This window comes from Gossypium arboreum, chromosome 8, assembly GCF_025698485.1.
Source record: "Gossypium arboreum isolate Shixiya-1 chromosome 8, ASM2569848v2, whole genome shotgun sequence".
NCBI classification, from domain to species: domain Eukaryota; kingdom Viridiplantae; phylum Streptophyta; class Magnoliopsida; order Malvales; family Malvaceae; genus Gossypium; species Gossypium arboreum.
In genome coordinates this window covers 137066802-137123955 of record NC_069077.1, presented here as the reverse complement: position 1 = coordinate 137123955, position 57154 = coordinate 137066802, and the positions used below count along the sequence as shown (strand labels likewise).

The 57154-nt window shown below is 31.8% G+C and overlaps 4 protein-coding genes across 5 annotated transcripts; 3 read left to right on the top strand and 1 right to left on the bottom strand.

Moving 5' to 3' along the window:
• Nucleotides 1-17760: 17760 nt before the first annotated feature.
• LOC108469122 (NAC domain-containing protein 54-like) lies at nucleotides 17761-22074 on the bottom strand. Its single transcript, XM_053018256.1, has 6 exons — nucleotides 21673-22074; nucleotides 20705-20985; nucleotides 20324-20626; nucleotides 19579-19983; nucleotides 18634-18719; nucleotides 17761-18517 (listed from the first exon to the last, which is right to left on the bottom strand). Exons 1-6 carry the CDS (start codon nucleotides 21827-21829, stop codon nucleotides 17950-17952), a joined length of 1800 nt encoding a protein of 599 aa, XP_052874216.1. The 5' UTR covers nucleotides 21830-22074; the 3' UTR covers nucleotides 17761-17949.
• A 12163-nt stretch (nucleotides 22075-34237) lies between these two features.
• LOC108469784 (UTP--glucose-1-phosphate uridylyltransferase-like) lies at nucleotides 34238-41355 on the top strand. Its single transcript, XM_017770821.2, has 21 exons — nucleotides 34238-34621; nucleotides 34716-34763; nucleotides 34873-34964; nucleotides 35051-35141; nucleotides 35247-35307; nucleotides 35411-35488; nucleotides 35589-35639; nucleotides 35759-35832; nucleotides 36428-36500; nucleotides 36600-36657; nucleotides 36775-36821; nucleotides 36902-36967; nucleotides 37458-37490; nucleotides 39483-39535; nucleotides 39601-39676; nucleotides 39754-39810; nucleotides 39894-39977; nucleotides 40060-40158; nucleotides 40245-40349; nucleotides 40834-40905; nucleotides 41013-41355. Exons 1-21 carry the CDS (start codon nucleotides 34569-34571, stop codon nucleotides 41043-41045), a joined length of 1404 nt encoding a protein of 467 aa, XP_017626310.1. The 5' UTR covers nucleotides 34238-34568; the 3' UTR covers nucleotides 41046-41355.
• A 244-nt stretch (nucleotides 41356-41599) lies between these two features.
• Nucleotides 41600-46642, top strand: LOC108469783 (uncharacterized). Of its 2 annotated transcripts, none has more exons than XM_017770819.2 (5): nucleotides 41600-41880; nucleotides 42061-42511; nucleotides 42607-42831; nucleotides 43638-44021; nucleotides 45885-46642. In XM_017770819.2, the coding sequence occupies exons 1-5, from the start codon at nucleotides 41663-41665 to the stop codon at nucleotides 46350-46352; spliced, it is 1746 nt and encodes a 581-aa protein (XP_017626308.1). In that variant the 5' UTR covers nucleotides 41600-41662; the 3' UTR covers nucleotides 46353-46642. The 2 variants fall into 2 exon arrangements, with proteins under 2 accessions (XP_017626308.1, XP_017626309.1); XM_017770820.2 differs by having other exon boundaries at nucleotides 41603-41880; nucleotides 42064-42511.
• A 6381-nt stretch (nucleotides 46643-53023) lies between these two features.
• Nucleotides 53024-54782, top strand: LOC108469413 (microtubule-destabilizing protein 60). The gene is made up of 6 exons (XM_017770300.2): nucleotides 53024-53143; nucleotides 53747-53779; nucleotides 53867-53965; nucleotides 54055-54114; nucleotides 54191-54285; nucleotides 54356-54782. The coding sequence occupies exons 1-6, from the start codon at nucleotides 53111-53113 to the stop codon at nucleotides 54483-54485; spliced, it is 450 nt and encodes a 149-aa protein (XP_017625789.1). The 5' UTR covers nucleotides 53024-53110; the 3' UTR covers nucleotides 54486-54782.
• The last annotated feature ends 2372 nt before the right edge of the window (nucleotides 54783-57154 follow it).

Here is a 57154-nt window from a genome sequence, read left to right as displayed (position 1 = left end):
TCTTAAATCTTATTAAGTAAACATTTATTTTTAATATGTACCTTGTGGGGGTTTCTTTTCTTAAACAACCATGGGTGGGGTTGTGTTTTTTTTTTCCTACCAGCCAAGAGGAGGGGTTTAATAGTTTTTAAAGTTTTTTTTTTTTTTAAATTTCTTTTATTAATCTCATTTTATGTTCTAATTATATTTATTTTTTTACACAATATTTAAAACTACTCATAGTCTCTCCTTAATTCATAAATAGAAGGATAATGCGATTTTACACATTTAAACCCATATTTTTTTATATTAAAAATAATACACGTACTAATCGAATAAAATTTAATCGATTTTTAAATTTTCTACCCTTAAACAACCACGATGTTGTTTTTTTCCAACCGGCCAAGAGAAAAGTCCGACAATCAAATCCAAAATTAAAATGAAGTAGCATTGAAATAGTTGGGGGAAAAAGTCAAAGCCAGTCATACAATGAATATAGGTACATTGGCTCCTACCTATAAATTTGTAGTGCATATTAATATATATATATATATATATATATATATAAATGGGTTTAGTTAGCTAAGTGATTTGGTTCAATCAAAAATTTTTTTATTTTAATTCATATCGGTTCACTCCCTTACTCTAGACTAATGTATCAAATAATACTTAATTTGACTAGTTCGGTTTAATTTTAATAACGTGGTTAACATTTATAGGTATGAATCGTATGTTATTAATTATATTTTTAATATAATGCATAAAACTACCCATAATCTCTCTCTAACCTATTAAATAGGAGGATAATACAATTCAGCGTATTTGAACCCACGTTCTCCTATACTGACAACAATATTAATACGAATCGAACTAAAACTCAATTGACAAGTGTTAAAATTATTTTTTCTAATAATAACTTCTCTTCCTGATTAGATTAAAAAAATATAAAATTATTTTAACTAATTTAACCAGTTCATACTAATTTTTAATTTAGTCAATTTAAAATCCTACCTTTAAACTCGAAAGGAAATATGAAAAGAGGAAATTTCATGATAGTGCAAAGGAATAGATATAAAAAATGTTGCAGCGTGAAACTCGAGGAGGAGGAGGAGGTAGGTTTGTAGGTGTAGAAATGAGTTACACACAGACACAGCATCTGTGTGCGGTGAATCGTGATGCCGACTTTTAAATTAGTAAGGAAACAAAATCTTTTCGCCATTTTTCATGCCCACAAATATTAATATGATTAGAATTATAGTGGAAACATAACTTAACAACCAATCTACACCTGAAACCCAAAAAAAATTAATCAAAACCTAAAACACTGATTGAATGTCAGATGGTGGCTTTTAGGGCAGTCTTGTTCATTTGGACTTTCCACATCATGGTCAAACCAAATAAAAGCAGCCGAGTACACTGGTTCATGATACAGGACCATGCCGGCTATGGGATTTGATGGAGGACTTTAAAAAGCAGGTTTGGTTCCATTAATGTTTCATCTAATTAAATCATCCATTTTTTTATTGTTTTTTTATGCCATGTTCAGGCTTGATTTGTCCATCCACAGTCTAATATAGGTACGAAAAAGGTTTTGGCAAAACATAAGGTTTGTTTAAGAAATTAGTCACGTATTGAATAAGGTTTTTTTTTAAGCTTGGCTCGGCTCGAAGATAAAAATAAAAATAAATTATTATTATTTTTCTTATTATTTTCTTGTTATTTATTATTATTTTATTATTATTTTATAATTTTGTTGTTACATTTTATTATTATTTGGATATTATATATCTTTTGTTTTAGTTACATTTATTTTTGTTATTTAAGTATATATATATTTTAAAATTTATTTTTAATTTGTTGAGAAATATTTAGTTTAATATTTTTAATATATTATATTTATAAAAAATTAATATAGACTGACTAGGTCGACTTTGTGCAAAATTTTAAGCCTATTAGCAAATGAGCCTAATTTTTTTGTTGGGCTCAACCCATTTATAGACACTTCTAGCTCATGGTCTGTGGTTATCCTTCTCAATAAAATTTTCTCCAATATTTGAACTTAGGTTCTTCTTTTAGATGCATAATATGCCTTGCCATTACATCTAGTTATTTTTGGTCATTGATTTTTATTTAATTGATTTAATTAATTCAATAATTTTATTCGATTATAATATGAAAATTAAAATAATTTTTAAAAATGAAAAATACAATTTATTATAAATTTATAACAAAAGGCTATTTTATTTTTAAAAAGTAAAACATATTTTTAATAGGATAATTTTATACGGTGAATCATTTTTATAACAATCTCATTTGTTTACTGAAATTTTAGATGTTATAGAGAAGTGATTGTTATACACTTATAATAACATTTGAGATACGTGTAACAACATTTGAGATTCAAATAATATTTTATTTCTTAAAATTTTTAAATTAAAAAATACGATATATTCATAATAATTAGTGTGATTTAGATAATATCTTTAATAAACTTTACAAATTTAATTTAATTTATTAAAAATGAGATTAATATATTTTTATATAAAATTTAATATTTTAATGAAATAATATATTAACTAATATTTATTATTTTTAATTTAAATTAAATAACTTTTTGGGGCCTGAATTTGGTAATTATGTTCTCATTAGGGCTTGAACTCTTTTTTTTTGTTCAAGTTAAATTTTGCACTTGACAATTGTTTTGAATTTGGGATTGAACATTTTTTCCAAGTTAGTCATTGATGATATTTCCTTGAAATCCCAATAATTGAAACCCCGTTGTGAGAACAATTATCAAATTTAAAGATTAACTTGGATAAATAAATTTAAACCTCAATATAAAAATAATTACCTAATTTAAGTCCGATTTAATCCTTTTATTTCAATTAGGAATAGAAAGGGGTGAGTATAAAATAATTTTGAAAGAGCCTAACAAATTTATAGCCCAAATACTCATTCAAAATGCTCGGCCTAATTTAAAGTTTAATGAAAGCTTTTGGGCCTTCACTTAATAGACCAAGAGTGAAAAAGTCTATACTAAACCCATCAACTCAATTTCATCCCCAAAATTTCAACAATCGAGATAACTCCCACACTTACTAAACCAATATCTCCTTCATCCGTTTCAGTTTTGATATCATTGGTAAGTAAAAATCTTTTTTCTTTATTTTTTTATTTTTGAGTTAATCAAATTAAATTATTAGAATTATTTCATTTTTCGAGTCAATTTAAATGTCGAAACCATTTTTTTAAAAAAGTGACGGCGACTTTTTATTTTGAAAACAAAAACGAAAATGAAAGTCACCATAAATCTTTTTTATTTAGGTGTAATCGGATCACCTCGTAATTTGATTGTTTTAATAAAATGTTTTGTTTTACTAAAACAACGATTTTGGTCTATGAAATTGGAGAAAATGGGTTCAGGAGTCGGTTATGTACGAGAAGGATTAGCACCCTCGTAACGCCCAAATTTAGTACCTAATTGGTTAATTAATGTCTTAATATCGAAAGATGAAAATTCGTAAAGAATTTAAAAATACGATCATCCTTTTTTATTAATGTTAATTTTACAAAAAAATGTTTGGATAAATCGGAGTGGATGCTAAAGACCTTCTTGTCCCGAAGTAATAAAATGTCACATCCAGTACGTTAGGACACGACATTTTAAACCCTCGAGAATAAGCTTGTCTTTTGATTTTCAAAACTCATGCATTTTAATTTTAAAAGGATATTCGGCCATTTGGATCAAACGAGAAAAATTAAAACCCAGTACATTAGGGCACGATCTCTCAAATTTTCAAACACGAAATATTGCCTTTATTAGAGAATCCCTTTTTTTTTATATGAATTTAGGGTAAAAAACTAATGAAATATTAAAACAATGCATGAATACAAAATTATGTTGATGAATAACAAGAATATGAAAATACGAATAAACAATTCTATAGTACACATAATGGCAATAGTCATATAATACACTTCACTTTAATACCAACATTAACAATCAAAGAGAAATAAAATAAATTATAAAATAAGTAATAATAATGATAAATCAGCGCACATAAAAAGAAAATACCAACTTTAGGTATAATAAGGGCAAAGGAATAAATACATAAAAAATATAAGGAAAGATAATTTATAAAATATCGAAAATAAAGAATCAAGTTAAAATAAAATGAAATTAAAGATATAAATAAATAATATAGTAAATAAATAAGAAAAATTAATCAAAACACTAATTAAGTTGAAACTCACTAAGTTTAAAACTCATATTGCAAAATAAATGAGGAAAAATGAAATGCGAATATACAAATAAAATGAAAATAGGTAGTAAAAATAAAAATAATAAAAAGAAGAAATAACGAATAAATGACTAAATAAAATAGATAAAATAAACATGGTAATGTTAAATTTAAGCAAAAATTTAAAGGAAAGATAAATAAATAAATAAATAAAAACCATATTGGAATTAAATATTTAAAAGGTAAAAGTATAATGAACAAAATAAACAAATGTAATAAATAGAATCAGTGTTAAATTTAGCTATTAAAAAATAAAGAATAATAAATAAATAACACATAAATAATAAAATTAGCCAAATGAAGGAATAAGTTTAAAGAAAAAAAAACAAAGTATTTTTAAAATTATATCAAAGTATATAAGTAGACAGATGATAAATAAGATATATATAAGATTTTAGGTAAACATATATATATATATATATATATATATATAAAATAATAGCAATAATATTACAATACCAGTTAATTTAATAATATAATAACAAAACAAACAAATAAATACAAAAGAGAAAGTATAATAATAATAAACAACTAATTAATTTGATTATAAAATAATCAAGAATCACAAAAAATGACTAAATTGAATTTTAAAAACAAAAATTGGGGGAATTTGAAAATAAAATAAAAGAAAAGGACCAAATTGAATGCGTGAATAACAAGGAGGGACCAAAATGGGAAATAACCCTCTCCAAAATGCGCAGCTTCAAGGCGGGCTTAATTGAAAATCGAAATAAATTACAAGGCCAAAATTAAAGATTAAAAAGACTTGATTGCAAGAGGATAAAAGGCAGAAGGACTAAACTGGCAAATATCCCATTAATAAAAAACACGTGAATCCTCTGGATGGGTCGGGTCAGTGTGCGGGTAAGGCTCAAAACGGCGTTGTTTTGGAGCCTGGGTTTCTAACCCAAAACGGCGCCATTTTGCTCCCTTATTTAAATAAATTTTTTTTAAAAAACCTTTATTTTCTTCTTCTTCCTCAAAAAAAAAAAAATTCTCTCCAAACTCTCTCACCCTCTCCCCATTCCGGCCACACTCCGGTCGTCTGTCCGACGCTGGACTACAGCAACGGCCTCCGCTAGATGGTGATGGCGCCGCCGTCCACGATGGCTGGAAACTAAAAAGACCCATTTTTTGGGTTTTTTGACTTCCCGAGCCTCTTAATTGCCAATTTTCTTCGGAATCAGTAGACCTCAACTGCCTATGGAGGCGAAAACGCAAGAAAGGGTAAGATTTGGCCCCTTTTTATATTTTTTTGCTTAGTTCTTTTCAATAAAAATAAAATAAAGAGTAGAGAAAAAATAAAAAAAGAAGAAGAAAGGAACCACCTTTGAAGTGTATTTTTTTTGCTCTGTATTGATTTTTTTTTGTGTATTCGTTCTTAAAAAAAATAAACAAATTGCTCGTTTTTTCTTTCCTTGCTGTTTTTTGTTTCTTTCTTCTGTTGTCCTTTTTGTCCTTTTTTGCAAGTGGAAGAGGCAATGTGGCGTGTGGTGGTGCGCGGAGGCCGTACATGGAGTGGAGGGAAAGCAATGAGGCATGCGACTAAGGTTTCCTCCCTTTCTTTTTTAGCTGAAAATTAGTTTAGGTTTTTGGCTATTTGGGCTCTAGGTTTTTTAATTTTATTTTTGGCCATATTGGGTTGTAATTGGACTGTTTTAATTATTTTGGTTTTACTTATTGATTTATGACGGCAAGGCAAAATGGGCTCTTACATTAAATAAATAATTCAAGTTTTGAGTTTAAGTCGAGCTAAATTTTACAAACGAATAATTTGAATAACTCAAATAATAGATTAGTATAAATATCTTTGGTCGTATTCAATTTTGAAAATAAATAAATTGACATCTCTCGTAACAAAAATTTAAAAATTTTCAAATAAAAATAAAAATAATTTTTAAAAATCCTAATATTTATAAAAATTCAGACATTTATATATTTTTAAAAATACATATATAAAAAATCTAAAAAAATCTAAAGAACATATAAAATTTTTTAAAAAAATCTAAAATAATAAATTTGGGACCTAAACAAATAAATTAATGATGCAAGTTTATTATACTAAAGTATCTTTTTTTTCTTATTTTGCCTTGATTTTTTTAAATATATATGGTTTCAAATTTATACGCTCTAAAATAAAATTAGTTATATGGTAAAAAAAATTGATATGTTCAATTTTTTTAACTCAACAATTTTAGTATATTTAACTTGATTCAAAATATTTCAAATTGAGTTAGGATAATAAAACGAGACTCGTCAACTTAATTAACTTGAAATTTTTTGACTCGATTTGATCAAACACTCACCTCTAATCGTTAATCCGAATTTTGATTAATAAAATTTAAATATATTCTAATATAATTCTATTGATTGAAAATTTCTTGACAAATAAATACACTAACAAAATAAATATTATTAATAGATAGAATGTCTGATCATATCTGTTCTTGTTGATACAATGCCTAAAACTATCCATAGTCCTCCCAAACCATAAATAGAAGGATAATGCGTTTCAATGCATTTAACTTCGCGTCCTCTTACATTGATAACAATACTAATACCAATTGAATTAAGACTCAATCGACAATAAAAAAGAAGTTTTGAATAAAGTAAAAACGGCTATATTTTAAATCACAAATTGCTATATATGTGTTAGAAATGATCATAAATTCCACCTTCTTTCATGCCCAAACTAGTGCTAGACATAGGAGAAATCATGCATGATGTGTTAGAAAGAGTGAGGTTGAGGATTGGATATTGAGACTATGACATACTACTATATATTTTATTCTAAGTTCAGTTATGGGTTAGATTCCGCTATTAGTTTTTGTATTTTAAAATTATTGTAGATTTAGTCCTTATATTTTAATTTAATTATTTTAGTATTTGTACGTATTAAAATTTAAAATTTTAGTCCTCAACAAATGATAATGGTTAAATTCATTAAGTTAAGTTTTGCTATTTTCAAAATTTATATGTGGAAAATATATTATCATATGCATAATGCCATATCTTCCACGTATTACTCACTAAAAATTCAATTAATAGACTATCAGTTGTCATTTGCAGCAAGACCAAAATTTCAAAATTTGAAAAGTATAGGGACTTAGAATGATCGAAGTGGAAAACATGGACTTAATCTACAATTGTACACATAGTACATAACAAGTAATTGAATCTAACCAAATGGATTTAACTGTATTTATTTAGGCCAAGACTAAAATTTTAAAATTTGAAAAATATAGAAACTAAAATTGACTAATTTAAAAAAATATAGGGACTGGAATTAACTAAATGAAAGTAAAGAAACTAAATCTACAACTTTTGTAAGTATAGATACTAACAACAAAATTTAAGCAATAAGGTGGAGAGATGGTGAAATAAACTTAAGGGTACGTTTGGTTTACTGTAATGGAATAGGACTGTAATTGAATAGAGCTGTAATGGAATAGAATTGTAATTAGTAATTCAATTTTTTGGTTGAATGGAATGAAATAGAGCTGTAATAAAATTCTTATGTTTGGTTGAATGAAATAGATGTTGTAAAGTATAAGGAAAAAGACTTAAATGACCAAAGTACCCTTAGCGAAATTTTTTAGGTAGATGATTATTGTTATTGTTATTAAATTTTAATAAAATTATTGTTAAATATATTTTATTAAAAATAATAAATAATTTAATCATATTTTAATATAATTATTATTAAATATAATTTAATAAAATAAAATTTAATTTAATAACATTCTTAATATAAATATTATTATACTAATTAAAAATCATAATTTATAATACTATAAAAATAATATATAATCTACTTTATTATTTTTAAACTGCAATACATATTTAATGTGCTAAAATATCATTAGTGAAACAAATAATTTAATTATTCTACAATAAAAAACTAAATATTAGAAGTAATAAATAACTTGAGAATTAAATTTCACATCCAAGCATAATATTCATAAATTAACAAAAAGTTACATGATTTCATTAGTTTATATGTCATAATCCATATGTTTTAAAATTTTACAATATTAAAAGTTACAACATTGTAATGACATTCTATCATGTCATTATACCATCCAAATATTATAAATACAAAATGTTACCAAAATATCATCAACACAACCATGATTTTTAATGGTCAGCAAGAAATCTTATGACCATTCCAATCGCATAGAAAAAGGTAAACTAAAGAAAATGAGCATTTGAGTTGGATGATTTAAAATTTTTCTCAATGCGCGATAGCGCTCATCCTCAGTTAAACGTTCTACTTCATATAATGTTGGATATAATTTTAGAGCACTCTCTTGAATGGTCATTTCTGACTTTTGTTGAATTAGCACTTCGGAGGCAATACTCTTATTGATTTCAAGGCCAACGGTCCGAATGTTTTCCGCCAATAAATTGGCAGCATCATTAAATGAAGTAAAAAAATCACTTGCATCAAAAATCCTTTTTTTCTTCTTTGAAAATGTGGAATCAACTTGGTTTCTAGCTGGTTGCGGTTGTATAGCTGAAAGATCCATGTCATCCAAATCAATTAAGAGATTATGTCCCTGGATTAGCTAAAAAATTAATTGAACTCTAAAAAAAAATTAAGAAAGATTTAGAACATTCTTGGAATGAAAAAGATGTTGAAATACTAAAAGATATTAAAAAACATTATGAAAAAAATGGAAAAAAAAAACTAAATTTCTTAGATGAGAATAAACAATATACTTGGATTATAGAAACAGATGCTAGTCTAGAAGGATATGGTAGTGTTTTAAAATTTAAATACCCTGATTCATCTAGAGAATATATCTGTACCAAATTTTACTGAACCAAATTTTAACTTATATGTAACACCCCACACCCGAGCCCTACGTCGGGACGGGATACGAGGCGTTACCACACTTAATCACATGCATACAATCATTTCGATGTCATTAAGATTCAGTCAAATTAAAAACCTTTTTCTTTTATTTCGAACTTTGTCTAAATTCCTTAATATGGGCCTACGAGGCCCCAAACATGTATTGGAAACCATTCGGGACCAACCCAGGTTCTTTAACTAACTTTAGAAAAATAACCCTTGAAACAAGGCACACGTCCGTGTGAAAGGGCAACACGCCCGTGTGGTTATTATAACATGGCTGTGTTGATGACCCGTGTGACACACACGGCCTAAGCATCTAGGGATACGTCTGTGTCCCATGCCCGTGTGAATTAAATTTCACACGGCCTGACACACTCCCGTGTCTATAGCCCATGTCTCTCACACGGCCATGACACGCCCATATCTTAGCCCGTGTCTAAAAACCTTGACATTTTATTTCTGATGTCAGCATCCAATAAGGGGTATACGGCCAAGGCACACGCTCGTGGCCAGAGGCCGTGTCCTCTACTCGACTGAGACACACGGCCGTGTCTCCGTCCGTGTGTTTACTACCATGCATTTTGACTTGCAAATCTTACGTGCAAGGGACACACGGCTGAACTACACGCCCATGGGGCTGACCGTGTGTAACACACGGCCTAGACACACGCCCGTGTTTCTACCCGTGTGGGCAATATAAGGCTATCTACCAAGCCTTTGCCACCCTGTAACACAATCTAACATCAGCCAACATATCAAAGTTTAACTTAATATGATTTCTCAACCAAACAACCATAGTTAAGACCTATATACATTACATATATTCAACCATGCCAACAATTTCACATTCATGAAAGACTAGCTTGCATTCACATAATAACTTTCAATATTAGCCATTTTCCATGGCCTTATACAAAATGAATCAAATGCTAAAGAAAGCCAACACATTTGGCCAATTAACAATGACACAAAACTCAAAAGTCAAGGTCTTATACATGCCATAACCAAAATAAAAGATCTAACTATACCAAGTGCTTCGGATGATAGTGTGATTAATGCCTCCGACGTCCGATGATCCTCGAGCTAAATAGGTGACACTATAAGAAAATGGAAAGGAGAGAGAGTAAGCATAAAGTTTAATAAGTTGCATGCAAATAAATATAACAACAACTTTACCATTCATCATCATGCTTATAGTACAAAAATAGGTATAAGCACAACTTACTCATCACCATCCAATACAATTCACATAGCATATATTGAGCTCACACCTCATACATTTCAAATAAGTATCTGTACCACTCACAACATGGTTATACTTTTCTCGTTTAACTTAAACTGTAACTCTCACCGTTGAACCATTTGGAATGCTATCGGATATTTACTAAGCATCAAACATAGGGTATAATGTCGATGTCATGTCCCAGACATGGTATTACTCTGGCTCATCCATCAAGTCGATGCCATGTCCCAGACATGGTCTTACACTGACTATCAAAATCGAAGCCGATTCCATATCCCAGACATGGTCTTACACTAGCTCTCACACGTGCCGATGTCATGTCCCAGACATGGTCTTACACTGACACCTCTATACGTGCCGATGCCATGTCCCAGACATGGTCTTATACTGACACATCTCGTAGTCGATGCATGTCCCAGACATGTCTTATACTAGTTTTCGTCTCTATGTCGACACCATGTCCCAGACATGGTTTTGCGCTGGCTCTTATAATATGGCCGATGCATGTCCCAAACATATCTTACACTAGCACATAAATAACTCGAATGTCATGGCATGAATATCCAATTTATTTCCTAAAGTTCAAACGGGAGTTCTACTATCTCAATATTTATCATACATAATCATTTCCACAAACAAGAAATTTACACCATATCAATTCAAACACATATAATAACAATGTAGTTGTATTATTTACATACAACTTACCTCGGATTACAAAATGTAGACGACTAGTTCGGCTTAGTCCACTTGTTTTGCTTTTTCCCGGTCTATGCCCAGATTTTGTAATTCTTGATTTAAAATGATAGAGATTCATTCATTTCTTCAGCATATTAATCTAGGCACTTGAAAATTCATAATTGGGCAAAATGACCATTTTGCCCTTAAACTTTCACAAAATGATCATTTTACCCCTAGACCCGAAATCGATTTTTATTATATTTTCTCATCAATCAAGCCTAACTGAATACTTTTTATACTAGGAGTAGCCTAAAATTCTAATTATTTCACACATTTATTAACTATTTTATAACTTATGCAAAATAGTCCTTAGTTAGGGTTTCCATGAAAACTACTTCTCAAAAGTTGTTTATTTCACAACTATGATTCATTTCATTCCATAAAATTTCAGAAAACAACATGAACACTCTCATGGTAAAACCCTAGACTTTCAATCATTTTGCAAAATAGTTCCCTTATTTGAAAGCTCATGCTACAAGGGTTCTAAAAGTACAAAAATCATCAAGAAAAAACATCAAGATCACTTACTTGTAGAGAGACTAAGTGGCTGAAATTTCAAGCTTCAAAACCCCCTCTAATGGCTGCTATTTTCGGTGAAAGGGAAGAAATAAAAGATGAAGTCTTTTGTTTTTATTTTAATATTATAACTAGTCAAAATAGGTCACCAAAACCTCACCTAATTTTGACTTCCTTGTCTCATGGTCGACCAAGCACTATTCTAGGGTCTATTTGCCCTTTAAAGACCCTCATTTTATGATACATGGCAATTTAACACCCTTAGTTATCAAATTAAGACTTTTGAACTTTATTCAATTTAGTTATTTTTCACAATTAAGCATGAAATCGCTAAAATTAACTCACCAAAATTTTCATACTCTTATATAATCATGCCACTACACATAAAATAATATTAAAAATAATTTCTCTGCCCTCAGATCAGTGGTTCTGAACCACTGACTGGGCCTAAAATCGGGCCGTTACATTATATAAATATGTAAAGAATTATATTAACATTACAAAAACAAAAAATTATTTTGTAAAAGTTACAATCGCTATGGAAGATATTCAAAAGGATCATGTCAAGGGACCTATTCAAGTGGTAAAGATAAACATCACTCTGAATTGCACTATTAATGACAAAGCAAAAGCATTTCCAAAAATTAAAAAAGAAAAATAATCAGACATCCTCAGAGAGAAGTGTGTCCAAGGATTAAGTCAAATCAGTAAAGAGCTTAAAGAACTCCTAGAAAAAGATACCTCAATCTGGATCTATGAGAATCGAAAGAATAAATTATTATATTTTGTTGCAAGAAAATAGAATGATCAAGCTACAAAACAACAAATTTATCATTTGATCTACACCATTAACTGCCTAGATGCACCAAAAGCAGATCACACTAGAGCAATTCCTAAAGACTTTGCATTATCGGAAGTAAAAAAGAAATTATGCCGACTGAAAAGTAGATTCAACTGTTAAGTGGTAGAATCTTAACGTAAACAATGTATCATTAGTCATTAAACATATATATATACATGCTCTTTAGACTGAAAAATCTAATTGCTGTTAATTTAAACTACTTTTTTGTTAATTACTTGGATCGAGGCTCTCATGGAAAACAGTAGAGGCCATCTAATGTGCATAGATTGGAAAGTTATATAGTGTTAAAACTTAAAATCAAATAACTTTGATTTCCTTTTCAATTCAGCCCACTTGATGGCTCGAGTGCAAAGCTGCTCAACCCTCTTGTAAAGAGCATGGGATTTCTTTAGAATCAAAAGTCAAAAGGACCATTCTAATCAACTCTGAAAACATTTTTTACTTGAGCCAAAAAGCCCAAAAATTATATAAATGACAAATATAAGTGAAGCATGAGAGGAGACCACCAAAGATAAAGCAATAGACAAACCCATAATTAGCTAAAAAACTAAGCACCTAAAATCAAACAACGAAATTGAAGAAAACAATCAGAAACAATAACCTTAAAAAAAAACCCTTAAATCAAATTAACGAAAACTTGAAAAAAATCGAGATAGCAAAAATCTCACAATTTAGATTACAAGCTGTAATTTTTTTAGGTTATTACAAAATGATAGCTTTGGAGGTAGTAACCACATGCTTTTGTACCTCCTTTTACAACAAAACCATCCTTGTCTTAACAGTGTGTTTCTTTAATTCATTGGCATGCCAACAACCTCTTAACAAATACATACATGCATCCAACATAGGATTGAAAGGGGGGAAATAAAAGTTGAAAGAAGTGAAAGAACTTTAACTAAAAAAATCAAATAAAAAAATGGAATCAGATGCACTTATTGTAAATAAAGAGGTTCAGCTAGAAGAAAAATGAAGATGAAGGGGAAATAGATGCATGATTTGTCGTTGATTAAGGAGCTAGTTTCTAGGGTTCACTTTGGGGATAAATGTTGAGGAAGAATCTAGAGTGAAAACGATGAAGAAGAGAGGCAGGCTATTTTGGTCCAAAAAAGTAAGAGCATGTTTGGTTGGATGGAATTGCTATTCCATTCCGTCACTATTTCGCGTGCTACAGTAATGCAATAATTTGGTTCACCATTTAAGTGATTCCACAAAATTATTATTGCACATTTATTCCTTCAACTCTTCTAATAGGAATTCAGGGGTTGGGGGGTCTAAATGCCTATTCAAAACTACACTCGTAATAACATTTTTACTTTTTGGACCAAAGTAGCCTACCTCTCTTCTTCATCGTTTTCATTCTAGATTTCTTCTTCAACATTTATCCCCAAAGTGAACCCTAGAAATTAGCTTCTTAATCAATGACAAATCAAGCATCCATTCGCCCTTCATCTTCATCTTCATCTTCCTTCTAGTTGAACCTTCTTATTTACAGTAAGTGTCTTTGATTCCTTTTTTTTATCTGATTTTTTTAGTTAAAGTTCTTTCACTTTTTTCAACTTTTCTTTTCCCCCTTTCAATCCTATGTTGGATGCATGTATATATTTGTTAAGAGGTTGTTGGCGTGCCAATGAATTATAGAAACAGACTGTTGAGACAATGATGGTTTTGTTGTAAAAGGAGGTATAAAAACATGCGATTACTACCTCCTGAGCTGTCATTTTGTAATGACCTAAAAAAATTACAGCTTGTAATCTAAATTGTGATCCTTTCGAAGGTTCATTGGTTTTTCTTGGTATTGCTTCTGTAAATTCATTTGTAAATTGGCAGTGTGCAGAACAGAAACGCCATGGGGGGCGAGAGTTCTCTGTTCAACATTTTGAGACTTTTGCTATCTCGATTTTTTTCAAGTTTTCGTAAATTTGATTTAGGGGTTTTTTTAAGGTTACTGTTTCTGATTATTTTCTTCAATTTTGTTGTTTGATTTTAGGTGCTTAGTTTTTTAGCTAATGAGGGGTTTGTCTATTGCTTTATCTTTGGTGGTCTTCTCTCATGCTTCACTTATATTTGTCATTTGTATAATTTTTGGGCTTTCTAGCTCAAGTAAAAAATGATTTCAGAGTTGATTAAAATGGTCTTTTTGACTTTTGATTCCAGGGAAATCCCATGCTCTTCATAAGAGAGTTGAATAGCTTTGCACTGAGCCATCAAGTGGGCTGAATTGAAAAGGAAATCAAAGGTATTTGTGCTTAAGTTTTAACGCTATATAACTTTCCAATCTATGCACATTAGATGGCCTTTATTGTTTTCTATGTGAGCCTCGATCTAAGTAATTAACAAAAAATGTAATTTAAATTAACAACAATTAGCTTTTTCAGTTTAGAGAGCATGTATATATATGTTTAATGACTAATGATACATTTTTTACGTTAAGATTCTACCACTTAGCAGTTGAATCTAATTTTTAGCTGGCATAATTTCTTTTTTACTTCCAATGATCCAATAATGCAAAGTTTTTAGGAATTGCTCTGGTGTGATTCGCTTCTGGTGCATCTGGGCAGTTAATGGTGTAGATCCAACGATAAATTTGTTGTTTGGCAGCTTGATCATTCTGTTTTCTTGCAATAGAATATAATAGTTTATTCTTTCGGTTCTCATAGATCTAGATTGGGGTATCTTTTTCTAGGAGTTCCTTAAGCTCTTTACTGATTTTATTTAATCTTTGGATACGTTTCTCTTTGAGGATGTCTAATAAATTTTATTTTTGTAATTTTTGGCAATGTTTTTGCTTTGTCATTAATAGTGTAATTCAGAGTAATGTTTATCTTTACCATTTGAATAGGTCGCTTGACATGATCCTTTTGAATATCTGTCATAGTTGTTGTAACTTTTACAAAACAAATTTTTGTTTTTGTAATGTTAATATAATTCTTTACATATTTATATAAGTTAAAATTTGGTTTACTAAAATCTAGTATGAGATATATTCTCTAGATGAATCGGGTATTTAAATTTAAAAACACTATCCTATCCTTCTAGATCTGCATCTGTTTCTATAATCTAAGTATATTATTTATTCTCATCTGGAAATTTAGTTTTATTTTTCCATATTTTTCACAATATTTTTAATATCTTTTAGTATTTCAACATCTTTTTCATTCCAAGAATGTTTTTAAATCTTTTTAATCTTTTTGTAGTTTAATTAATTTTTAGCTAATTCAAGGACATAATCTCTTAATTGATTTGGATGACATGGATCTTTCAACTACACAACCGCAACCAGCTAGAAACCAAGGTGATTCCACATTTTTCAAAGAAGAAAAAAAAGGATTTTTGATGCAAGGTGATTTTTCTACTTCATTTAGTGATGCTGCCACTTTATTGGCGAAAAACATTCGAACTGTTGGCCTTGAAATCAATAAGAGTATTATTTCCGAAGTGCTAACTCAACAAAAGCCAGAAATGACCATTCAAGAGAGTGCTCTAAAATTATATCCAACATTATGTGAAGTTTTTGTTAATATATGAATATTATACTCGGATGTGAAATATAATTCTCAAGTTATTTATTACTTCTAATATTTTGTTTTTTTTAGAATAATTAAATTATTTATTTCACTAATGATATTTTAGCACATTAAATATGTATTGCGTTTAAAAATAATAAAGTAGATTATACATTATTTTTATAGTATTATATATTATGAGTTTTAATTCAAAAATAATATTTATATTAAGAATGTTATTAAATTATATTTAATAATAATTATGTTAAAATATGGTTAAATTATTTATTATTTTTAATAAAATATATTTAACAATAATTTTATTAAAATTTAATAACAATAACAATAATCATCTACTTAAAAAAAATTCTACTAAGGGTACTTTGGTCATTTAAGTCTTTTTACTTATACTATTACAACATCTATTCCATTCAACCAAACACAAGAATTCTATTACAGCTCTATTCTATTTCATTCAACCAAATAATTGAATTACTGATTCCAGCTCTATTCTATTATAGCTCTATTCAATTACAGCCCTATTTCATTACAATGAACCAAACATACCCTAAAATTGTTATTACGGGTGTGGTTTTGAATAGGCATTCAGACCCACAACCCTTGAATTCCTATTACAAGAGTTGAAAGAATAAAGGTGCAATAGCAATTATGTGGAATCACTTAAAGGGTGAATCATATTATTGCATTACTGTAGCGCGCGAAATAGTGACGGAATGGAATAGCAATTCCATCCAACCAAACATGCTCTAAGTGCGTCTAAAGATAAGACTTAGTTAAAAGAAACAACTTGAGGAGCTTTAAAAATTTTCTATATTGTACTTCAAATGCACTTAAATGGGTTGCAAAAACTCTTATGCGTTGCTGTAAAGAATATGAGTTACAAAATTAGAATATTAAATAGACAAAAGAGAAATTTCAGTTACATATATATAAATACTTAACAAATAAAAATTTACCGATTGGGTTTTAACTCGATTGGCATGAATATTGTTGTCAAAGTAGGAGAATGTTGGTTCAAGTGCGTTGAAACACGTTATCCTCTTATTTATGGGTTGAGAATAAGCTATTGGTAGTTTTAGATATGATCAAAACTTATAATAAGATTATTAAAAAAATTAGAGTAAATATCATAGGTAAAATTTTTTAATTGTTTCTAATTTTAATTTATGAAGTGAAACTCTCTTGAACATACAGAAATGAACATAATCTAAGAATCCTATTAATACCAAGGTCATTTCAACTTCTTCTGTTTGTGTGAACTAATATATTTTCTACGAAGATAATGTTTCATAACAACGGTTTTGAATGACAGTCATTCTTAAATAACAATTGTTCTCAATAGAATTATATTTAAGTGACGGTTGTTTTGAACTAGTAATATTTTAAACTGCAGTTGTTCTAAACATGAATTGTTTTGGATTTAATTATCTTGAATGATCGTTAATCTAAATGATAATTGTTCTAAACATAAATTGTCCTAAACATAGTTGTTCTTGACTGACAATTAAAGAACGATTTTGAATTATAATTGTATTCGAGCTTAACTCTTTTTGAACAATAATTTTACTAAACAAAAACTATTTCAACAAATAAATTTAATTCAAAACCCTTGATAAAATATAATTTAAGGGTAACTAAATAAAATTTTTAAAGAAGAAATTTAAAGATATTGCCATGAAAAGAAAACCTAATTCTTAGTTTGATTTAGAGAAAAGAAAATACATAATTAACTATTTCAGAAGCTAAAATGGACTGCATTTATTCATGAGTTCCTATGATTGATTAGTATTAAAACATTACAATATGAAATTAAAGATAAACTGTGTGTTCAACTATGGAGAAGGCACCTTCCATTGCTTTTCCACCTTTCCTAATTGACAACTATAAAATTGAAATTACACCAAATGGGTCAGTATATATAGTTAGCATAACAATGTACACAAAACCAAAGAAATGGTGAAAAAAAACCCCAATTTTTTCCAAACCAACCCGAAGTCATTCCAACTGCTAGTTTTAGACTTGATCAACAAATAATCTGTCACTTTCTTCTCCTTATTACACTCCTTTGAACCACCATTCAATCCATCATCTTCTTCCCCAACATACAAGAGAAGCACAAGCATACAAAGGAAGCCACTTAAAGCTTCTTTGCATTGCTTTGTGAAGGTACTCATGGTTGTTGCCATGCACTTCCCTTTGTGTTTCTCCACTTGGAAATGGAAGCTGGTTGGTGTCATTGCATTTTGATGGACCTGGACTGTTTGAGAAGGCAGTGTCTGGTGGAAGAACGTGTTGGCAACTTGCCGAGTTGAAACGAACATTCCATGGTTGATTTTGATGTCTTCGACGAGTTCAAAGCTTGGTGAGGTGGTGAGATCGTCCATGTTGCCTTCGTCTAAAAAGTGATGATCGTTGGGGTCATCGTCGATGAATCCATGTGTGAAATCTTCCATTTCTGGATTGTTGATACCGGTGTCATCGAATTCGAAACTATTATAATCATGTCCATTTCCTGCATGCAAAAAACAAAAGAAATATAGAATTTTTTTAAGTCCGAGAGAAAAGAACTAAGAGGAGGTGATATGGGACTTTGAATCTTTGGTAACCTACCTTGGATGCCATTGTCTTCATTTCTTGTAAAACTTGAAATGTTTTCGATAGGAACAACCTTGTTTTCTTCCATGAAACAATACTGTCCATCGAATCAAATGAAAGGACTAAATAAGAATTGTACATCAAATTATGGTTTTGGTCCTTATACTATGCTTAGATTTTGTATTTAGTCCCTCTCTCTCTATTTTTTTTTGTATAATATAGGTATCATTTATATTCAATTTACTGTCCTTGAAGACACTTTTAGGGTTTATGGCTGATCCCTCTCAATAATGTCATATTTAGGGGCGGAGCTAGAAAATTTTTTGAAGGGGGGCCATAATAAAGGTGTATATTTTTATGATAGCAAAAGTAAAATTTTACCATTTTAATAGCCTATATCTTTATAACTTTTAAAGAATTAAATCAATTTTTTCTCATTTTTGGGCGCCCAAAGTGTAATTTTATTATATACTAACATAAATTTTTTAAAATTATAAAAAGACTAAAGGTAAAAATTTTCATTTTAGGAGGCCAGGGCCGTGCCAACTTCTGGTCAAATTCTGGGCTCAAACTTAAATTCTTTCCTTAGGAATACAATGTATTTTATTATTACACAAACATTAGTTGGTAGTTCATACATTTTAATTCGGCATAATTTAGTCCACTACTTTATAAAATCATCAATTAATCTAAATAAAAACGCTATTCCCAACTCATCATGTTTGACATGAATTTTGTGGCGGAAACAATCTTTTTAAGAAAAATCTACTATAGTATTTTAAATGAAATAATTAATGTGGTTTAACGATTTAAGTTAACTAATGATATTCTAAAAATAAAAGATAAATTATGCTAAACTAAAATATAACGATTAAATCTTAAATTTGAGTATAGTATGAGGACCAAAAACAAATTTCACCAATTATATATGTAAACGAAAGTATTAAAAATGCTACCTGCTCTAGATCTTTGCTCGACATTCCCATCCATCTCGAATTTTCAGTCATTCTCTCTCCCTGCACCTCAGTTATCTCTATGGGACTTGTAATGGCTTCTTCCAAAGGTTTATTCATGTATTGTGCACAGCTCATCTCGTTCACTTGGTTTTGGTACATGCTTTTGGCAGTCATGAAAGTGAAATCATCGGCATTATTATTGCTTGAACTAGCCCCCCAAGCATCTTCATGGCCGATTGGATCTACCGAGAGAATCTCCTGCAGTATATCGGTTTCACGCATTGGTGGTGGTGGTGTTGCCATCAGCTTATGGTTGGTGAATCCAAGTCGAGGGAAATCTTCCACCTCCAATGGTGGCAGTGCCAACCTGTGCTGTAGTCTTGCACATTCGAGTGCCACATCGACCTACAAAAATAGTGATTTAGTGTACCGGTTAACTATTAAGTTACAATTAATTTTCTTTCTAATAGTTTTATTTATTTATAAAAAATTTAAATATTACAGAGAGAGAAGTGGATGTTAGACATATTACATTTAACAAAGTGTCGTTATAGAGAAAAATTCAGTAAATAGTTTATTTCATACTTTACAGATATTGTTGTTATTGATGAAAAATTGTTATAAAATATAAAAATAAAACATAAAAAATCGGTTGTAAAATAAAATTAATTGTTATAATAAAATGCTTATAAAATTGTACTAATTTCTGATTCTAATTTTATTAAATTATTGAAAAACAATTTACCTTGGATGGATGGTAGGGTAACGTTTCGTAGTTTGTGAAGGATGCATTGTTTAAGCCAAACACATCATGGGACAAGGATTGCATCCATTTAACCTCGTTGGCATCGCAAATGTCGATAGGTGACCGATTGAGAACACTCGGCGAACGAGTATCGATCGGGATACCAAAATCGGAGCTCTCTTCGAAGCTCGATGAATGGTCGCAAGCAAACTGATTTGGAGTCGCGACGGCTTGGTAATGGTCCCCAGGAACCTTGGGGGGAATTGCAGTTTTCTTAAACACACGGCAAAGAGCATAAGCATCCTGCAATCATTAACCGATCAGTGAAGTTCATGCAATGGTACGAAGAAAATTTGCGTGGAAACGGTGAGATAACCTAACCTGCAAGCCTAAGGAAGCCGATTCGCATTCGCGTTCGTCGAGACGATATTCATGCATGACCCAATTGGTTCGAGTGCCATGGGGTGCTCTTCCTCGATAGTAAACCAGGGTTTTTTTCATCCCTACAGCTCGTGTCTGAGAATTCACTTTCCTGTCTTTCCCCGTGGCTTTCCAATACCCAGATTTAGTTGCTCGATTTGTCCTTGATCCATTTGGGTACTTACGGTCTCGAGGACTAAAAAAGTACCATTCAAGATCTTTGCTGGGTAATAAGGATTTCCCTGCAAATTTATATGATGCATGTGATTATGGATTATTTGGTAACAAGAAAACATTTGCAACAATTACACAGTCTTATGCTAAGATTTTAGGATATTTTTTTTTTATCATAAACATAAAGCACGTATATGGTGCATGTGATTACGGATTATTTTGAAAATACAAACAATCTTCTTCTACAAATCATTTTATGAAGATTCCCATCTTCTTCTACAAATCATTTTATGAAGATTCCCCTTTCACAAATTTAGGGTTACCTTTACATTTATTAATAATTAAACATATAATAGCATATATTATACCTGAATACAGGTATTACTCAAATCATAGATGTGAAATAATCTAACCAGTTAAATATATTATATTTGAAAGATAAATATCTATTTATTTAGGTTATTTAAAATATTTTAATTATTTTTATAATTATTGAGGTTATTTCGGATTTAACTCTAACTTTTATATCTATAATTTAATACTCTTGTCACTCCAACTAGGAATTGTTGGATAATATTGTATTATTGAATGTGATTGAGAGTTGTATATATATTTTCTCAACATTCTTTTCTAATAATAAGTATATCATACTATTTTAGATTTTCGAAAATAAAACAATTAATTGTTCCTTTCTTGCTGTTGAACTTAAAAATATTGTTTGAAAATGAAAAAAAAAAAAGGCAGAAAAAGAGTACCTGGTAAGTCCCAAGGCTCACACTTGTAGAGATCAACTTCAGGGATGATCTCCAATTCAATCTTGCGCCCATTAATCTTTCTCTTGAGATAATAAACGACGAGCTCCTCGTCCGTCGGGTGGAACCTAAAACCAGGCGGCAATGAAACAGCACCCATCTTTTTTTGATTAATAAACAACCAATGATATCAAAGAAATGGAATAATGGGCGGCAGTGAAAGCCAAGAATATGGTTGTATTGTATGAGAGATTATTATATCCTTGGCCTTCACTACAGTTTAAGAGAAAGAGACGGAGGCTTTAAAGAAGATCCAAAGAGAGAGAGAGAGAGAGAGTTTAGGATATGAAAGACAAAAAGAAGAAGAAGAAAAAGGTGAGAGAGGAAGGCCGCCACACCGCCCTTTGGATGGCTTTTGTAATTGCTTTTGATTTGATATAATCAAATGATTCCCTGCAAAAAGAATGAAATCGTTTAATTGAAGCTTTGGAGGGGTTTGGTTGCTTTGGCTTACAATTATCCCATGCTTCATGCAATGTCCTTTCTTCGAATCTCGGCTACGTACCTACACGTGCCTACACCCCCTTCTCTTTCTCCCATTTTAAACACTAGGAATCTGGTTTTCCTACTCCTCCTTTACCTTAACACCTATATCAATACATTTTCATAAATAGATCAATTCTTTCAGTCAATCAATCTAAATTAGTTTCAACAATTTTATTATATCTCTTAAACAATATCAAAAGAATTTTTTTTGTTAAAAGATTTAATTCTACTTAATTTTGAATTTAATCAAAGTATAATATAACAATGGAGCGATTTATATATTAGCCGACCACTTTCTTAATACTATTCATATTAGAGAAAGGAGCTTACTTGACCCACAAACTTTTCTTGAGTTTCTCTATTATTTTAGTATTGATTTAATTCCATTTTCTATCAAACTAAACAATTGATTTAGTTTTGGAATTTAATTATTTTTACTTAAAAATGATTTGAATATACTTTACTTATTGAATAGAAAATATCAAATTTGAAAATGATATCTATTAAAAAAATTCTTAATTAAAATGTGCAATATTGTCGTTTCTTAGCATCCAATGATCCTAATTAACACATCATATGGAAGACTTTATGCTTGGGCTTGTCCAACTAATCAATCTCAACATATAAGCATTTCATGGAAAGTTTTCATTTCTTTTTGTAAAAGGTGTGGTAGATCAAAATGGAATGATTGCAACTTTATTGTTCAATAATGGTTAAATGTTTCATAATTGGATTTTATATATGTTATGATTCTAAAATACCAATTTAGAGAAAAAAAATTACCATCATCTATGATAAAATACTACTAAAGCATCTAAGGTAAAGAAGCATTTTGGAAGTTTATCCTTAGAGTTAATGGGGTTTGTTGATACAAAGAGAATATTTGGTAGTCGGTAACAATTCACACGATACTGTAACCTAGAGTTATTGAGCGAGGTTTCTGATGAGTTATGGAAGATGGAAGGATCTGGTGAAAGGTTCGCCGAATATAAATGGAGTTGAAGCTTTAAACCTTAGCTCCTTTTCTGGTGAAAGGCAATGTACTATTACCGGCAGGGCAGAAAGTGTTAATTCAGTCTACCACTTGTGCCATCCCTCTTTATGCAATGCAATTTACTCTTCTGCCAATTGCAACTTGTGACCAGTTGGATCGCCTTAATGGGAATTTCTTATGGGGATTGAGGAGGCTCTACTGAGTCGGTTCACAACCATCTAGTGAAGTGGAACCAAGTTTGCCATTTCAAGAGTCAAGGGGGTTTTGGATTACGGAAGGCTAGACTAAATAATCTAGCCATGCTTGCCACGGCTGGTTGGCGCTTACAGACTAATCAAGATGTTGTATGGTGCCAAGTTTTTAGACAGAAGTAATGCACAACACGCCTTTCATGGAAGTGGAATTGAAAGCGACTGTTTCGCCTACTTGGCGGGGTCTTTTAAAAACTCGATATCACGAGGTTGTAAATGGAAAGTAGGCAACGGGTCGGATTAATTTTTGAAATGATTGGTGGGTGGGTAACATCAAAGTCGAAGTCAGATTTTTTTTAATAAAAATTAAATTATATATTTTCATGATAATATAAATATAATTTCATTATTTTAATAAATTTTAAAGAATTAAACTATTATTATTATTTTTAGACATCAAACTATAATTTTACCATGGGGTAAAAGTTTTTTTCCATCTTGCCAGCCCCAGGCTCCGCCGCTGGGTGACACTCCATTATGTCACTCTTTATTTCTCCCTGCCGTTGAGCAGCGAACAGAGAAGGTTGCGGATTTCATTAATGTTGAAGGTCAGTGGAATTTAAAGGTCGTTTCAGGCGAGTTACCGAGTAGGATGAAACTTGAAATTGCAGCAGTCCCTCTACCAATAACAGACCTCCACCATACGCCGGATTCTTGTTGTTGGGGGTTAGAAAGTAGTGGAAAATATTCGATAGGATCCGCCTATAATATGTTGATGAGAATTGAGAATCCTCCGGATATGGAGATAAAAGTCGAATGGATATGGCACCTGGATTGTCCGGAACGAATCAGATTTTTTATTTGGTTAAACGCTTAAACGCGAACCAGGTACATTTTCGAAAAGCTATGTCTGATAATACAGCTTGCGCGATATGTAGTGCTGTTATGGAATCGATCTATCACATATTTCGCGAATGCTTGGCGGCGACTGAGTTATGGCTGGAGCTGCGTGTCCCACAATGGCAGCAAGACTTTTTCACTGCCTTCACTGACTGGTTGCTGCGAAGCTGTCGCGTATCTACGGTTGCAAACTTTTGTTTACCTTAAGGTGTTCTATTTACTACCTCCTTGTGGAGTCTTTGGAAGTGTTGGAACAGATATGTCTTTCAAGGACAATCCACGCCTGCAGTACAAGTTTTACCGTATGCCCGCAAACTTGCAGCGGATACTATCAGAGCTACGAACCTTGCTGCAACAAGAATGTGTCGGGCTATCCGTTTAAACTTGAAGGCTCGCTTGAAATTTAGAAGGGCTTGAGTAAAAATATTAAACTAAAAAATAAGCTTAAACAAAAAAATAAATCCGTTTAAAATATGGACTAAGTTCACTAGTACGACCTATTTTAAATTTATAATACTTTATATTATATAATTTAGAATATATTAAAAATAAACTTATACTAAATATATAATACTACTATAATGTAAATATTAAAATAATTTTATAATGATTATATAAAAACTGTATAAAATTATTAAATAATAAAATAATATATTATAATATAATATTTTTAAAAATTTTAAAAATAATATGAATTTAGTCTAAAATGAGTTTGAATTAGTCTTTTATAAATAGGGATGGATTTGAGAAAAAATTTAAATATGGATGGATTTGAGAAATTGAATAATTATAAAGTATATTAATATCATGCTTAGACCCAATTCATGAACACCTTTACTCCTGTTGGTATTTTGGTTATTAAATATTAATGGAGCAGTTCAGCTTGGCTCTCGAATGGCTTCAGCGGGGGGTCTCTAGTGAAATGAAAATGGAAATTGGATATTGGATGGGGTTTTTATGCTGAATACGGGAGTGACTAATAGTGCTCGTGCCAAACTTTGGGGAGTTTGGGAGGGTTTGTCTCTTGCAAAAGCCACGAGGGTAGCATGTTTGATCATTAAGCTAAATGTTTTGCTGGTGGTCAAATTTTTGAAGACACCTCGTGACAATGATCATCCAATGGACATTGATCAAAGATTGTTTAAATTTGATTAATGAATGATGGATTGTGGAAATTCATCACATTTTACGTGAAGGCAACAAATGCATTGACCATTTAACCAACTTAATTAGGTCATGGAGTACATGTGGAGATGGCACGCTTTAAGGAACCACTTATAAGTCTTTGACCCCTACTCCAAACGGATGCTTGTGGAAAGGGGTCGTTCAAATTTAGTTATTCCTATTCTCTTTTTTGTACAAATTAAAAAGACAGTAAGTTGATGTGGTCCTTCTTCTCCTTGATTGATGGGAGTTTACCTACTAATAAAAAGTTGCATAATCTCAAAAATCAAGGATAAATACGATGCATCTATCTAAAACATTTTTCTATAAAGTTTTTAATTACGTTATGTGATCTACACACGTTTAAAGCAACTTTTTAAAACTAAGAACAATTTCTTGCCTCCCTAACTTCTATCTCATGATAGGTCATTTTACAATTTTCCCTTCGATTATAGGCAATTCTTATATATCATGGACTCTCCTTTCACTAGGTAAAAACCTTGACCAGAAGCGAGGAAGTGCTTGCCCACGGAAAATACCTTGCTGCTTGCTTACTGGAAACACCTTGGATACAAACAAATGTTCCTTGTATAATCTACATGTAATCACATCAAGACCTACATAAAATAATTTACGAGGACAAAGCTCTTCTCAATTCTTAAACACGTTTAAAAGGTCCATCATGACTCAACAATTTACATTTTTTCATAAACTTACCTGAAACCTGAAGAAACTTAAAAGGATCGTATAAATATTTCCCGTCAATCAAAGAGAAGGAGGGCCAACTAACTTACTGATGCCCTTACAGACCTTTATTAGACCCTTCGGTCTTCACAAGACTCATTGGAAACCACACTTTGAAACTCTCGGCACCATGGTATGAACCATCACCAACCATCAAACTATCTCTTTGTATATGAACGAAGTTCATAATCAACATGGTTCTTGGCAAGAGGTTTTAGATTGGTCCATCCAGAAGGCCAAGGGCAAATCTCTAAGCTCGACGTCTATAGACTAATTATTGATACAACTAGATACAAATTGTCTTTTTTAGAATATATTTAGACCAATTAAACACCTTAATGATTGTTAACTGAGGATTGAAACTTCACTATATTGTTTCAATAGGGTCGGAAGCGTGTAAATTATTGTACTAAAAAATCACACAAAGTTCAATTCCCAGGGAAGAGAGGTGGATCACAAGGATCTCTTAAATACCAAGTCTTTCCTTAGTCAAAATATTCATTCTATCGTAATTTAATAGGACAATTAAATACTACTATTATACCCTCAAATATTGAAAGAAAAATAGGACAAGAAAGAACACAAGAATTTTAACGAGGTTCGTAAATTATACCTATGTCCTCGGCACTAACACCGATGATAACTTTACTATCTCCAAAATATTACAAACAAATAGAATTCATTAAGAATTCTCAAATGGGAGAAGAGAGAAAACTAAGAGAGAAAGATTGGTTGGGATGGTTGAAATGAGAAATGGTTAGGCCTATTTATAGTTGAGGTTCAGGGACTAACTTGCAAATGGCCTAAAAAATTAGGGACCAAAATTGCAATTATCCCATTCAACTTTAAACAACTTGCCTACCACTTTTTTTTCTTTCGGTGCCACTTGGACCTCCCATTTTTGACTTTTCAACACCCCTTTTAATTTGACTTTTCAACAATCTCCACCTTGAAGATTTGATTAGGATAATCACATCTTCACACACTTTCTTCAACTCCCTAAATTCGATAAAGCTATCTTTTGTAGTGCCTTCAAATGCGCTCTCGAGCGCCATACACCTGAAGGTGCTCAAATTCTCAGGATGTTAATCATGTTCAAACAATGATTAAACTTGATTGTTGTTACCACATTGGTCATCATATCTGCGGGATTATCTGCTGTCAGAATCTTCTGAAGTAGAATTTTTCCTTTTTCAAAGACTTCCCGCACAAAGTGATATCTTACGTCGATATGTTTGGTTCTTGAATGATAGACTTGATTTTTCGTTAAATGAATAGCGCTCTGACTGTCACAATATAAACTTATGTGACTTTGAACAACTCCCAAGTCTTTCAACAATCCATTAAGCCAAATAGCCTCCTTAATGCTTTCAGAATCGCCATATATTCGCCTCTGTAGTAAACACACCATCAGAGATCAGTAAAGTAGACTTCAACTCACTGGGGCTTTCGCAAGAGTAAACAGATACCCGTAGTTGAACGACGTTTATCTAAATCACCAAAGAAAGTCGGAATCAACATATCCAACTACAAACCCACCAAGTGCTTCATCCTGTTCAAAAATTAAACCAACATCTATGGTTTTTCAAGATACCGTAGAATCCATTTCACACTTGCCAATGTCCTTTTCGAGGATCATGCATATACCGCCACAACCCAACAACTTGTGAAATGTCGATCACAGACACACCATCGCATACATCAAACTCCCAACCGCATTAGCATATGGGACTTTTGCCATATATTCTCTTTCTTCTTCGCTTTGGAGATAATTGAGCACTAAGTTTCAAATGAGAAGCAAGTGGGGTACTTACATGTTTTGTGTTTTCATTTACACCAAAACATTGTAATACCTTTTTCAGATATTGCTTCGATTCAAACAAAGCTTGCCTCTCTGTCTATCTCTACTTATCTCCATGCCGAGAATCTTATTGGCCTCACCTAGATCTTTCATTTCAACTCTTGATTCAACCGAGCCTTCACTTATCTATCTCTTTTGGCTCTTCGCGATTAACATATCATCAACATACAAGAGTAGATAAATGAAAGATCCGTCATCGACTTCGCAAATACACACAATTGTCATATTTGCTTCTTGTATATTCGCCTTCTCATAAAGCTATCAAATCGCTTGTACCATCGCCTCGGGATTGCTTCAATCCATATAGCGATTTGTTCAGCTTACAAACCCAATTTCTACCACCAGCATCTTTGTATCCTTCGGGCTGAGTCATATAGATCTCCTCTTCTAACTCACCATGCAAGAAAGCCGTCTTAACATCAAGTTGAGCTAGCTCCAAATTCAACTGTACTACCAAGGCCAACAAAATTCTAATGGAGGAATGCTTCACAACAGGGGAAAATACATCATTGTAGTCAATTCCTTCCTTCTGAGCGTAGCCTTTAGCTACCAATCTTGCCTTGTAGCGAACATCTTTCTTACTAGGAGATCCATCTTTCTTTGCGAATACCCACTTGCATCCGATTGCCGTTTTACCTTTCGGTAATTGCTCCAACTCCTAAGTATTGTTCTTCAGGAGAGATTGCATTTCTTCATCCATGGCTCATTTCCATTTGTCACTTTCTAAGCTTTGCATTGCTTCTTGATAAGTGACAGGAATATCATCATCAACAACGGGAAGGGCGTAGGCCACCATATCAGTAAATCGAGCAGGTTTACGAATTTTTCTCCGTGGCCTTGCAACTACAACTGGTTCTGGTGTACTTAACGGTTCTTGGGTCAAAACCTCTTCAACCTCTAATTCCTCCATTATGGCTGGAGAATTAGACTTATTAACTGGGCAAATCCCCATCTGCTCAAACTCCACCTGTTTTGGAGTACACTCCACCTGCTGTGGAGTATCGCTCGTCTGAATATCTTTATCTACTACCTTTTTCAATGTGGCAGATTCATCAAAGGTAACATCTTTGCTACAGATCATTTTCTTTGTGTCTAAGCACCAAAGACGAAATCCCTTCACTCTAGAAGTGATTCCCATAAAGAGAGCTTTCTTTGTCCTCGGATCTAACTTTGACTCCTTCACATGGTAATATGCAGTGGATCCAAACACATGTAAGGAATCATAATCTGTAGCCAGTTTTCCAGACCATACCTCCATAGGAGTTTTTCTTTCTAACGCAGATGATGGCAAACGATTAACAAGATGGCCAGCGTATGTCACACCTCAAATTTCAAAATTGCTTGCCCAACCCAAAGATTGGACAACATACATCGAACTTTCTCCAAGAATGTTCGATTCATACGCTCTGCCACTCCATTCATTGTGGTGTATCCCTAACGTGAAGTGTCGAACAATACCATACTCTTGGCACACATCGAAGAACGGATCACTTCTATATTCCCCTCCATTGTCCGTCCAAAGCCGCTTGATTTTCTTGCCAGTCTGGTTTTCGATCATAGTTTTCCATTTAAGAGAAACTCCAAGCACTTCATCCTTAGTTTTCATGGTATACACCCAAACTCTTCTGGAAAAGTCATCAACAAAAGTAACAAAGTAGTGTTTTCCTTCCAACGAAAGTGTTTTGGAAGGCCCCCACACATCTGAGTGAACATATTCCAAAATACCTTTTGTATTATGGATAGCAGGTCAATTTCACTCTCTTTTGCTTTCCTGAACACAATGCTCGCAAAATTTTAATTTGCAAGCCTTTGCACCTTTCAACAATCCTTGCTTTGCCAGAATTTGTAAGGATTTTTCGCTGGCATGTCCCAACTTCATATGCCACAACTGCATTGAGTCCAATTCTTTGTTGCCGTAAGTCGCAAATGATCGCTCCAATAACTGTACTACCTTGGTAGTAATATAAGTTATTTTTCCTAATGCCCTTCAATATCACAAGTGCGCCAGATGTCACTTTCAAAACCCCATCTCTCATAGTAATAACCGAACCATTGGATTCCAAGGCTCCCAATGAGATGAGATTTTTCTTCAAACCGGCACGTACCAAACATCGCTTAGAACTCGGTTGATCCATCTTGATTCTTTAATTGGATTGAACCTATCCCAACAGCTTTCTGAGCATTGTCATTGCCCATATAAACAACTCCTCCATTTAGCTCAACTAAATCGAGAACCACTCCCGATTAGGGACATATGATAGGTACAACTCGAATCCAATATCCACTCATCCGAATGGAACGACGATGATGATGCAACCATGATAGTTCGAGTCACCGGTATCATGCTTTACAATACAAGCATCTACAGCAGACTTTTCCTTATTCTTCACTTTGGACAATTTTTCTTCCATGGCCTTTCTCATGACAAAAGGCACATTCATCTTTCCCAGTCCGGACTTTGACTTTGATCTCCCTTCGAGTTTTCTTCCGAGTGTATGAACGACCTCGGACTACTAAAGCTTCAGATCTCGATTGAGTTTTTCTGTTTGTCCTTCTTTCTCTGCTCATAATCAGATAAGGCCGCATGACTTCGCTCGAGATATATCACTCCCGCCATGAAGTAAAGTAGTTTCTAGGAACTCAAACTCCTCGAAGTGACCCCAACAAAGATCAAAGCCAAATCTTCATCTTTGAATGTCTCATCCATATTTAGCAAATCGCTGACTAACGATTAAATTTGGTGATGTGATCATTCATTGTGGTACTTGGGACGTAAGTGAAGCGAAACATCTTTTCTTCAAGTGGAGCTTATTTTGACTGTTTTTCTTCAAAATTTTTCTTCAAGTGCCACCCACAACTTATTTGCGAAGTCTCCTTTGAAAAGCATACCTCTGCTCTCGAGAAAGGCATGATCGAATTGTGCCACATGCCAACCGATTGATCGCCTTCCAATCTTTCTCCTGTACATCATCTGGTTTCTCTTCATCAATGGCAATGTCTAGACCCTGCTGAAAAAGGGCATCTAGAACCTCACTTTGCCACGTACCAAAATGGCCCGTGCCATCAAAGATCTCCACGGCCAATCTTGCATTTGCAATTGTCGGTCTTGTCCACATGGACGATGTTGAAGCTCCTACACCAACCGTTTTCTCCATAATCTTTCAATATACCTAAGAAAATCTTTCTGATGTGGAAGATCAGTTTAAACTGCAACCACAGAGCATACTACGATTAACCTTCGGCTCTGATACCACTTGTTGTTTCAATAGGGTCGGAAGCGTGTAAATTATTGTACTAAAAAATCACACAAAGTTCAATTCCCAGGGAAGAGAGGTGGATCACAAGGATCTCTTAAATACCAAGTCTTTCCTTAGTCAAAATATTCATTCTATCGTAATTTAATAGGACAATTAAATACTACTATTATACCCTCAAATATTGAAAGAAAAATAGGACAAGAAAGAACACAAGAATTTTAACGAGGTTCGGTAAATTATACCTACGTCCTCGGGCACTAACACCAGATGATAACTTTACTATCTCCAAAATATTACAAACAAATAGAATTCATTAAGAATTCTCAAATGGGAGAAGAGAGAAAACTAAGAGAGAAAGATTGGTTGGGATGGTTGAAATGAGAAATGGTTAGGCCTATTTATAGTTGAGGTTCAGGGACTAACTTGCAAATGGCCTAAAAAATTAGGGACCAAAATTGCAATTATCCCATTCAACTTTAAACAACTTGCCTACCACTTTTTTTCTTTCGGTGCCACTTGCACCTCCCATTTTTGACTTTTCAACACCCCTTTTAATTTAACTTTTCAACACACTAAACTGTAATTTTGTGACCTAAAGGTGGGATTGTAACCATTGTATAGCAATCTTTGCGTAATAAATAAAGAATTTTAATTATAAAAAAAATTTGATCAATAAATAAATAGTTATGGTAAATAGTGATCATGGCCTATTGACATGTTGACAATTAGCATAAACTATAATCAACATCAAAACAGCTTACAATTAATTTCAGAAAGATCAAAATAGCTTTTATAATATACAACATGATCTCCCAAGTTTCTCGAAAATAACATAATCACGGTACAATATTATGATTAGATGTGTTCATGGGCTAAATTATCCGCCTACATTTCAAAGTTCGCATGAAAAAGAGAAAGATTTAGACAAGCAAGGGCCGAAAAATAAGCTTAAGTTAGACTTAAGTCTCATTTTTTATATGGGTTGGACCTTAGGCAAGATTTTTTAGCCCAACCTGGTCCGACCCAAATATATTATATTATAAAATAATTACATTAATTATATATGTTAAATAATATTTATATTTATATTTAATCACTAATCCAATAACAATGATATCAATTACCCAAAACTTAAAAAAACTTTACCCAACTAAATAACTCAACCAAAATATAAAATTTTAAAATTATATTTAATACAATAAAATATTTATTATATTTATTTATATTTTTAATATAAAAAACATTTATTATATTTATAATAGTGTTTTTTAACATAAGTACTTTTTCATATATTTTAATGTATTAGAAAACTTTTATTTTAATTTTTTAATGCATTTAGTGTATTATATTCTTTTAAAAACATTTTAAATAAAATTTAATTTTAAAAAATTAAATATGAGTGAATCGAGTCGGCCTGAGTTTACATTTTCTTAAATCAGATCAAACAAAATGTAAGTTCATATTTCAAGTGAAATCCAAACTAAAAAATTGATCTAAATATCTTACATGAATCCAGCCTAAATCCGACTTGGTCAGGAGCAACTCTAATCGTGATCTCCGACCAACACCTTAGGTTGAATTTTAGCTTGTTGACGTTATCGGCCTATGGTGCTAGTTAGTTGGGTTGTAAACCCATTGTTTTGGGCTTGGTGCCCGTCAAGTGAGTGTCATATTTTTCTTATTTACATTTTTTTCGTTTTACATTTTGAGGTGTTTATGGTTTAAGTCGGGCTGGATTCGACAAAAAATTTAGGCCTTTTTTAGTTTAAATTTGGCCCGACCTGAAAAAATAATTTAAAATTTTTTCTAAACCCGGCTTGGATAAAAATATTAAAACCCCAACTTGCTTTGTCCCGCTTGTATTAATTTTTTATATAATTTTTTAAAAAATATATAATACATAAAAAAATTAAAAACTTTGAAATAAATATTTCTCAACAAATTGAAAATAAATTTTAAAAAATATGTATACTTAAATAAAACTAAAATAATGTAACTTAATAAGTAAATGTGAAAAATAATATCAAATTAACAATAAAATAAAAGTTATACAATATCCAAATAATAATAACAAAATAGTAGCAACATAATTATGAAATGGTAGTAAAATAGTGAAAAATCAATAAGAAAATAGCAATAAAATAATAAAAACAGTAAAAAAAAAGTAAATTTTGTTTGTTTTCATATTCAGGTCAGGTCGGGCCTTGGGCTAAAATAATTATACCTGAGGCCCGACCCATTTTCTAAACAGATCTTATTTTTTACTCAAACCTATTTTTCGAGCATATATTTTTACACGAACTCTCCCACTTTTTAATCAGGCCAGGTAGCTAGGCCCATGAATAAGTCTATTTACATTTTACAATTTTCTATTATTTTGAGTAGTGTTGAAAATAGATCAATTCTAGTATTGAAAATGGTCAGCTTTAGAGAGTGGGTGGGTTAAACTTAATATAGATGGTACAGTTTCGCTTAGCTCTTATTTGGCTACGATTGGGGGAGCCATTAGAGATGCTAATAGTAATTGGTTATGTGGTTATTCGATGATATTAGGCAAAGATGAAGTATTCAGGATTGAAGTAAGGTTTATGTTAGAAGGACTTCGACTAGCTTGGAACAAATGTTATTGATAGGTTGAACTTGAGTATGATAATGCTCTGTTAGTGAAACTAATTTTAGCCGATAAATCTATTGATAGTCATATTATGAAATTATAAACTATTCATAAGTTAATATAGAAAAATTGAAAAATACGTATCTATCATATTTTCAATGTTCACAATAAAATTATAGATTTTATGGCTAAGCATGCTACTAAAAGATTCATAAGTAACTAGGTGTTTCTCGAGCCTCCTCAACTTATGCAGGTTTAGTTCAAAAAAATATTATAAGTCATTAATTTTATTCTTATTATCGTAATAGTATAATGCTGTTTTATTTTATAAAAAAAAAAAAGAGTAACGGGACAGCCATCACCATCGCTGCGGTTGGATCAGGTGCCAAGCTGTCCGTAATGCTTGTACTCTACGACTGATTCTTAATATCATTTGTTATTGATTTATTTATTTATATTGTAAAAGAAAAATGAAAATTTAGTAAACGTCGATGCGTATTTCACGAGGTTATTTAGATCTTAAAATTTTAATTTAAAGCTCTCTCACACGCACACATCCTTCACGCTCCACACTCTATACACTTAGCACCCTTGTTTTTGTCATTGTTCTTCGTTACTGTTGTTTCCAATGGAGAAACTCGATCATATCAAATCTCACCTTGCTACACTTTCTCAAATCGGGTACGTTTCAATCGTTGCTTTTCTTGAATAAATTTTAATTAACGGTAATAACAATAATGATTATAATGCCGATCTTTGATGATTTTTTTTTCAGTGAAAATGAGAAAAACGGATTCATCAACCTCGTCTCTGGCTATCTCAGGTAATGTCCATTTCAATGCGAACCGTTTTTTTTTTTTTTTGCATTGATCTTTGTTAGATTTCAAATTCTGATGTTTCAATAAATGGCGATTAAAATTGTGAAAATTAAGTGGAGAAGCACAACAAATTGAATGGAGTAAAATCCAAACACCAACTGATGAAGTGGTTGTGCCTTATGATACCTTGGCTCCGCTTTCTGACGGTAATTATCTAATTTTTTAATCAATTCAAACAAAAACGAATATGGAGATTGCCTTTTGTTTGATCTATGAATAAATCTATATGTAGATCCTGCTGAAACTAAGAAGCTATTGGACAAACTTGTTGTTTTAAAGCTTAATGGAGGCCTGGGGACAACTATGGGATGTACTGGTCCTAAGTATGCTCTTTTGTTCCTAATTGTTCACTACTACTGTTTGTGTTTTGCATTACTTAGTAACAAAATCATCTAATTGTTCCTTCGTTTGATTTTATTTGAAAACAGATCTGTCATTGAAGTTCGCAATGGCTTCACATTTCTTGATCTAATTGTTCAGCAGATTGAGGTCATAAATATGTCTTCCCTCATAAGTTGTTGATTTCTCTTTCTGCTTTATGTAGTGAGATGTGGCTCAGCTAACTGTTGTCTTTTTCTTTGTTTTTGCTCAGAATCTTAATAAGAAATATGGATGTAACGTTCCATTGGTTCTGATGAACTCATTTAACACCCATGATGACACATTGAAGGTTTCTTTCTGCATTTATATGACCATTTTGTTTTACTTCAACCAATTTTTTTTTCATTAGAGTTTTGATCTAATTTTCATATAATTCTTGAACAATGCAGATTGTTGACAAGTATGCCAATTCAAACATTCAAATTCATACTTTTAATCAGGTTGAGATATTGAATTTAACCTTCTCAAGATTCAATTTAGACTTGACAGCTTAAAATAGAGATCCATTTCTAGTATTCTCTTTTCTCTGATTTTCCCCTCATTTCTTGGATTTGGATAGAGCCAATATCCTCGTCTGGTGGCTGAAGATTTTACTCCATTTCCTTGCAAAGGCCAGCCTGGCAAGGATGGATGGTAAGCTTTTGCCTGCTAACTTGTGAGAACATTAGATTTGAAGTGGTTTTAACAAGGGATGGATGTATCATATGATTAAATCGGTTAGTTTTAAATCAAGAAAGTAGGGAAAATTCATGTGGCATTAATATTTAGATTTTCAGAAGTTTGTTACAGCATTCATCTGAGCCACAGCCCATTCCTAAGGAAAGTATTAATTGTGCATGTTGCTTTCAAAACTGTGCTATAAGTTTATGCATACAATATTTTTGCTAGATGATATATGTTACTTTTTTATGGATTAAGGTATTTATAAGACGGGGTCAGAGTTTTTGAAAATGAAGTATAAGGTTTTCACTGGATTCTGCATGCTGTAATGGTGGATGAAGTTTATTGAACTGCTTGTTCTCAAAGTTGTCTCTACAGTTTCTATAATGTTCTATCTTTGCAATCACTTGGATGATTCATAATGAATAAATTTTCATATTCCAGTTCTTTAGTTATCTTCACTTCTTGCAGTGATTAGGTTTGAGAATGGTTGGAGCCTTTTCTTCCTTTTTGAATTGCTTATTTGATGGTATTCTCTTTACTAGAGTATTTCTTTTCTGGATGAAAGGTATCCTCCTGGTCATGGTGATGTGTTCCCAGCTCTAATGAACAGTGGCAAGCTTGCTACTTTCTTATCACAGGTTGTGGCTACAACGCAATGTGATTTTTTCCCAAACATTTGATGCATAAAGTTATAAATTCTTTCAGATAATATATTTGTGTTTCATTGTTCCTTACAGGACAAGGAGTATGCATTTGTTGCCAACTCAGACAACTTGGGTGCTATTGTTGACTTGAGTATCCTTATTCTGGTTTCTAATGAATTCAACATTTTAGTTGTTACTCATGCACACACTCTAACACAGGAATCTCAAGTTCTTTTCTGGCAGTTTTAGTCCTTGACAGGTGCTCTAGAAATCTTGAACCATTTGGTCAAAAACAAGAATGAATACTGTATGGAGGTACAGGAATAGAACTATAATCTGTGTTATTTGGTTTCCATAGCTTTGTGATCATTGCTATATGGCTTTTGTTTATGTAGGTTACACCCAAAACCTTAGCTGATGTGAAGGGTGGTACTCTTATTTCTTATGAAGGAAAAGTTCAGGTTTGAAATGGGCTCTTATTTGCTTTTAGAATTTGTCTTTCAATCCTCCCTCCTTTTGTAAATAGAAGTATATCTGAGGTTTTAAAGATAAGCTTTTTATTTGGTTTTAAGCACCATAGATAGGATTGTGGAGCATAATTATTGTTTTATAAGCGCCTTAGATAGGATTTTGGAGTACAATTACTGTTTCATATTTTTGTGATAATGGCTTGGTAAACCAAATGCATAAACGACCTCTCACTGTCTCTCTAAATTTTGTTAATTGATTTTCCTATTGGAGAATATAGTCCATATCTTTAGACCAACAAAAAACCTGGAGTTATTTCTTCAGAAAAGAACTTATTGCAGTTAAATCAGAAGAATCTAAAGCTTAAGCTTTTGTCTATAACTGATTGTTTCAGTTTATTTTTTAGTTTTTTTGGGTCATGATAGTAATGTTTTTTAATGCTTGATGGTAACTGATACCTTCTTATTTATTTGTGTGGTTCAGCTCCTTGAAATTGCACAAGTCCCTGATGCACATGTAAGTTATTCATTTTCCATCTTTCTTTGCCTGTTTGTTGGTTTTTTATTTGTTCTTCCACCTCAATTTGCTTTTGACTTTCCTTTATTAACTTAATGGAGATACTGTGGTTTTGATATTAGATTTTGACCATAGTTCAGAAGGCAAGTTGACTGCTAGGTGGTCCTTGGGTTGCCACCTATGATAAGCTACATCTAAATATAGGGTGGAAGTTATTACATTACCAATTATCAGCAGATTTATTGTGGATGTTATTACTACTACATTATCAATCATCAGTAGATTTTGTAAGGAAGTTGAAGTTCTATGGGTCGGTTGGCAGAATTAGTTTTTGCTGAAGTTTAGGGTTAACCTGGTTGCAAGATTGTTATGCTCATTGAGACTTATGATTTTTATAAGTAGTATGGTATAGGCTAAGATTGAATGAAGAAATCAATGTTTAGGATTTCCACTTTACTGTAACTATGAATAATAACTTGAGTAGTGAGGTAGAGTTCGCTGCCCCGCAACAAGTTTTATTTTCTGTTGTGTTGTTGGTCCTCTAAAGCCTTTCCCTTCTAAACCAACTACCGAAGCCTTCTTAGCTTTTCTCATCCAGTTAAACCTTAAATGACAAGTTGCTGCTGCTGATATTACCAGATTATTCTCAATTTGATGCAACCCCTTTTTTTGTCCCGATGCCAATTGGCCCTAAAGATCATATTTCTGCAAGAACTTGAGTTTCATGACTAAACCACTCCAGAACCGTAAATGTAGGCTTAATGACATAAAACAACCAAGAATAATTCCAAATTTCAAGAGAGTCAGAAATTGAGGGAAATAGAAAGTTTAAAGAATATGTGCAAGCTTGCTTTGGGCGGCCAACCTGATTTTGTCATTCAGACACAACATGATAGTGACAAATGCACAAGATCTGGTGATTTGTGTGAACCACCAGTGCTTGATGATGGTTTCTGTCATCACTGGTTGTGGTGCTACTGATTGATGTATGATAACGTAGGGTCATAGGCAAAAGATAGGTGATGTTGTTTGCCAGGATTAGAAGAAAAAGAGAGGTAGAGACATAAAAGGAGGGAGAGGGAAAGAAAACTTAACTGGTAATTACAAAAGAAATATGTTAACTTACTTATGGAACCTTGGACTGGCTACTTGAAGATGAGATTTGTTGTTATTGTCCCTGCTGCTGGTGGTAGATCTTTGATGATAAAAGTTGACGGAAGATACCTTGTTAGGGAAGAAGAAAATGGATAGGAGAAATGATGGGATCTTCTTTTGCTACAAAATTTAACAGGGTTTGTTGTTATTGTTTGGATGGTGGTACTGATAGGTTTTTTTTATGGAAAAGTATATCCTAGTAGAGTAAGAAGTAAATGAATGAGGGAGGAAGAGGAGGACATTGTTACTAGAAACATGGTACATCTCTGGCTGTGGTACATGTTTCAGGAAAAATGATGCTTACGGCTTAATTCATGGTTTGAGTGTTGTAATCTTGATTGTTTGGTAGGTCATTGAATGCTGTATATAATTATTAGGGTCATGTTTACTTTGAGAATATATATATATGTTTTTTATACAAACAAGTATATTTTATTCTAAATTTTAGTAGTATTCTTTACCTCTTTGTTCCCCTAATGATATGCCAACCAACTTCTATTCTCCAAATATTAGTTTGCATTTTACTGGGTTTACAGTTAGATTTTCTTCTATCATTTAGAGTTGACCTATAAATACCTCCATCAATTCACTTTCTGGTAGATTGGATTATGATAAATTGAGTCTGTCGATCATTCTATTTTTAACCTTTGATGTCAATATTTGAGATTTTGGGTGTTTCTCCTGAGCTTTCAGAAAATTTTTATTAAGATTTTTTAGATTCTTTCTCAAGTATTTTCATTTGAAAATAGTTCGTTCTGCACCACTGTCATACACTGAAACACTGACAAAGATAATCATTCGTCAGGTTTATGGCTGATGTGATTCTCTTTGTAACAGGTCAATGAATTCAAGTCTATAGAGAAATTTAAAATTTTCAATACAAACAATTTGTAAGTTACCCTCCCTTAAAGTATTGTAACTGCTTATAGGTTAGGCACTAATGATATATTTACAGGTGGCTGAACCTAAATGCAGTAAAGAGGCTTGTGGAAGCTGATGCACTCAAGATGGAGATAATTCCAAACCCAAAGGTTTATATCTTTTTTTTTTTCTTTACTACGTTGCCTCTGGTAGAATTCTGATATCCAAATGATAAAATTGGCTGCAGGAGGTCGAGGGAACCAAAGTTCTTCAACTGGAAACTGCAGCTGGTGCAGCAATTAGGGTATAAATTGTACTATTTAAGGTTATGATGTATTAAAGTGCTAAAAAAATGGTCTAACTGTGTTATTTCCATGTGTGTACAAGTTCTTTGATCATGCTATTGGTATCAACGTACCTCGATCGCGATTCCTTCCGGTGAAGGCAACTTCAGATTTGCTTCTTGTCCAGGTTATTTTCTTCTTCCTCTAACATTGCACCCTGGATAATAATTAGAAGTTTCCGTAACATGTTCTCATATTTTCTTTTTCAGTCTGATCTTTACACCTTAGTTGATGGCTTTGTTAGCCGGAATAGTGCTAGAGCAAATCCTGAAAACCCATCCATTGAATTGGGGCCTGAATTCAAGAAGGTTAGTACTTATCATGTTGATATTGCACTTTTATATGGATGCTATTTCCATAATGACCTATAAATATATATTAATTTTCTTAACAGGTTAGCAACTTCTTAAGTCGGTTCAAGACAATCCCAAGCATCATTAATCTTGATAGCCTTACCGTGACTGGTGATGTTTGGTTTGGTGCTGGTATTGTTCTCAAGGTATATTACACCCTCCAACTGTTGTGTAGCTACTCGCATGTCTTAGACTTTCGCATTCCATATGAGCTATTTACGAAGCATTAAAATGGCTCTTTTGGTGAGATTGAATATTGTCCTGATTGTTGCAGTGTTCGGAATTCAGCTTAGTAGAATTTCCCTCTATTATGATCCTTTTGATGAAAATATATGTCCAAATATCAGTTTGATCCTAAATATGGTGTGAATGGTTATAAATTATTGATCTATTGCCCTGGTTCGCCAATTTTGTCGCCGATGTTTGCTATGAGGAAATCTGGACCATTGTTTTAAACTTTTAATCAATTGTTTTGATACTTGGTCTGCTAGAAAATCCAGATACCGGATGATTTAAACTTGTTTGATCATTCAGACTACGATTGTGTGCTAATTTTGCTGTTACCATGCTTCAAGTTTCTCCTCTTCTTGACACTTAAATTTTCCACGGAATTATTATCTTTTCTTACAGGGAAAAGTGAAAATTGCTGCAAAACCAGGAGAAAAGTTGGAGATTCCGGACGGAATTGTAATCGAAAACAAGGTGAAAACATTGGGATGACAAATGAACCACAGTCTCTTTCTTACAGCCATTACTGGGATTGGTTTTGTGTTTTGCTAATTGGTTGTAATGTTTTTTATTGTGGGCAGGAAATCAATGGCCCCGGAGACTTATCCAGCTAAAGGTTCAATGGTTAAGATTTGACATATTTGATTTTTGGTCCATTTTTAGATCGGAAAATAAAAGCATGTTACGTTGTAGTATCTGCTTTGTGGTCTTGCGGAAGTCAAACTTGAGCCATTGAGTATATTTATATATAAAAAAAAAAATTGGTTGATTTTGGTCTGCATATTATTGAAAAACATTAATTTTGATATTGTATACTTTCTGAATTAGTAAATAATTTTTCCTTTGTACTAATGATGCCAAAGAAGTGTGGGTTGAGTTTGAGACTTGAGAGTTGTTAAAGGATATAATTTTCTATTGTATTAATTAATATGTTCTATTTCATGTGATTACTATTAATTGTTTTAATAATTTAAAATCTATAATGATAAAATAAATTTAGTTCATATTTAAGTAATAATTAAAATATGAATGTATTGAATTTGCTGTAAGAAAAGAATGAGCTAAAAATGATGTTCAAGTGTTTGGCATTAAAAAGAATTGAACAACTACTATCCTTGTCCCTGGACTGTAGATATTTTATAGTGACAATGAAATACATTATACTCGTTCTCAAATGACCGGAAAAATATTTCACGTGTCTACAAGGTCATTCAAATCAAATGTAGCGTAAATGGGCCGCCTCCAAAATTTTTTCCTCTATACTGTCAAACTGCCTTCACTCTTATTTATTTCCCCCCTTCTTTTTTCTGTTCCTTGCCCTTTTCTCCTCCCCACCATCTTGTTGGTCTCCTTGACCTTGACTGCACCGTATTCTCACATTGTCACCAGCTCTAACCCTCTCCCCTCTCCCCTCTCCCTCTTCCCCTCCATAGCTCAACTACTGATTGGGTAAGTAACTCTCGTCTTTTCCCTTGTTTTTTTTTTAATAAAATTTTTGTGTTTATTATTTCCTTTTCTTAATTTCTATTAATTTGATTATCACAGCATTGCACATAAAAATTCTGCTTCAAATATTTATAGCTGAAAATTTTTATTAACTTTTGACCTAAACATCTATTTTTGTGGCAGTAGTTTCAGATATTTTGAATCTTTTAAAAGGAAAAAAGGGGAACCCAGTATGTGTTCATGGACTGCAGCTGAATCAGACATGGTAGTGAAGAACCGGTTGGTAGGGTTCCTACTATGGCAATCGATCCTAAGTAGCTTGATTTTCTTGGCCTTCACTATAACGATCGTCTCCTGGCGCTCCGCCACTGCAATCTTCGTCTCCTTTTTCAGCTTTCATCTGTCCCAGCTGTTGTTCTCTGTGTCCCTCTCTACCGTCTTATCTCCCCAACCTAAATTTAGACGTAGTTTTCCGGTGTTGCTGACGGCCGCCGCTGTTTCGGGTTCTCTCTCAGCTGTGTCTTTTTGTGGGTTCAATGGAAGAGTGGGTTTTAAGGGTTTTGCTTCCGGGTTATTCTACGCTTCTTTTTATGTTTATAAGCGGCGATGGGTATTGCAGTTCCCCATCATTCAGGTGAATTTATAATATTGTTAAGTCTTTCTTGTTCTGAAAAATATCTTCTTTCAGTCTGTTTTATGACTTGGGTTTTGTTTGCTTTTTGTCTACAGCGTCCCCTTTTCTTTAGCTTCAAGATGGGGATCCCTTCCGCCATTATTAGGGCATTGAAGCTTTCTGCTGCAGCTTATCTATTTTCAGCACTGCTGTTGGTATTTCTGCCACACCATTTTAGCACTGATCTCAAGCTCGGGAACTTTTTTATTCAACACATAATCTCCTATGCTGCCTGCTTTTCTATGTTTCTCTGTTGGGAGTTAACTCACCATTTGCATCAGGTTGGTTTTAACTTCGAAACACATAAAATAATTGCCATTTCTAACATGTGTGATTAAAGTTTAAACTACTGTAATTTCTAACACTAGTAGGTAAGTAAATCACCTTTCCAATTCCTAGGCATATTCTCTTTGACCTCTAGGGCTTTTTTGTGGATGAAGAACTCGTGGTATTAGCTGCCAGATTCTAAAGAGGATTAAATCTATAAATCAATTCTATTTATGCACTGCTGATAGATGTGTGTTTTTATCAAATTGAGTCAGTTCACTAAAAATATGTACTCATAGTTGTTGCATAAGAAACACCACCGTTCTTGCATCTTTTTTCATGTCTTCTGAAGTGGCAAATTCCTTTGTGTATGTTTTATATTCTCAACTTTCAATTTCTGGTATGGTAAACTACTAGCTTTATTGATCATGAACTGTTTGTAGTTTATCAAATGTCTTGGCCGCTATGGCTTTTTGGCATGGCGTTTGTTGCTATTATTACTCAGACTTGTATGAGTGTCGAATAGGGTATGGTTGGATTTTTCTGAGTTCTTTTATGTATTTGGAAGATTCTTAGAGGTCATATTCCCATATCCATGTATTAGACACAAGTTTTGGACACAGGTGCTTCAATCAAATAAGAATCCGAGCAATATAGGTTTCTTGTCTTGCTCAAAAGGCTAAACTAATATCATCTTCTTGGTTACTATTTCACTTCCTTTTGCATGCTTCCACAGTACATAGAGAACATGCTTGTTCAGATTCAGTGACATTCTTTACTATACATATTTCATTGCACTTATATTCATGCTTTGATATAGGTGCTACATACTAAAAAGTTCATATTTGCACCACCAAAAGGATCAGCTGCAGCAGAAACAAATCCAAGTGAGCCTCTCCTAGCTACATTAGAGGAGAGCTCTCCAGCTTCTCTTCTGAAATATCTTGCATACCTTGATCTATGTATGGTTTGTGAGAATAATGTTGACTACTGGCGTCGAGCTGCCTTCTTTGAAGAAACTGGCGAGACTTACAAAAGAGTTGCAGCTGTATGTTTGAGACCTTTGGAGCAGCTTGCATCAAAGTTGGTTCAAGGTTTTGAAGGTTCTTCAGATGATAAAACCTTCTCAATATCTGATCAGTTGCAGTCACCAACTAACCCCCGACAGAATTCAAAATGCCACGAGCTAGTGAATGACTTCCAGGTATGACAACATTTTCTAGAGGTGTGTATGCACCCATCCCATATTGCGTATTCATCATGCAGAACCATTACACCACAATGATAAAGAGTCCAAATTAATCAGGAGAATCTTTTAGCATCATAGCTCCATTTATGAAAACAGCGAAAAGCACTCATGTCTGTAACATTTTCTTTAAGTAGTAAGTTTAGAACAACTAAAGCTACCCTCAACAGTTCAGCATGAACTTATTTATATGAGGTGAAACAAGCCCAAATTTAAGGAGTATAAAGCGAAACTAATAAAAGAATAAAGTTCAGATAGAAACAAGCCCAAATTTCAGGGTATTTTTCTGAATCTATCTAAAATAAGCATGCCTTAATCTTATGGTTCGGTGGTCTTACATCAAATTTGTTTGTCTAATTTTTATTATATGTAAGGTGAACTTTTTGTTATCAATAGTTCTAGTTTTGTTCACATTTTAGACAAATAAACGGTAACTTTTTGGTAATAATTGCAAGAAGGCATTTAAGTAATTGCTGGTATTTCTGCTCATCCTGGGAGCTTTATGTGGCATTTATCACAAGTGGGAAACTGTATATGTGTTTGCTCTAGATAGGATATCTGGTTCATAATCTGATTAGTATGTTGGAAGGATATCTGGTAATGTTAGAAAAACATGCTCTAGTGCTGTAGGATGGTGATGAAATAGAATAATTTTTTTTCTATTATTATAAAGCTTTAAAATCAAAATATTAATTTAAGAAATTGAAATTTTCCCTACTTTATGACAATAATCAATATTTGTGTTTTTTATAATTTAAAATTGAGATTGAGATTAAATCATTTAAAATATTAAAATGGGTAATTAACAGTTAAGAGTGGTGGATATTTATAGTAATATTTTTAATTGCTATTGAAAGGATTAACAATCTTTATCCCCCTACACCTCCATCCCTGGTTCTCTGGCACCAATGCTAACTGGGAGGGATTTCTCTGCCGATCTGTTGCTAAAGATACTTTTGCATGTTGTAAATTACTAAAATTTTGTTGTATTCCTGCAACAGAATGGAGATAGTTACGTTCCACATGTACCATTATTTCTAACCGAAGAAAATAGTATTTGACACTAATTTAATTAACATGCAGTATTAAATAAATTATATAATAAAAAATTACAGCCCTGTTGCAGAAGGGAGGGGACTATCTGATCTCTCATCCTAGCTCTGCTTGAAAAAAATTGATCCCCAGATTATTCACCTTATGTGCAACATGGTTTGGTAGGAAGGCTATGTTTGCCGGACACTTTATCCTACTTAAAGCACTTGTGTCAGGTACATATTTGAATATGAATACGAGAGTATGACCTTCAGAATTATATAGAAGACTTGAAAATGTTTGAAGGCATTCATATTGGACAAATTTTTGCCTTTAATGCTCACTTCAATCTCTGGGTAACTTTGGTATTTTTCTCGTTATCGACTAGGGAATCTTACATCCCTAGGCAGCACAGGTAGTTGGTTACAAACACTACTTTTCTTTGTAGGTTTATTTGCTTGCTGTAATTGCTTTTGTTCTGGGTTTGCTTTGTTCTCTTGTTTCTATGTGGTTGCTTGCTTAGTATATATAACCTAATTATGTATCAAGACACATTTGAAGGGGGTGGAGCGTAGTTTTTGAGGCTGATTGTATTTGTGCTCAGCCAAGGTTGGGTTTTACCCTTTCAAGTTATATTGGGTGTTTTCTCTTGCGAGAAATTTCATCCATATGCATGAACTGCTTAGTTCAGTTGTGGCTTTTCTCTGAGATTTGAGCAAAATATAGATTGACTCATTTGATTGTAATTTGTATCAAATTTAATAATCTTTTGGTGTCACCTTTTTACAGGTATACACATGGTCTGCTCGAGCACTTGCTTCCTTAACTTCACGCTCGCGTAGAGAAGACCGATTTGGAGTTGCTCAACTATCTGGTAGCAATGCTGCTGCCATCTCAACACTCATAGCTTGTTTACTTGCTGTTGAAACATTGATGGGGAAAAAAATAAGCTTACAACCATCTCATCAGTTAATGGGAGCATTCAGCACGAAATCGGCTACCTTCAGTACTGGAAGAAGAGATGTTAGGACAGGAAAAAGGAGAGATGACCCACTATATTCTAAAGCATACGCAATGGCTGATGTTTTAAGGACTTCAATTTACGGCATTGTGTCTGCTTTCCACCATGAGATGCTGACTAGTGCCAAAGCAGGTCTTCTCGAGAAGGATTGGATTACTAGTAGCAAACCTCCTTTTGGAACTCGTGAGTTGCTGTTGCAGAAATTGCATCTATTCCTTGACTTCCAAGCAAGTTAAACTATAAAAAGAAAGAATGTGAAAAGAACAAGTAGTAAATGGTAGAGTTTCAGAAGCTTGACTGCTGGTTTTTCTCCGGTTTCGGTCCATCATCTCAGTTCATGCTGCTTTTGTTGAAGAAAATCAGCCATTGTGGAAATTAACCAAATGTGAGGACTATTTTAGGTTCTTTCCATTTCTATTTTTCTTTGAAAGAAAAGACTTTTTAAGTTTTTTCATCTTGGCTATGATCAAGTGTCAAAATGATACGAACTAATTGTGATATTCTATTACAAAGTTTTGCTGTTGAATCTTTGAGAATAGTTTCAGTTCAGATGCTCATACGGTGATTCACTGGTTATTTTGGCTACTTACTGTTGGCTTAGGGAAGGAGGATTTTGACACAATGTTTAGAAGCATGTATAGTTTTTTTCAACTCATAAATAGGAAGACAATGTATTTTAATGCATTGAAACTCACGTTCTCCTGTACTGATAACAATATTTATTCGAATTAAGTTAAGATTCAACCTAAATCAAAAGCACATAATAAGGGATTATTTTGAACATATATTATAAATTTTATTTAATAATAAAAATCTTTAGTTAATTAATCAAGAAATAATATTATGAGAATATAGATAAAAAACCATACTAATGATTTCAGAATTTTTTTTAATTACTACTAATTTGAAGTCCTATTTTCAATAGGCCTAAAACGTCAACTTTAGACTTACTTTTAGCATTTTCGAGCTGTTTTTAATATTAAATTGGTGACAATGAAATTGGACTAAAACAACTTTGTATTATGAGCTTTGCTATATTACTTAAGAGTTAAGGTACTTTTAAGATTAGATATTTTTTTATAGGAATAACATTGTATATATATGTAAAGATTTTTTATTTTATAACTGTGGTTAAAGTTTTTATCTAATTACATAATAATTCTGCTTATGCAATTAAAAAAGTTTAATCTACAAATTGGTTTTAAATTATATCAAATTTTTTTTGGATACCTAATTTTTTTTTTGGTTAGAAGTGCTATTTAAACTACTTATTTTTTTTCAAATTGGTACATCCATTAGTTCAACCTTTAGTCAAACCATTAAATCTATTTTAAAAGATAACCTATTAGAAGTTACTATGTGACAAAAAAAAGACAAAAATATTATTTTCTCTTTATATATATATATATATATTTTCTCTCATCTTGAGCTTCTTTTATAAGTGTGAGCATTTTAAGGTTTATGGTTTTAATTAAGGTTTTCACAGATGATTGAACTACTCCGGCATCAATTTTCGGTTATCAAATAAATTATTAAAAACCATAAAATAAAAATATGTAAAAAATAGAAAAATCAATTCAACCAATTTTTAGCTCAATTAAACTAGTTTGTATTGGTTAACAAGTCAACCGATTTTTAACTCAATTAAACTCAGTTAAAATAATTTATTATATGTTCGGATCGTAATACAAAAAGATAACTTATTTATTAAACAAACATAAACATGTCCTTAGTCTAATCTAAAATGAGCAAACTAATTGAAAGACCAATATGCCGTCTATCAAGTTTAATTGAGGAAATGTCTTGTCTTGGGCATCAGGGCGGATGATTCCTAGACGATAGAAATATAGATGTGACTGATTGGACCAACAGTATATCGAACTGGACCCAAGAAGAATAGATCTTGAATCCATTTATAGATTTATTCACTTGTGACGTTCAAAGTGTGACATACATTAATCCTGAGTGGATGACGGACTATGTATGCTTGACTCGTATACTTTGATGTAAGTAAAAGCCTGAGTTCAAATAGATAAGGAACCGAAAGTTGCTGCATTGGGTATACGACTTCTGTAGTATGTAGCATCACTTACAACAGTGGAATTCATAGTCCAAAATGTGGGTAAATGATATCCTCTCATTGGTATTACATGATAAATAAAAAGTAAACATGGCAATGAGTCCTTCGTCTTTGAGATGAATGACTTGATTACTATTTGATAGTAATTGAATTTTCATTAAGGAAGAGTAATGGTTACCATGAGATAAAACATGATCATATTGGGAGAACAAATTTATCCCAAAAAAAGATTAAGGATATCCTATGAGGGTAACACTCTTATGACAAGGTCATTGGACGAGCACTAATCTAGTTACTTTCATAATGTTATGACATTAGGGACAACTTAGTCACCATACTATAATGGAATGACTTTGTGAGTAAATGAGTTTATAATAAATAAACGAAAAGTTAAAATTTAATTATAAATAATTTTGAGCCCTAATCACATATGTCCGATCAATCTATCCACTAACTTGTTGAAACAAAAAATGAATTGCATATTGAGTCAAATGAACAAGAATGGATAGAAATGGTAAAGTTAGAGAAATGAGAAACATTTAGAAATGAATGTGATTTTCTCTAAATGAAAATGACAATATGATTTTCTCTAAATGGAAATGGCATGAAAAATTAATTTATAATTTTTGAATTATTTATTAATTAATTGAAATTGAAAATGGAAATAAATTAATTGGTTAATGTGAATTTGTTGAATGTAGAAATATTAAATATATTTTCTCACGATTCTTTTCTAATAAAGTTGCAATGATTTTAACAGAATTAGAATCGGGTTGAGAAAATTATTTAATTGGGAAATTAATTTTTTATTTAAATTAATTTATGATGTTTATTTTGAAAATAGAAAAACAATTATTGGGTTGGATTGAATTATAAAATACTAGGGTTAAAAGTTTCAATAAGTGTTTATAATTGGACCCGATACAAGAGAGCTCCAAAAGCCTCTCATGTTAATACATAAGACAATAAACCCTAGTACATTTAACTAGGGTTGCCGCCCCCCATAATCCTATTTAGACCGAGTTTAGTTTTTCTATTAAACAGGCATTAAATGCTTCTACTAATTCAACTAGGGTTTTACTTCCTCTCTCTATAAATAGATGGTACTGGTAGGACTAAATATACACATTTTGAGATATTGTTATTTTGCCTGAAAATAGTCAGAATTCATTTTTAAATATAAATTATATTTTTTGGGAATAACAGTTCTACCAGTTTTGTTTAAGAGAGGGATTTACTTTCTCACTGAAAGTAAAGAAATTTTTTCTGGTTCTATGTTTGATCCGAATTCATTCGAGCCCACACTCGAAGTAGTTCATGGTAGGAGAATAGCGGAGAAAGTTGTTTGGTTGAAAGCCGGGAACGACAAGGATCCTTCTAGTCGAAAACACAAGTGCAATTTCGATAAACAATTTATTACTATAAATATCAAAAATCCGGTCGGTTTTCAAAATTTTAATTTTCCGTTGTGCAATGATAAATGTTTTCAAACCAAATTTTTGCCAACAAGAGGAAGAGAGGTTTACTCTTTTGATTGGTGCCGGAGGTGAGAATGGAAAATGCCATACAACGACTATTTTAATAGCTCAATGACTTAGATGAAAACATTTGAATAATTTAGTGACCATTTTATAGCCTTTTGAGGTTGAGTCACCAAAACATAAACTTATTAATAATTTAGTGACCTTGGATGTAGGTTATCTTTTTTTAAAATAGACATAACAGTTTGACTAATGGAGGTAACAACTTGGAAAAAAAAAGTATTTTAGGTGCCACTTGTCACAAAAAAAAAAGTTTAGATAGCAATATGCAAAAAATGGTATAGTTTAAGTACCAATTTGTGGACGAGCCCTAAGAAAAGTTCATTAGCATTGGATGGTTTACTAATAATCATATACATATACTATATATTAAGAGTTTGACTAAGTTGGTGTGTTACTCATTAACCGGATCGCAACTCAGTTGTAAAATTATCAAAAATTCATTCTTTTTACAAAGCAATAAATATTATTTTGGCATTAAAAAAAATCATTTTGAGGGTACTACTTTTTCTTTTTTTATATTTTGATAAATTTAAGGGTAAACTATACTGGTAGTCACCCAACTATTAGTAAGTTTCTTTTTTGCTCAATCAACTATGGAAAGTTACAAAATAATTACTCAACTATTCAATTTTTTTCTTTTTTGGTCACCTGTCGTTAAATGGCAAACAGTAAGATAATGTGACAACTTTTGAAATTGACATAATAACAAATTTAGTCCTCAATATTTACATATTGTGTCAATTTAGTCTTATTTTTAAAAATTTAGTCCTTAATATTTACAATTACCAAATTTTATCTTATTTTTACATGAAAATATAATTCAATACACAATATGTAAAATAAAAATAAAAAATTCCTTTTTAAAAAAAATTGCATTTATAATTAAACTAGATAGTCTCCAAATACATTTTGTTTCTTATACTTCAAAATATTGAAGAGTGAACTAGCGAAGACCGAGTTATCTTAGTTGCTAGTGTTCAATCCAACGATTGAGAATCGAAGTATTAAGAGAAAATAATGAGAAAAGGTGAAGGTTATGATCTTGATTTCTTAGGTGTTCCCATTTTTGGTATATTTTCTATCAAATTTAGCTGATAAATTATTTTTTTAAAAATATTTTAGGTGAAAATGTCACAAAGGCAAAACTGGAAAAATAATCAAATTACACAACGTGTAAATGTTGAGGGTTAATATTTTTAGAATCAAGACTAAATTAACGTAATATATAAATGTCGAGGGTTAAATTTACTATTTGCCAATTTTAAAAGCAGCCACGTCATCTTTGCATTAGCCATTTAATGGTTGGTAGCCAAAAAAGAAAAATATCAAACAGTTAAAAAACAATTTTGTAATTTTTTATAGTCGGATGACAAAAAAAACTTATTAATAGTTGAATGTAGTTTAGCCTAATTTTTTTTTTGTTTAAATACATTCAAAAGATGAGAATTATTAGATTTAAACTAAGACATTATGGTCTTCACTATTTCGACTTTCCATTTTAACTAAAATCATAAATAATTTTATATTATTATTTTTATATAAATTTGATACATAAATTTTTCACCAACATTGTAGACATGTCATTTATTTATATATTTTATTTTTACCAATATATACGTATCAAATATTTATTTATATATTTTGGGAGAAAAATGGAATAGAAGAATGATGTGAGACATGAGGTGGCAAAACTTCAATGTAAAGAAAAGCAAATTAGTTAGGTTAATTTTCGAATCATCACCAAACTAACTGTTTTGACGTTCCTCTTAACTTGTAATAATAATAAGCCAACATCCTCCTTCCATTCTTAATCACAATCAAACTTTCTCTTTCAAATGCCATTGCTGGTTGGATAACGACTTTAACTATATATATATATATATATATATATAAATTTTTTAAATAATCTTGTTATAAGTTCTGACCGTATTTATTTTTTTTGACACAATGTCTAGAATTATTCATAGCCCTTCCCTAACTCATAAATAGGAGAATAATGTACAATTGAATCCACGTCCTCCAACATTAGCAACCACACCTATGCCAATTAAATTAAGTTTCAGTCGGCTATATATATATATATATATATAATAATTGAAAACTGCCTTCTTAACAACCTTCTGTTCGTTCGCCCGTTTTTAGCTTTTCTTCTTTTAGTTTTCTAAGTCAGTTTGTTATTATTATTGTGCAAGAAGGGTGACCTGAACCAAAAGACAGCACTATTGTTTTGAGAGCTACTTTACTCACTGAGTTTCCCTCTACCATCATCCTCTTCGTTATACGGTTTATAAACTCGAATTTTTATACTTATCAGAATGTTAATGAATACCCGATTTTATTGCCTTCTTTAAAACTGATATTACTGTGTTTTGTCAAGAAAAATTAAGGATTTTTTTTTTTACAAATATTGAACATCTTTGTAGGAAGTCACAATTGTTGCTTCTATAGAGAGTCACCCACACTTTTTCAACACTTTTTTCATATAACAAGGATGTAATACAATCAAACTCTGGTTTAGTTGAGTACATATAGATATGTTTCAATGAAACTACAAATAGTCTAATCGGGCAAGTGGTTAAAGTTCCTTGTTAGCACTCCAAGGATTAGGTTGAGTCGAATGGTAAGAAACTTGATGTTTTTTAAATAAGGCCTCATCTTCGAGCCTTGTGGGTGGAAAAAATAGTGTTATGAGAGTTTTACATTCTATTTAAGGGTTTGATCCTACACAACTTTAAATTTAATCAAAGTTCAATATAATTACCGAATATCAAAATGTCTCAAAATAAAATTAAAAATCAATAGTAAATTTAAGCGAAACACATTAATTTTCTAATAATCATCATTAACATATGGTTAATCACCTAATTAAGTGTTGCAATCACATCTAATCACAAAAGCACTTCAACAACACTTACAACAAACTGAAGTAATGGGGGGTAAGGTAATGAAGTTTTGGATAAATAAGGATATCAATTATTACAAAGACTCTTAATTAATAGATTAAGCCCTTAAATTCAATCAAAGACAAAATTAAGAGTGACATGAAATTAGAGATTTTAATAGTTAAAACAGTAAGAGGGAAAAGTTTAGTAGGGAATGACAATCAAATATGTGTGGATGAGAGGGAGATTTAATCAGAAAGTTTGGTGCATGGCAAATATGAAATTTTAATTTCCTTCTTAACAATGTTTGTTGCTGATGTTGCAACAGATAAAGGCATTAAAAGATAGTTACAAATCTCCAAACATTTTTGTTCTTTTTTTTGGGTTGGGGGGTCTTCCCACACCATGCATTTAAATCCCCCACTTTCAGTTCCTCACTTAATGCATAATATTCACTGCAAACAACTAGCTAAGCCATTCAGTCCAACATGGAGAGATCACACCCCAAACCTGCATTAAAGGTTTCTTCTTCAATTCCTTTTCACTTATTTCTTACGTTTTTTCAATGCTTTTGGTTAATTTCCTAACAAGTTTGTCCAATACTACTTAACTCATTTTCGTCCAATCCTTAATTAAGTATACTTACGTAAGCAGAACACTATCTATCAAGGCAGAACACTATCTATCAAGGTCGAAGGTAGAAATTTCTTTTAAAGAACTAAATAAGAATTTAATCTTGTATTGGCTTATAATTTCATTATTTTTGGGGTCAAAGTACTATCTTATTACATATTAACTTTTAATTTTACTATTTATAAAGAAACTAAAAAGCAAATTTTCCATTTGAGAGAAACAAAGCTCCCACTTAATCCTTTAAATTCGCTTATGCTCGAACCAACAACTTCCAAGATTGCAATACACGATTCTTAGTCTTTGTTTTATTTTTTTATATAATGCCTAAAACTACTCATAATCCCTCCTCAACTCATACATTGGCAACAATACCGGCACCAACTAAGTTAAGATTCAATCGATAATGTAAATCTTTAATATTTTATTTATCAATTGTTGTCTTGCTTATTTGGGTTGTACCATTAATATTTCATTATTCTTCTTTTGAGCAGACAAAAGATCAGGTGAAAGACAAATATTCCAAAGTAAACACATTTATCCATATATATTAATTTCCACTAATATTTCACTTCTAAATAAATAAATAAAAGGCCAGATTTGTATGAATATAGGTTACACCCAAGCCTGCAGCCAAGGAAAATACTAAAACTCAAGAGTTCAAGCTTCACACTGGACAAAGAGCCGTTAAGCGTGCTATGTTCAATTACTCGGTACGTATAATTCACTATCACTTTCATGAATTAAGTGTTTTTTTTTCTTGCTTATATAATTATTAATTATTAATTATGTGGTTAATCAGGTGGCGACCAAGTTTTATCTCTTGGAAATACAGAAGAAACAAGTTGAGAAAGTGCAAAAGGTAATTAAGAAAAATGATTAATTTAAATTAATGATTAATTATTTAATAACATAAATAAACATTGAATGGAGATCAGATGATTGAAGATGAAGAGATACGTTGTTTAAGAAAGGAGATGGTTCCAAAAGCTCAACTCATGCCTTTCTTCGACAGACCCTTTTTCCCTCAAAGGTAAAATGATAAATATAAACAAATAATAATAATATGAATTATTATTAATAAAAAGAAAATGGAAATGCAGATCGAACCGGCCTTTAACGATCCCGAGAGAACCAAGTTTCCGCACAGTGAATTCTAAATGTTGGAGTTGCATATCGGAGAATGAGCTCTATTATTTTCACCATGCTCATGCTTGGAACCCCATCAAATGAACACACAGTTACTAAAGGTTGCATACTGTACTCAAATCAATGTGATTGATGGGCTACGTGCGTGCGTGCGTGCATGCATGCATGAATGATCCATGTACAATATATCAACATATGTAGTTGTAGGATGTTCCATTGTATCTCATCTCATCTCTTTTGTCATTGTCTTTTGTGTTTTATCGGCTTAGACAGTGTAAGGAGATACAACCCCTTTCCACTAGTCATTTAGTTTCAAAATAAAGACGTGATTGTATCTACTTTTTAATTTTTGGCATCAAAAAATCATAATTTTCCATTTAATTTTCTTCTTTCTTTCCATGCAAAACCAAAGCACAAAACAAACACAATTACTTAATTATGAAAAACAGTGTCTTATTTCAATTGACATAGACATTGTTATCAATGTAGGAGGATGTAGGTTCTAGTACACGTATTATCCTCTTATTTATGGATTGAAAAGAAATTATGAATAGTTCTAGATATTATAATAATAATATTTTATAATTTACAAAGCTAAAATCCATCAATAAAAGATAAAAGATAATTTTAGCATAACGAAAATTAGTATTCAAAGTTCAATGCACTTATTAAAATTTTACCTCAGTTACTTCTTGAGTTATTAGACAAAAATTCAGTTGAATATATATCAAAATTTATAAAACAACAAATTTTATTATATTGGTATTTGTGTTTTTCTTAATAATTTTATAATTATATTTAAAACTATATATTTGAAGCTATAACTTTAAAATAAATATTTAAATTGAAATATTTAAAGTCTTTTGAGTGAAAATTTAATTGGTTAGATTCACAATTTGGTCCTTAAAATATATTTATTTTTCTACTTTAGTATATAATTTTTTTGTCTCAATTTGATATTTAAAGTACACTCAAATTCCCGTTTGGTACCTAAAGTACGCGTTTATTATATTTTTAGTCTATTTTTGACAGAGGTTAAAAAAAATCTTATAATCAATCACAAAGTGCCACGTGATGTCTTGATTAAAAAACAAATATTTTCTTTTATTAAATGTATATTCACATTAGAAAATATAAAATAGAAATAAATATATAAAAATTTAGAAAATATATATAATCTAAAAAATTACGATAATTGAAAAAAATTAGTTGAATTAATAAAACTATTACAAAATGTAAAAAAAATTGTAAAAAAATAGAAAATAATTCTTTTATAAAATTTTAAAATATATAATTATAAAATCTACTTAAATTTCAACTTTTTTTACAATTACTTGAAATTTAAATACATTTTTTTAATTTTTATATATTATTTTAACTTTTAAAATTTAAAATTACATATTTTAGAATTTTGTAAAAAATATTTTAAAACTTTTTATATATTATATATATTTTATATTTTAATCAATATAATATATAATACTAAAAATATAATTAAAAAAGAACATGTGGTGTGTTTTAATAGCGCCACGTGGCCAATCAACACTTAGTTAACATCCGGTCAACAACTGGTTAAAGTTAAAAGTGTTTTTTAATATTTAATATTATATTTTTCTATTTTTTAATTTAAATTTAATGTTTTTATTTTAAATAAGCCTAATTGCAACATGGCATTTTTCATTAGCCAAAACATGTCAGGTGGCGTTTTTCATTGGCCAAGTTGCCTAACAGTTGTCTTTTAACATTCATTATAGAATGGACCAAAAATAAAAGATATTGATACTTTTGGTACCAAATTGGGACAAAAAAATTTAAATATCAAAGTGAGAAAATAGATATACTACAGAGACTAAATTGTAAATTAAGCCAATTTAGTTTTCGTCTAAATAATGATTTTGTATATTTTTATATACATTTCTTTCATCCCTCACAACCTTGGTGTTATGCCTAAGAAGATAATTTGGTAGGGGACAACATTTGCTTGGTTTGCAAGTTTTTAAACTCTCGTGAATTTAAGTATTGTACTTCAAATTACTTGGGCGATTGGACTATGTCAATAACAATTAGTGTTATCGAGCCTCATAGCCATTATTTAAAGTTGGGCCAATTTAACTTAATTAAACAATGTAACAAGAATGATCGAAGATAATACACATGGAGACCAGGCCCCAACCAACAAGGAATAACTTAATCGTAGGCAACAAAATCGCTTTACAAATCAAAGTGTCGAGGATCGACAAGCACTGCTAAATCAAGTGGAAGAGAGTGTTACGATCTGCTTATAATTAGTGCACAAGAATTTCAAAAAGGCTCTTTAGGTGTGGATGGAGGCCAATAAAGGTCCTCTCAAGTGCGTGGTGTGCTGCCATTGTCATGCAAAGAAAGAAAGCACGTCCAACATCGGGAATAGTGGTAGTTGCCCCCCCACGCTCCTCATTGTCGTCATCATCTATAATCCCTTCCCTTGGCTTTAACGGCACCTTGAAGCCACAACAGCAACGTCACTATTATCTACATGCACTCTCCCAAAGTCATCCACACACATTCTAAAGATTTCATAGCGTTGGTGCAGAAACTTACAAGGCTTTCATATAATAAAGATGATAATCAAAATCATAATAATCATGTTTTTCATCAACCCAAGGCGGAGAGTGGTGCTGCCTCGGTAAAGAAAGACAATAAGAGGATCAACAATGTTGAAAGCCTATGCAACTTCTAGATAAAATCAATGGGATGCAGATGTTGAGCATTGG

What these genes read in the sequence shown, in the direction of transcription:
- LOC108469122 (XM_053018256.1), bottom strand. Translation starts at nt 21,829, where the DNA reads ATGGGTGCTGTTTCATTGCCGCCTGGTTTTAGGTTCCACCCGACGGAC. An exon ending in CGGCTTCCTTAGGCTTGCAG is followed by an intron (nt 20,627 to 20,704) that starts GTTAGGTTATCT and finishes TAATGATTGCAG; the next exon opens with GATGCTTATGCTCTTTGCCG. An exon ending in GACAATGGCATCCAAGGTAG is followed by an intron (nt 18,518 to 18,633) that starts GTTACCAAAGAT and finishes TGATTATAATAG; the next exon opens with TTTCGAATTCGATGACACCG.
- LOC108469784 (XM_017770821.2), top strand. Translation starts at nt 34,569, where the DNA reads ATGGAGAAACTCGATCATATCAAATCTCACCTTGCTACACTTTCTCAA. An exon ending in CCCATGATGACACATTGAAG is followed by an intron (nt 35,489 to 35,588) that starts GTTTCTTTCTGC and finishes TGAACAATGCAG; the next exon opens with ATTGTTGACAAGTATGCCAA. An exon ending in CTTATGAAGGAAAAGTTCAG is followed by an intron (nt 36,968 to 37,457) that starts GTTTGAAATGGG and finishes TGTGTGGTTCAG; the next exon opens with CTCCTTGAAATTGCACAAGT.
- LOC108469783 (XM_017770819.2), top strand. Translation starts at nt 41,663, where the DNA reads ATGGGCCGCCTCCAAAATTTTTTCCTCTATACTGTCAAACTGCCTTCA. An exon ending in TGCAGTTCCCCATCATTCAG is followed by an intron (nt 42,512 to 42,606) that starts GTGAATTTATAA and finishes TTTTGTCTACAG; the next exon opens with CGTCCCCTTTTCTTTAGCTT. An exon ending in TAACTCACCATTTGCATCAG is followed by an intron (nt 42,832 to 43,637) that starts GTTGGTTTTAAC and finishes GCTTTGATATAG; the next exon opens with GTGCTACATACTAAAAAGTT.
- LOC108469413 (XM_017770300.2), top strand. Translation starts at nt 53,111, where the DNA reads ATGGAGAGATCACACCCCAAACCTGCATTAAAG. An exon ending in ACCCCAAACCTGCATTAAAG is followed by an intron (nt 53,144 to 53,746) that starts GTTTCTTCTTCA and finishes TCTTTTGAGCAG; the next exon opens with ACAAAAGATCAGGTGAAAGA. An exon ending in AAGTTGAGAAAGTGCAAAAG is followed by an intron (nt 54,115 to 54,190) that starts GTAATTAAGAAA and finishes AATGGAGATCAG; the next exon opens with ATGATTGAAGATGAAGAGAT.